The 62,518-nt window shown below is 37.1% G+C and overlaps 1 protein-coding gene across 3 annotated transcripts; it reads right to left on the bottom strand.

Moving 5' to 3' along the window:
* Nucleotides 1-3,451: 3,451 nt before the first annotated feature.
* On the bottom strand, nt 3,452-61,124 carry KLHDC1 (kelch domain containing 1). 3 transcript variants are annotated; one of them, XR_005018902.1, is made up of 15 exons: nt 60,950-61,124; nt 44,413-44,483; nt 43,816-43,933; nt 43,263-43,381; nt 33,879-33,957; nt 33,497-33,544; nt 32,121-32,204; nt 29,194-29,277; nt 28,659-28,717; nt 25,639-25,751; nt 24,056-24,128; nt 19,714-19,798; nt 18,011-18,063; nt 4,219-6,670; nt 3,452-3,818 (listed from the first exon to the last, which is right to left on the bottom strand). XR_005018902.1 is itself a non-coding variant. In XM_036844761.1 (14 exons), the coding sequence occupies exons 1-14, from the start codon at nt 61,043-61,045 to the stop codon at nt 6,484-6,486; spliced, it is 1,269 nt and encodes a 422-aa protein (XP_036700656.1). In that variant the 5' UTR covers nt 61,046-61,124; the 3' UTR covers nt 3,452-6,483. The 3 variants fall into 3 exon arrangements, 2 of the variants coding, with proteins under 2 accessions (XP_036700656.1, XP_036700657.1); XM_036844761.1 differs by having other exon boundaries at nt 3,452-6,670; XM_036844762.1 differs by lacking the exon at nt 33,497-33,544 and having other exon boundaries at nt 3,452-6,670.
* Nucleotides 61,125-62,518: the final 1,394 nt, after the last annotated feature.

The following is a 62,518-nucleotide window of genomic DNA, read 5'->3' as shown; positions in this document are numbered from 1 at the left end:
TTCACAGCCGGGAAAGGGGTAGCAAATTGCTTAACTAGTAAGTTTCTGGTCTCAGGGTCTCCAGAGTCAGTGCCCTGTCTTCCCGAGGACATGGGGTGGGGGTGGCTCCTCTCCTCTCCTCTCCCAGGTGGTCCCAGCCCTATTGCTGGGCGGCTTCCCGGCGGAGGTGCCGCTGGGTGCGCGTGGCATCTCTGGGATTGCGTGCCACCCCGACTGTGCCTGCAGAGAGGTTCACGACATCTCCTCTCGATAAGGTCTTTTGGTTCAGCTGAAATCTTAATTTACTGTTGCATCCTCCACCCAGTTTGGAAAACTGCTCAAAAAGTGTCTCAGAAACCTTCACCACCCAAGCCTTCAGGGAGGAAAATGAATCGTGTTCACACAGATACTGTTTCCGCTTACAATTAATATGATACTTTTCAGAAACCTTCACCACCCAAGCCTTCAGGGAGGAAAATGAATCCTTTTCACACAGATACTGTTTTCGCTTACATTTAATATGATACTTTTCAATTAGGTCAAGAGAAAATTAAGAATCATTCTAATCTAAATTTGATTCCTCACCTGTAAAACGGGGTTAGACTCGACTGCATCTTAAATGCCTAATCTAACGGTGCCTCTACACTTGGATGTATTTGGTGAGAGGAGTGTGCTTTATTATCCTCTCCCTCCCCCATCTTCACGCCGGACCATTACGTAGAATATTTCAAACAACAACATCAAAAGGCTTTTCTCACTAAAATTTTCGGAGTATGTAATTTCTTCCCTAGCCACTGCCCCCGTGTTTACAACTTATCAAAATTTGCGGGGTGGGTAAAAACAGTACTGAGAAATTTATAACAGTGAGTGCGTATATTAGAGAAGAAGAAAGATCTAAAATAAATCACCTAAGTTTACATCTTGGAAAACTAGAAAAAGAGGAACAAATTAAATCCAAAATAAGAGGAAGAAAAATAATGAAATGATGAAAAGAAAGAAACCAATGAAACTGAAAACAGGAAATCAATAGAGAAAAGCAATAAAACCAAAAGCTGGTCCTTTGAATAGATAATGAAGTCAATAAACCTCTAGCCAGGCTAACTAAGAAAAAAAAAGACACAAATTACTAATATCAGAAATGAAACAGGGGACATCACTATAGATCCCATGGACATTAAAAAGATAATAAAGAAATATTATGAAGAACTCTATGCCTATATATTTGATAAACTAGATGAAATGGTCCGATTCCTTGAAAGACACAATCTGCCAAAACTCATATAAGAATAAATAGATAATCTGAACAGGCCTATATCTATTAAAGAAATTGAATCAATAACAGCCTTCCAAAACAGAAAGTAACAGGCCCAGATGGGTCCATGGATAAATTCTAACAAACATTTAAGGAAGAAATTATCTACAATCTCTTTGAGAAGACAGAAGCAGAGAGAATACTGCCTAACCCATTCTGAAACCAGTATTACCCTAATACCAAAACCAGACAAAGACATCACAAGAAAACAGACCAATATCTCTCATGAACATATATGCCAAAATCCTCAACAAAATATTAGCAAATCAAATCCAAAAAATTAAAAAAGAATTATATACCACAACCAAGTGGAACTTATCCCAGGTATACAAGGCTGATTCAACATGCAAAAATCAACCAGTGTGGGACTTCCCTGTGGCGCAGTGGTTGGGAATCTGCCTGCCAATGCAGGGGACACGGGTTGGAGCCCTGGTCCAGTAAGATCCCACATGTCACAGAGCAGCTAAGCCCGTGCGCCACAACTGCTGAGCCTGTGCTCTAGAGCCTGCGAGCCACAACTACTGAGCCCACGTGCCCCAACTACTGAAGCTCGCATGCCTAGAGCCTGTGCTCCACAACAAGAGAAGCCACTGCAATGAGAAGCCCGTGCACCGCGGCAAGGAGTGGCCCCCACTCACTGCAACTAGAGAAAAGCCCACACGCAGGAGCGAAGACCCAACGCAGCCAAAAATAAATAAATTAATTAATTAATTTTTAAAAAATCAACCAATGTAATCCACCGTATCAACAAGCTAAAGAAGAAAAATCACATGATTACATTAATAGATGAAGAAAAAGCATTTAACAATATCCAACACCTATTCATGATAACAGAAAAAAAAAAGCTCTCAGCAAACTAGGAATAGAGAGGAACTTCCTTAACTTGATAAGGAACATCTACAAAAAAACCTACAATTAATATTATCCTTGGGCTTCCCTGGTGGTGCAGTGGTTAAGAATCTGCCTGCCAATGCAGGGGACACAGGTTCAAGCCCTGGTCCGGGAAGATCCCACATGCCGTGAAGCAACTAAGCCCGTGCGCCACAACTACTGAGCCTGCGCTCTAGAGCCTGAGAGCCACAACTACTGAGCCCACGTGCCACAACTACTGAAGCCTGCACTCTGCAACAAGAGAAGCCACCACAACGAAAAGCCCATGTACTGCAACTAAGAGTAGCCCCCACTCGCTGCAACTAGAGAAAGCCCGTGTGCAGCAATGAAGACACAACACAGCCAAAAATAAATAAATTAAATAAATAAATTTTAAAATATATATTATCCTTAATGATGAGAAACTAGAGGCTTTCTTACTAAGATCAGGAACAAGGGAAGGATCCCCTCTCACCACAACTTTTCAACATCCTACTGGATGACCTAGCTAATGCAGTAAGACAAGAAGAGGAAACAAAAGGTTGGGAAGGAAGAAATAAAACCGCTTTTGTTCATGACAAATCATAGACACACAATTGTCTATATAGAAAATTGTAAAAAAGTTACTGTGGTACATTGAGACAATGGAATATTATTCAGTGCTGAAAAGAAATGAGCCATCTTTTCAAGCCATGAAAAGACATGGAGGAAACTTAAATGCATATCACTAATGAAATAAGCCAATCTGAAAAGGGTACATACTGTGTAATTCTAACTATATAACATTATGGAAAAGACAAAACTATGAAGACCATAAGATATCCATGGTTGCCAGGGTTTAGGGGGGAGGGAGGAATGAATGGGCAGAGCATGTAGGATTTTTAGGCAGTGCAACTAGTCTGTATGATACCATAAAGCAGCGGTCCCCAACCCCCGGGCCACAGACCAGTACCAGTCCGCACAGCAGGAGGTGAGTGGCTGGTGAGCGAGCCAAGCTTCATCTGCTGCTCTGCATCACTCACATTACCACCTGAACCATCCCACCCCACCCCCCCATCTGTGGAAAAATTGTCTTCCACGAAACCAACTGGTCCCTGGTGCCAAAAAGGTTGGGGACTGCTGCTATAAAGGTAGATACATGTTACTACACATTTGTCTAAACCCATAAAATGTACACCACCAAGACTGAACTCTAATGTAAACTGTGGACCTCAGACATGTCTTAGCTCAGGCAGCTATAACAAAATACCATAGACTGGATGGCTTAAACAACAGACATTTATTTCTCACAGTTCTAGAGGCTGGGAAGTCCAAGATCAAGGTGCTGACAGACTTGGTTCTTAATGAGAGCCCTCTTCCTGCCTTGCAGACGGGTGCCTTCTCATTGCATCTTCATGTGATAGAGACAGAGTAGGAGAGCTCTGGTCTCTTCTTCTTCTTATAAGTACACTAATCCCGTCATGGGGTCCCCACCCTCATGACATCATCTAAACCTAATTACCTTCCAAAGACACCACCTCCAAAAACCATCACATTGAGGATTAGGGTTTCAACATATGAATTTTGTGGGGATACAAACATTCAGTCCATTACTTGGGTGATTTTAAAAATGTTCTTGCTGCACCCACATGCTGGACCGTTTGAAAACTTCATCAAACTGGAAATTCATATAGAATCACATTAATACAATGAAAAAACAGGCACCAAAAAAAAGTGGGAATGGGGTACTATTTGTTTCTTAAAACTGTTTCTTTTCCTGTGAAGTGTTCTGAAATCAAAATTTTAATTTTTCAGACACTATGTACTACCCTGAAAATTATTCTATCTTAGTGAGTTTATTTTATTTCTCTCTCACACATACATACATATAAATAATGTATTGGTGAAAACATCGCTTTGTTCCTGGGCTGACAGTATGAAGTTCTAAAGAATATTTTTAAGCTTCTATCAAAAGGCTAATAATTTTTTAAAAGGTGCTTATGCAAAGATACGATCTGTAAAAAATGTACACTAACTTTGATATGCCATTTACTATATCATTCTAAAAATGGTAATACCTCAAAAGAATCCTTCCTGACAACTGGAAGAATATCCTGATACACATAATAAAGATGGCCAGAAATTCTTTTTCCTTGAGAATCAGACTGGAAACCTATTTTGTGAACCACCTGAAAAAAAAAAAAAAGTCAACCCTCTAGAGTCATCTTTCAAACAAAGAACCTGTAAGGGAGAGTTAAGAGAGAAAGTTATGAGGCTGATGTTGCCTTGGGTTCCTATACACTGCACAGGTCAACAACACAGAAGTTGATAGTAAACCATAAGTGCTAAGAAGTGAGGAGTGAATACTGCTTGACTAGGGATCTTCAAAACTGGCTTTGCCAGCTCGCAGAATTTCTACATCTCCTAATAGCAGGGAAGCCCTGCTATAAGCCAAGTTTTGGAAATTGAAGATCAGATTAGAATTCCCTGCCACTCCTACTATGGGGCTACCTCAGGACATATAACTTTTTGAAGCAGTACAATATATTAAGTCAAATAAGAAGAGTACCAGTTTTGTGTGCCATAAATAATATATAGATTTTCATTCTCTTGAAGCCTAAACAAAGAGTGTGTGTTTTGAGGGGGTTAATCTAACTTTTAGTGTTTAGGTAAACCATTTAAAAACAGCAGTGCTTCTCTAAGAGGCTAGAGAAGCCATTCACACAACCCAGAAGCCATGTTAAAAAGTGTTCATCCCACTCAGTGTCATCTATCACTGTCTAATATGTTTTGATATTTGTTCCTTATAGAATGCCGAATACTGAAGTTCATAGTAATAAAATAATTACTTCTAAGACCCATATTACCTATGAGATTCACTTTCTAAATCTGTTATTCAGCCTGAAAATAGTAAGAAAAAATGAAAACTTACACTGAAATATTGTTTGCACAATCAATTCTAATGACTGGTTCACACTAACAAAACTAGGAAAATAGTAATTCTATATAGTTTGTATAATAAATAAAATGTAAACACAAAGTATTTCAATACATAAATAGAAGCTTTGCACGTCTAAAATACAGTACATATATATAAAATATATCTCTACAATGTAGTGAGATCTATAAACTACTGTAATTTTCATTATAAATTATACATGCACTTCAATACAGAAATATATTTACTCCAACATTTTAAATTTCAGAGTCAACGTGTATGGTGGTATGGTAGACAGTAATTTTATATACCAAATTCTTAGTAATTCCTTGTTATTAGTAATTCAATGGATGGGTACAACTGTGATATGTGAACAACTTCTTAACCATGGCAAAAGTACTATTTAAAGAACATAAAGATAAATATTCATGTTCCATTTCTTTATAGGCAGTTAATACTGAAAAGAAATGGGAAGATAACATATTTTGAATATCCTGGGTCTTGAGCACCAACTCTGTAGAATGGTGTGGGCCAAAAGGAGGGGTTTCTAGAAAGGCAAATTACTAGGTTATCATCCCATTTCATAATTCACTGAAAGTTACTTTAGAAGTATTCCCCCAAGGCAAAATGTATCTTCAGGTGTCTCTAAAGTTAATAACTATACTGCCTCTCAATATTTCAAAGCCTGTATGACAAATAAATCTCCACTTTAGACACTTTCAAACATGGTCTTTATATACATATAAAATGGGACAAACTAACAACTTAGAGGTAACAGAAAAACAATTGAAGACATTTATTCCCCTACTCAAAGGTGAGGAAGGATACTTTACTAGATAAGTGCTAAAAGGGTAGGAGTTCAATATTTAATCCCATAGCAGTGCTTGCCTATTTTATCATTTTGTCCAGCTGTATTACTTATTTAAGGAGAAGTTCTTTAAATAACTGAGTCATTTAATGGGAAGCTTTATGTAATTTTAAAGTGACTTGAGAAAAATCTATTCTTTCTGAAAGTTGATATGAGGTGTTTTTATATATCTATCTATCTTTAGGTTGGGGAATCTCTAAAGTCCTTGGGGTAATTTCTTATTCTCCTCAAATTTGTATAATCTTTCCAGTAAAGAAGACACAGTGAGTTAAAGTCTCTTACAATTATACTTACTTTCAGAAAGTAGATTTTTTTTCTGCAGCTTATAAGGAAATTAATTTATGTTAATTTACAAATAAAATACAAATTAATCTGCCATTAACATCTTCTTCCTATATATCTCATGCCATACAATCAGTTTAACATATAATTTTTGTTTCAGATTTTATCTTCTAAATAAAGCCTCCAATCTGGGGGGTAAATATACAGTCTGATTAAAATGTTTAAACATATTAAATATGTAGAGTATATCACAACTTAATTGCTACTGATCCACTGATACTTATTTTCTGTTTCTTCTTTTTGGGCTCTTTGTTCTTCTCGGTGATTAACTGCAGTCCAAAATGTTATTTTTTTGAGTACTTGTTGGAGAAGTTTAGGAGGTAATAAAGATATCTGACTTTCTAAAATTATAGCATTTTTACCAATGCAGTCAAGGCATGACCTGTAAACAAAACACAACAGAATTATTAGTTTTTGAACCTGAACTTATAAAATATTTATAGGTAAGTAATATAAAAAATAAAACTATAAAAATTTTACACGATTATGCACTCCCCTGGTATTGTTTGGAACATGACAGGATATATATTCTTTCCAGAGCACCACAGTAATTGTATATTTTTATAGCATGGGGACCATATCTGACCAAAATCCAGGTACAACTTACCATGCATAATGTTCTTTAAGTTAAAAAGATTCAGACTTAATTTTGAAGCAGGTTAGTCTGAAGCAGACCCCTTTTCACACATCCTTCCAGCCCAATAACAATTTACTCCTCTCTGCGAGTTGTCTTCTTCTTCCATCACCCCAAGATGCAGCACCTGGCGTCCATTTTATGCCCTGTGACCCGGCCCTACCCGTACCCCCTCCAGAAACGACTGCACTGGTCTGACTGACAGCCGCCCTGAGTCCCAGCCTCAAAGGCAGCCACGTGCAGTCTGTCTTTGCTCTTCCTCTCATTTCTATACTGGTTCATCTTCCCTATCACTGCTTATCTCCCCTTCCAAACCTCTCCTTTCTGCTTTTTGGAACGCCAGCTGTGTCTACAAACACCCCTGCTTTCCTGTGACTTTCTGTCTTTGCTTTAAGTGAAATCTAAGAAAATTGCTTTGTGTGCAGCCTTCTGGAGAAAAGAGGACAAATTTCCCCTCAGCTCTGTTTTCACAGTCAGGAGCCAATATTAGTCCGTATTCTCCTCGCTGCTCACTGCTGCTTCCAGGCTGCGATCATTTTGCCGTCGGGTGTCGCCATCTATTAACCTCCTGCTCATTCTCCCCCATCGCTGAGGATTTTGGCCCGGGACTCATCACAGTCTTGTCTCCTGACTGATTTTAGCATCTGTGTGGAAAACCCTTTTCACTCTTATGACCTTACTCAGGACAGTTCCACCTCGGAAATCTTAAACTTCCACATCCTCCTCTTGGACCATAAGCCTGTATCTTTTTCACTCTTACACCCCTTTACTCCTTTGACTCTTCCCGGTTCTCCAAATAATAAGACCCCTCCGGTGGCAACCTTCTTCCCTAACCGGCCTGTCCGCATGCACTTCATTCTCCTGCCAGCAGTTCTCACCTCCTTCTTCACTGTCCCTCTGTTACGCCATCCTGGCTAAACTCCAACCACGGATAAACTCAACCATCTCCTTTCTGCGCTTGCAACCTGGCTTCTCAGTGCTGCTGGAAAAAACCGCATTTTGGCAGACGTGGCCCACTGCACATCGATTTTGTTCCATCTCCGCTGAGCCCTCCTGAGTGCTCAGCACTACGATGTTACACATCCCGCGGCAGCATTCCGCTCCCAGTCACCTCAGCAGCTACGTCACGTCTTCATCACCCTTCTTAAGTTCATATCCTTACCTCTCCTCCTCATCAGACGACCTCACCATCAGCCAAAACCTTCTCAGTGCCCTGCCCCCAACCAAGAAATTAATCTATTTCTTTTTTAAATTTTTATTTATTTATTTATTTATTTTTGGCTGTGTTGGGTCTTTGTTTCTGTGCGAGGGCTTTCTCCAGTTGCGGCGAGCGGGGGCCACTCTTCATCGCGGTGCGCGGGCCTCTCACTATCGCGGCCTCTCTCGTTGCGGAGCACAGGCTCCAGTCGCGCAGGCTCAGTAGTTGTGGCTCACGGACCTAGTTGCTCCGCGGCATGTGGGATCTTCCCAGACCAGGGCTCGAACCCGTGTCCCCTGCACTGGCAGGCAGATTCTCAACCACTGCGCCACCAGGGAAGCCCCATCTATTTTTATAGCTATACTTCCTTCTTTCGCCATTATTATTATCCCCTCCTCCAGTCAAGGGATAATTCTATTACCTGTTTGCTAAAATCGACCTCCTCAAGAGCCTACTCCATTCATTTTCCCTTCATTTATTCTGTTTCCAACAACTGAGTCCCCGATGGCTTCGTCCCTGAGCACAGAAACAAATATGCTCACTCCTTCCCGGGTCGTGGCGCTCGTCCCCAGAAGTCATCCTGGCTTCCCCCTTTACCTTACCAACGTCTTAGTGTTGCCAAACTCCACGGCACTTGTCAATCCAGATGTTCCGCGACCTCCTTACAGTAAGCAGATGCTCCATCTTCAGTTCTCTCCTGCCTCAGTTTTCGTGCTCCCGTTATCTCCTGCTTCACCTTTAACTCTGGTCACTCTCTTGTGCCTCCTTGTCCTCTACCTTCACTTCAAATGTTATGAGTTCTTAATGCTCAGCTGTTGGCTCCACCCTTACTCTCAAAACTCTTCCTGGGCAGAGCTAACCCATACCCATTCACACCCCAGTGATTCTTAAATCTTTATGTCTAGCCTGGACCTTGCTCCATTTATTCAGTTAGTAACTATTTAATGGAAAGCTCCGTTGGAAGTCCCATAAGCACTTCAAGCTCAATATGCCCAAAACCAAGTTCATCATTTCTACCCCATCCCACCTGCAAACCCAATGCCTTCTCCATACTCTATCACTAATTCTTCCCTCTTCTTTCCCTTAGCGTCCATTCAACTACCAAGTCCATTCAGCCTGCTAAATATCTCTACCTCCCTCCCTTCTCCAGCCCCACTGCCACTTTCTAAATCAGACCCTCACTTTGTTCCTGATCAATGCAACAGTCTCTACTAACTTTCCTAACACAGTCACTTATCCCTCCAATTTCTCATCTACACTGTTGCCAAAAAAATTTTATAACTTATAATATGATCATCTTATTCCTCTGCTCCAAATTTTTCAATGCTTCCTGACCTCCTACAAGATAATGTAAACTCTTGTGCATGAGAGACACAGGTGTTAGATGACATACAGTTTCTGCTTTCTTATCCAGCCTCATTTCTTACAATTCCTCACCTCATACTTATGTCCCAGGAATACTCAAGAATTCAGTTTCCAGAACACCATGCCTATATATATATATATATATATATATATATATATAAAAACATGTTAGTGTAAGATATATATATCTTGCACTAACACCTTTGCACTGCTTGTTCACAGCAAAGTCTTGTCTCAGACTCTTCTTCCTCTGCAAAGACTTCCCTAACCTTTGCTATCTTAACCAAGGGCCTTCTTCTCCAGTATTCTTATGAACTTTGTATATGTTCCTCTTAAAGCAATTTTATTTTTCTATAATAGTTATTTGAAAGCCTGCCTTCTACATTCTTAGCAATTTCAGGGAAAGGTCATGGCTTTTCATTTCATAGCACAGTGCCTTCCCATAGTAGGCACCCAAATATTATATTTATTGATCCCTGCATATCAAGAACTTGTAATCTACTTAAGGAAAGTGGTTATGTTTACAACAAAAGTTAAGTAACAATACAAGGCAGGATAAATCATTCCACTAGTTATTTCTAAACTTTGCACAATGGAATTACCTTCGGTACTTTCAAAATTCCCAAAGTACAGACCGTACCCCAGACCAATCAAATCACAATCTGTGGGGCTGGAACACAGGCATCAATATTTCTTGAAGTTCCCCATGAGATTCTGATGTCCAGACAAGTTTGGGAACCACAGCAGTTACAGAAGGAGTGGCTAAGAAAGACTTCAGGAATGTCCAGTTTGAGCTATGGTTTTCAAGTGGTTTAAGCTGTGGAACGTCTAGAAGTTATAGTACACTCCTTGACACAGAGCATGTAAGCTCCTCTCTCTCTCTCTCTCTCTCTCTCTCTTCCCCTCCCTCCCTCTGTCCCATGCCTTCACCCCTGTTATCCCTGCTGCATAAAATACCCACACGTGTTCACTAGACAACAACTTCTTCTTCACTCAAAACCTTCCTCCTGACTCTCACAGGCAGAAATAGGGGCTTGCTCCACAATCCACCCACTAAACTTTGTATATATTCCTTTTAAATTAAAAGCGATAACTTTTGGGAAGATGGCGGAAGAGTAAGACGCGGAGATCACCTTCCTTCCCACAGATACAGTAGAAATACATCTACACGTGGAACTGCTCCTACAGAACACCCACTGAACGCTGGCAGAAAACGTCAGACCTCCCAAAAGGCAAGAAACTCCCCCCGTACTTGGGTAGGGCAAAAGAAAAAAGAAATAACAGAGACAAAAGAATAGGGACGGCACCTGCACCAGTGGGAGGGAGCTGTGAAGGAGGAAATATTTCCACGCACTAGGAAGCCCCTTCGTGGGCAGAGACTGCGGGTGGCGGAGGGGGGAAGCTTCGGAGCCACGGAGGAGAGCGCAGCCACAGGGGTGCGGAGGGCAAAGCGGAGAGATTCCCGCACAGAGGCTCGGCGCCGAGCAGCACTCACCAGCCCGAGAGGCTCGTCTGCTCACCCGCCGGGGCGGGCGGGGCTGGGAGCTGAGGCTCGGGCTTCCGTCGGATCGCAGGGAGAGGACTGGGGTTGGCGGCGTGAACACAGCCTGAAGGGGTTAGTGTGCCACAGCTAGCCGGGAGGGAGTCCGGGAAAAAGTCTGGAGCTGCCGAAGAGGCAAGAGACTTTTTCTTCCCTCTTTGTTTCCTGGTGCGCGAGGAGAGGGGATTCAGAGCACCGCCTAAACGAACTCCAGAGACGGGCGTGAGACGCTGGGGCTGCTGCTGCCGCCACCAAGAAGCCTGTGTGCGAGCACAGGTCACTCTCCACACCGCCCCTCCCGGGAGCCTGTGCAGCCCGCCACTGCCAGCGTCCCGTGATCCAGAGACAACTTCCCCAGGAGAATGCACGGCGCGCCTCAGGCTGCTGCAACGTCACGCCGGCCTCTGCCGCCGCAGGCTCACCCCGCCTCCTCTGTACCCCTCCCTCCCCGCGGCCTGGGTGAGCCAGAGCCCCCGAAGCAGCTGCTCCTTTAACCCCGTCCTGTCTGGGCGGGGAACAGACGCCCTCAGGCGACCTATACGCAGAGGCGGGTCCAAATCCAAAGCTGATCCCCAGGAGCTGTGCGAACAGAGAAGAGGAGGGGAAATCTCTCCCAGCAGCCTCAGAAGCAGCGGATTAAAACTCCACAAACAACTTGATGTGCCTGCATCTGCTGAATACCTGAATAGACAACGAATCATCCCAAATTCAGGAGGTTGACTTTGGGAGCAGGATATATTAATTTTTCCCCTTTTCCTTTTTTTGTGAGTGTATATGTATATGCTTCTGGGTGAGATTTTGTCTGTATAGCTTTGCTTTATAATAGCTTTATTTTACTTCACTATATTATAGCCTCTTTCTTTCTTTCTTTCTATTTTTTCTCCCTTTTACTCTGAGCCGTGTGGACGAAAGGCTCTTGGTGCTCCAGCCAGGCATCAGGGCCGTACCTCTGAGGTGGGAGAGCCAACTTCAGGACACTGGTCCACAAGAGACCTCCCAGCTCCACGTAATACCAAACGGCAAAAATCTCTCAGAGATCTCCATCTCAACATCAAGACCCAGCATCACTCAATGACCAGCAAGCTACAGTGCTGAACACCCTATGCCAAACAACTAGCAAGACAGGAACACAGCCCCATCCATTAGCAGAGAGGCTGCCTAAAATCATAATAAGGCCACAGACACCCCAAAATACACCACCAGATGTGGACGTGCCCACCAGAAAGACAAGATCCAGCCTCATCCACCAGAACTCAGGCACTAGTTCCCTCCACCAGGAAGCCTACACAACCCACTGAACCAACCTTAGCCACTGGGGACAGATACCAAAAACAACGGGAACTACGAACCTGCAGCCTGTGAAAAGGAGACCCCAAACACAGTAAGATAAGCAAAATGAGACGACAGAAAAACACACAGCAGATGAAGGAGCAGGGTCAAAACACACCAGACTTAACAAATGAAGAGGAAATAGGTAGTCTACCTGAAAAAGAATTCAGAATAATGATAGTAAGGATGATCCAAAATCTGGGAAATAGAATAGACAAAATGCAAGAAACATTTAACAAGGACGTAGAAGAACTAAAGAGAAACCAAGCAATGATGAAAAACACAATAAATGAAATTAAAAATACTCTAGATGGGATCAATAGCAGAATAACTGAGGCAGAAGAAAGGATAAGTGACCTGGAAGATAAAATGGTGAAAATAACTACTGCAGAGCAGGATAAAGAAAAAAGAATGAAAAGAACTGAGGACAGTCTCAGAGACCTCTGGGACAACATTAAACGCACCAACATTCGAATTATAGGGGTCCCAGAAGAAGAAGAGAAAAAGAAAGGGACTGAGAAAATATTTGAAGAGATTATAGTTCAAAACTTCCCTAATATGGGAAAGGAAATAGTTAATCAAGTCCTGGAAGCACAGAGAGTCCCATACAGGATAAACCCAAGGAGAAACACGCCAAGACACATATTAATCAAACTGTCAAAAATTAAATATAAGGAAAACATATTAAAAGCAGCAAGGGAAAAACAACAAATAACACACAAGGGAATCCCCATAAGGTTAACATCTGATCTTTCAGCAGAAACTCTGCAAGCCAGAAGGGAGTGGCAGGATATACTTAAAGTGATGAAGGAGAAAAACCTACAACCAAGATTACTCTACCCAGCAAGGATCTCATTCAGATGCGATGGAGAAATTAAAACCTTTACAGACAAGCAAAAGCTGAGAGAGTTCAGCACCACCAAACCAGCTTTACAACAAATGCTAAAGGAACTTCTCTAGGCAAGAAACATAAGAGAAGGAAAACACCTACAATAACAAACCCAAAACATTTAAGAAAATGGGAATAGGAACATACATATCGATAATTACCTTGAATGTAAATGGATTAAATGCTCCCACCAAAAGACACAGGCTGGCTGAATGGATACAAAAACAAGACCCATATATATGCTGTCTACAAGAGACCCACTTCAGACCTAGAGACACATACAGACTGAAAGTGAGGGGATGGAAAAAGATATTCCATGCAAATGGAAATCAAAAGAAAGCTGGAGTAGCTATACTCATATCAGACAAAATAGACTTTAAAATAAAGACTATTACAAGAGACAAAGAAGGACACTATATAATGATCAAGGGATCAATCCAAGAGGAAGGTATAACAATTGTAAATATTTAGGCACCCAACATAGGAGCACCTCAATACATAAGGCAAATACTAACAGCCATAAAAGGGGAAATCGACAGCAACACAATCATAGTAGGGGACTTTAACACCCCACTTTCACCAATGAACAGATCATCCAAAATGAAAATAAATAAGGAAACACAAGCTTTAAATGATACATTAAACAAGATGGACTTAATTGATATTTATAGGACATTCCACCCAAAAACAACAGAATACACATTTTTCTCAAGTGCTCATGGAACATTCTCCAGGATATATCATATCTTGGGTCACAAATCAAGCCTTGGTAAATTTAAGAAAATTGAAATCGTATCAACTATCTTTTCCGACCACAACGCTATGAGACTAGATATCAATTACAGGAAAAGATCTGTAAAAAATACAAACACATGGAGGCTACACAATACACTACTTAATAACGAAGTGATCACTGAAGAAATCAAAGGGGAAATCAAAAAATACCTAGAAACAAATGACAATGGAGATACGACGACCCAAAACCTATGGGACGCAGCAAAAGCAGTGCTAAGAGGGAAGTTTATAGCTATACAAGCCTACCTCAAGAAACAGGAAACATCTCGAATAAACAACCTAACCTTGCACCTAAAGCAATTAGAGAAAGAAGAACAAAAAAACCCCAAAGCCAGCAGAAGGAAAGAAATCATAAAGATTAGGTCAGAAATAAATGAAAAAGAAATGAAGGAAACAATAGCAAAAATCAATGAAACTAAAAGCTGGTTCTTTGAGAAGATAAACAAAATTGATAAACCATTAGCCAGACTCATCAAGAGAAAAAGGGAGAAGACTCAAATCAATAGAATTAGAAATGAAAAAGGAGAAGTAACCACTGACACTGCAGAAATACAAAAGATCATGAGAGATTACTACAAGCAACTCTACGCCAATAAAATGGACAACCTGGAAGAAATGGACAGATTCTTAGAAATGCACAAACTGCCGAGACTGAACCAGGAAGAAATAGAAAATATGAACAGACCAATCACAAGCACTGAAATTGAAACTGTGATTAAAAACCTTCCAACAAACAAAAGCCCAGGACCAGATGGCTTCACAGGCGAATTCTATCAAACATTTAGAGAAGAGCTAACACCTATCCTTCTCAAACTCTTCCAAAATATTGCAGAGGGAGGAACACTCCCAAACTCATTCTACGAGGCCACCATCACCCTGATACCAAAACCAGACAAAGATGTCACAAAGAAAGAAAACTACAGGCCAATATCACTGACGAACATAGATGCAAAAATCCTCAACAAAATACTAGCAAACAGAATCCAACAGCACATTAAAAGGATCATGCACTATGATCAAATGGGGTTTATCCCAGGAATGCAAGGATTCTTCAATATACGCATATCAATCAACGTGATACACCATATTAACAAATTGAAGGAGAAAAACCATATGATCATCTCAATAGATGCAGAGAAAGCTTTCGACAAAATTCAACACCCATTTATGATAAAAGCCCTGCAGAAAGTAGGCATAGAGGGAACTTTCCTCAACATAATAAAGGTCATATATGACAAACCCACAGCCAACATTGTCCTCAATGGTGAAAAACTGAAACCATTTCCACTAAGATCAGGAACAAGACAAGGTTGCCCACTCTCACCACTATTATTCAACATAGTTTTGGAAGTGTTAGCCACAGCAATCAGAGAAGACAAAGAAATAAAAGGGATCCAAATCGGAAAAGAAGAAGTAAAGCTGTCACTATTTGCAGATGACATGATACTATACATAGAGAATCCTAAAGATGCTACCAGAAAACTCCTAGAGCTAATCAATGAATTTGGTAAAGTAGCAGGATACAAAATTAATGCACAGAAATCTCTTGCATTTCTATACACTAATGACGAAAAATCTGAAAGTGAAATTAAGAAAACACTCCCGTTTACCATTGCAACAAAAAGAATAAAATATCTAGGAATAAACCTACCTAAGGAGACAAAAGACCTGTATGCAGAAAATTATAAGACACTGATGAAAGAAATTAAAGATGATACAAATAGATGGAGAGATATACCATGTTCCTGGATTGGAAGAATCAACATTGTGAAAATGACTCTACTACCCAAAGCAATCTACAGATTCAATGCAATCCCTATCAAACTACCACTGGCATTTTTCACAGAACTAGAACAAAAAATTTCACAATTTGTATGGAAACACAAAAGACCCCGAATAGCCAAAGCAATCTTGAGAACGAAAAATGGAGCTGGGGGAATCAGGCTCCCTGACTTCAGACTATATTACAAAGCTTCAGTAATCAAGACAGTTTGGTACTGGCACAAAAACAGAAATATAGATCAATGGGACAGGATAGAAAGCCCAGAGATAAACCCACACACATATGGTCACCTTATCTTTGATAAAGGAGGCAAGACTATACAGTGGAGAAAAGACAGCCTCTTCAATAAGTGGTGCTGGGAAAATTGGACAGGTACATGTAAAAGTATGAAATTAGAACACTCCCTGACACCATGCACAAAAATAAACTCAAAATGGATTAAAGACCTAAGTGTAAGGGCAGACACTATCAAACTCTTAGAGGAAAACATAGGCAGAACACTCTATGAGATACATCACAGAAAGATTCTTTTTGACCCAGCTCCCAGAGAAATGGAAATAAGAACACAAATAAACAAATGGGACCTAATGAAACTTAAAAGCTTTTGCACAGCAAAGGAAACCATAAACAAGACCAAAAGACAACCATCAGAATGGGAGAAAATATTTGCAAATGAAGCAACTGACAAAGGATTAATCTCCAAGATTTACAAGCAGCTCATGCAGCTCAATAACAAAAAAACGAACAACCCAATCCAAAAATGGGCAGAAGACCTAAATAGACATTTCTCCAAAGAAGATATACAGATGGCCTACAGACACATGAAAGAATGCTCAACATCATTAATCATTAGAGAAATGCAAATCAAAAGTACAATGAGATATCACCTCACACCGGTCAGAATGGCCATCATCAAAAAATCTAGAAACAATAAATGCTGGAGAGGGTGTGGAGGAAAGGGAACACTCTTGCACTGTTGGTGGGAATGTAAATTGATACAGCCACTATGGAGAACAGTATGGAGGTTCCTTAAAAAACTACAAATAGAACTACCATACGACCCAGCAATTCCACTACTGGGCATATACCCTGAGAAAACCATAGGTCAAAAAGAGTCATGTACCAAAATGTTCATTGCAGCTCTATTTACAATAGCCAGGACATGGAAGCAACCTAAATGTCCATCGACAGATGAATGGATAAAGAAGATGTGGCACATATATACAATGGAATATTACTCAGCCATAAAAAGAAATGAAATGGAGGTATTTGTAATGAGGTGGATGGAGTTAGAGTCTGTCATACAGAGTGAAGTAAGTCAGAAAGAGAAAAACAAATACAGTATGCTAACACATATATACGGAATCTAAGGGAAAAAAAAAAAAAAAGGCCATGAAGAACCTAGTGGCAAGACGGGAATAAAGACACAGACCTACTAGAGAATGGACTTGAGGATATGGGGAGGGGGTGGGGTGAGATGTGACAGGGTAAGAGAGTGTCATGGACATATATACACTACCAAATGTAAAATAGATAGCTAGTGGGAAGCAGCCGCATAGCACAGGGAGATCAGCTCGGTGCTTTGTGACCACCTAGAGGGGTGGGATGGGGAGGGTGGGAGGGAGGGAGATGCAAGAGGGAAGAGAAATGGGAACATATTGTATATGTATAACTGATTCACTTTGCTATAAAGCAGAAGCTAACACACCATTGTAAGGCAATTATACTTCAATAAAGATGTTTAAAAAAAAAAAAAAAGCATATCAGCTAATACACTGTAAGTCATACCACCGATTTAATAACAACTTTGGGGTTAAAAAAAGAAATTCTACTAAACTAAATTCATATATATGTGTGTCTATTATGAGACACACTCTGATTTCAGAAAAGTTAAAATATGAAAAAAGTCAGGCCTAGAATCAAGGAAATACAGTATATTTAACATTCCTACATGAACTAAATTCAGTTTTACAAACAAAACAAAAATATGACTATACTGTATATTTTAATTTTTAAAAATCACATTGGTATATGGTTCATCATTACAAATTTTCTTATACTCTTAGGAAGATGTAAACCTAAATTCAAGTAATAATCCACCTGAAAAATATTATAATGTTTCCCAAAAAGGAAGAAGAAATTATCATACATTAATAACATATATATTTTAAAGTAATGAATTTTCTTACCTGAGTAGTGAATAAGGCTGTGTTTGAAAGATCAATAAATCATTACAATGACCCTAATCAACATAAAAAAGAAGTTATCAAGACTTTTGATAAAAATAAAATACATTAATAATTGAATATTTTTATTTTATAAATGTAAAAGAAATTATGTAAAGCAGCAAATAAATCACTAACTATTCACACACACATACACACACACACAAATATACACATACCTGCTAGCTACACAAACTTTAGATACGTGGTTACCATTTTTTCAGTGACCAAACTTCTACCTAACCACAGCCTATATAACTGCAAATTTTAAAATCAGAAACGTGTTTTCCCTTTAAGACAGTGGTTTCAAAATGAGAATAGTAGTGGTTTTCAAGTTTTTTGGTTTTTAAGCAGAACTTTTTTCTTCCAAATGACTCATTTTAAAATCTCTTTATTCTGTCCCCCTTTTCCAGGTGACAGATTCCCTGGGAATTCCTAATTTGAAAATCACAGATCCAGAAGATTTTTTGAAGAATGACTCTCTCATCTAAAAGTTAATGTGGAGAAGTCAGCAGAAAATTTTTCTAATACTTTCAAATAGGTCTTTAGAATTTCATAATTTATGATTATGATTTTAATCAGAATTCATATTTTAATGATAGACTTTGTATCCTAAATAAAGATTTCTAGTGCCAAGAAAAAGAAGACAAACCACAAAAGTTGCTTTTTAAGTAAAGTTGTGGTTTTAATTTTTTATTGAAGCACTGAATCCTCAGCCAAAGAAAGTTCTAAAACTTTCACTACACATAACATTTAAGTTGGAGGCCTCAGAACCTTAAAATAAACCAAATTCCCTGGAGAAAAGCCACCTTATCTCAGGGTTCACCACTCCATAGGAACAACTCTGGAGATAACTAGGCCTGAAGAGGTGAAAGGGCACTGGGGCCCTCTGGTGGGCTCTGTCTCATTGTAGCCCATCCCTGACGGCTCAGCGCCTGCCATTCCCAAGTGTCCTATGCAAACCAGAGCGAGCAATCCTGAGCTCCTGGCCCATCATGTACAGAATATAAGTGTGGCCATCTCTCTGAATTTCCCAAGGTGCAAGGAGTGGAAGAACAATACTTTCCAAATGCTACTCGTTTATTCCTTTCACTTTAGTTTTATCAGATTTTAAAATTAGAATGCTTTAAACTCAAATGTAAAACAGGGGTGAAGCAGTGGCAAAAGGCACATAAAATTAAAAAATACACTTTAAACATTCTAAAGTAGTTTCCTCTTGAGGGGAGAAGCTAGCATTAGTAATGTTCTAGTTATCAAGTTAGGTAGCAAATTTCACAAGTACTTATTATTATACTTAGTAGTTCACATATACTTTATATATAGTCTTTTTATGCACCAAATATTGTGTACAAATATTTTAATTCAATAAAATTATCAACGCTCGGGACTACGGGGAGGGTCAAAGAGAAACGAAGAGTCATCCTTTAGAAGCTCTTCTTAATAATTTGACTAATGAAGTTAATAGACCTATTTTGATTTGTAAACCCCAAATATCCTGAAATGCTTCACAAAAGCCACTCATTCTAAAGATTAATCGTACAACAGTGTAACATTTCATGCCCTTCCATATTTTTCAATGTGGGAATATCAACAATCTTTTTGAACAGCCATTTAGTTTGAATAACACAATTACTCAGAGGAAATATTTAGATATGAAATTTTCTTACTGTATCCAAGGAAAGTAAATCATCTTTGCTCCCACCAAATACCATTATTTCATTTTCTTTTCCCAAACAGGCTGTGTGCCATAACCTATGATTGAAAATTATAAACAGTGAAATACTATCAAGGAAGAAACTGTACATTACATATAAACCAATTTTAAATTGCACACTCTAAAATTTAATCTATTTCAAAAGGGGTATGATTGAACTTGAGCCTTTGTCATATCCTCAAAGGGGTTAGATTTTAAAGATTTCTCTAGAATTATTAGAGAATTAGATTCTAGGTTTCATTAAATCACATTGTTTCAATGAAAGAGAGGCCTCCCAATAACTCTTTCTTATTATATCCTCCGACCTTTTTCTAACCTCTTTATCTCATAGATATTATCATGAAATAAAACAATTTAAAAAAGAACTGATCAGCCTATTGCAGAAACAGTTTTCTTATTGCTATCTGCCATGGTGCTGTTCTCATCATTTTGACTTCCTTCCCTGTTCTCTGGTCCCCACCACCGGACAAATCCAATTGGTCATTCTCTTTACATTTATATTGTCACACTACTTATCACCCTGGGTACAGAATACCACACACGTTCCTTATTTCTCTGTCTCTAATCTCTTCCAGCTACCTATAGCTGATAAATAATATTTTTCAAATATTTACTGTTTTTAACCATGGACATTTCCTGATCAGAAAGCATCTCTGCCACTTTTCTCAGCCTAAAATTTATGATCAATAGCTATTTTTTTCCCATAAAATTTAATTCTTGCCTTTCCCCAAATGAACCCTCTATTTCAGCCAAGTCCATTTATTCCCTAAGAGAAAAGCTTGTACCACTTTCTAGGCTTTTGTTCGTTCACCCTGCTTCTTGGGCTTAAAATGAGAAGTCTTTCTCTCTCAGAGCCTTAAAAACAGGCTCAAAATCCCCAGGAAGTGTTCCAAATACCACCCAAATTGGCTCTGTTACCCTCTCTGTTCAGCACGTTTCAACATTTATGTGCTTATTTTATAATCTCCTAACTCACATTTGAAGACAAATTGCTCTATATACTACTTCAATTGTTTGATGTAATTTGTCTCCTAACTCCCTACGAAGACTATATATAAGGTCCTTAAGGTCAAAAACGGCCCCAGTGGTGTAAAGCCGACTGTGCCTATCAACTCCATGTTCAATATCACATTGGCCATGGTGCAAATTAGCAAATGCTACAAACTAGGGCTTTTTTTTTTTTTTGGTTTTGTTTTTCCTGGAGAGCGGTTGTTAACTGTTTACCAGCACACCACTGGAATTTGGGTAATCTAATTTTATATTCTTAAAAATGCTTAATAGGTTGTTCTGCATCCAGTAGGTGCTCAAAAACTTCTGATTAACAAAAGCAAACACAAAATACTAGCATAATTTACTCAGTGATTAAATAAACAAATTATTTCATAAAGAAGCAGAGCATCTAATGCTGTTTTGGAAATGGTCTGATAGCTCATATCCATCTCTGATTTCACATTATTTACCAAAATTAACGTTATAGTTTTATAAAATTTAATGTTTCTGTGGGTCTGAAAAAAAAGTACACATAAATTTCTCAATTTTAGAAAATAAATTAAAAGTTTTACAGAATCATTGCTTTGACTCTGAGAGTACTTGATTACTTTTTTTTTTTTGGCCGCACTGTGCAGCATGTGGGATCTTAGTTCCCCGAACCTGTGCCCCCTGCATTGGGAGTGTGGAGTCTTAACCACTGGACCGCCAGGGAAGTCCCACTTTTCTTAATAGACCAAATTGTTGAAGCATCGGATGCCCCAAACAATTACATATTATCACGTCTTTTATTACCACATAACTTATTTTTAGTACATTAATCCTTTTAATTTAATTTCCACAAATGCAAACAGTGGGCTTATGCACAATTTGTTAAAATAGTTTTCTCAAACAATCATGACATATTCAAGGACAAATGCACTTGGGACCCAGAATAGGACTGAGTCATTAGAAATTTTGTTTGTGAAATACTCTGCCCAATTCTCTAACTTGTATGTTAGAACATAAATTGACACAGATCTTCAGCAACCCCCAGCTTATGCTGTGGGGTTGGGGATGGGGATTGGAGAAGGGACTGAGGGAAGGAGATCGAGTATAACAAATTCCCTCATAGGAAGGAATAGCTTAATTTCCAGGACAGAAAGCCATGTGTAACCTTGGAAATACTCATGGATCCAACAATGCCTAAGGCTCTATATATCAACACCTTATGGGACATCTTTTACAGACACACAAAAAAGGGACCTTGCTGACAGCCACCTATATAGGCGATCAGATATAGCTACATAGACGGCTATTCACCCAAGCACAGTTTTATCTAAGATGACACCTGGAGAAGAGGGTGTTACATTGTAGGACGGTGGTTCTCAACCAGGGACGATTTTGCCCCCAGGGGGACATTTGACAATATCTGGAGATATTTTTGATTGCCACAATTCCAGGTGTGTGTTGGGGGAGGGCGGGGAGAGTGGACACAGTACTACTGGCATCTACTGGGTAAAGGCCAGAGATGCTTCTACACATGCACAGGATACCCCCAACAACAAAGAATAATTTGGTCCAAAATGTCAATAGTACCAAAGTTAAGAAACTTTCCATAGAATTACAAGAGGAGAATTGGGCAGCTTACATTTCAAATTATAACTTGGAAAAGTTTGCACAATATACATTTAGATGTTAAGTAAATTCTTACTTTCAAAAGAAATTAGTATATATACACATATATATGTTCTCCTTACACTAAACTGTATCCCACCTGTTCTCCTCCTCACCTCATACCTGAAGATAGATCTGCCTCTGTCTTATCTGCCTTAGGGAAACTCTGGCCTGGACTTCATCATCGAGGAACACTGGAAAGCCTTTCCTGCCTTGATTTTGGTGACATCTAGCTTGCAACCTGATGTTTTTTCTACAGACAGGTAGTTTATGTCCTCTCACAGCTGCTCTAAACTTATTACCTAAACATTCTAATAAAGCATATGATTTACATGACACATCAGCTGAATTCAAAGAAATCTCTTTACATAGCTCAGTTCTAACTAGTATATTATTGATAATAGTTCTATGCCTCTGATTACTCATTAAGGATTGAAATATAAAATAGGAGCAACTGAAAATTAAACATATTACTACCACTTTGGTCTATAATTAATTCATTCACACAATCAAACAACTGCAAGAGAACTAAGAGCTCATCTAGTCCAACTACCTCATTTCGCAGATGAAGAAATTGATGCTCAGTTTCTTTAAGTGACTTTCCCAAAGCCAAAAAGCTAAGTGGTAGCTGAGCAAGGACTAGAACACTGGGCTCCTGAATTTAATATAAAACTCTTTAAATTAAACAATATATTTCAAAAGATCCAGAATTGCTAAAATAATACATTCCACTGAATTTTTATACATGAAAATATAAGAATCACACATGTAGTTATGATAAACTCTAAATGTATTGTGCATATTAATATAGATATACACAATGATATATATATTTACATATAAATATTTTCAGGCCTTTTTCTCAAGTAAGTTACTTGTTATTAAATGTCTGAAATGCATATCATTAACTTATGCGTTACTATATCATTGACTTCACAATAATATAAATAATCTATAGTAAAAAAATTCTGAAATACATGGCATGAAAAATAATAAAATTACTGACCATAATGATTATAAGGTACTGAATTTGAATCTCTTATGAATATATCTTTATCATACTATTCAGTCAAATAAGAAAAAAATACAGTACGAATGTGATTTTCTTTGCAGTCTAATAATAGTATATTTTTCTACAGTTTTTTCTCTATAATATACCACAAACAACTGTTTTCTTTTTTAAGAAATTTACATTAATGAATACATCGTACAGTTAATAAAGAAAAATAATAATCTGTCATCTACTTGATCAACATGAAAGCAATTTCCTCATTAAATTGCTCTAAACCGCTTCCAAACCTAAATAACTACTACTAAAGCCAACCCCATTCTTGTCTACTTATTAAAAATATTAACATTATATCATACTTTCAATTTCCTAGCCTTTTCACATTTATCAGGCAAGATTATACATTTACCTAAAAGAATAAAATTTTCAAATATACAAATATGGATAGAAACTGAATAGTTCCTTTCTACAATCAGATATAATTAGAATTACAGTTAAATTATTTGGGTAACATCACACTTATTTGAAAGATATCCTTCCTGAGGGTTTCTGGTTTTAACAGCAAACACTACAAATTCAGTGCTACATTTTAATACTTTAAAATTCTTAACTATTTTACTTATTTGTCAACTTCTAGACTTACCTGGGTTTTGTTTTAGGTAAATGTGTAAGCTGTTTCCAACAATTTGTTAAGACATTATGAATCCAACCATCACCTGCAATATTATGACAGTTCAGAAATTAAGATTAGGTCTTTGGGATGAAATTTTAATTTTTTCCCCAAATTCATCATGCTACATTTATATGACTATTTTTTGTGCATGTGCATATTTTATCATAAAAATTCTCAAACATGTACGAAAGCCAAGTGAACATGACAATGAACCTTCACATAACCCAGATTCAACAACTATTAAGATTTTACCATATGTGCTCCATTTATCTGTTTGTTATTCTTGTTGCTGAATTCTTCTAAAACAAATCCTAGCTCTTATCATTTTCTCCATATTTCAGTGAGCATTACTAAAAAAAATTGGACATTTTTTACACAGCCACCATGTTATTATCACTTAACCACAATGCCACCATCACAGTCAACAAAACTAAAAGTAATTTCTCGGTATCGTCTGATACCCATATGACCATTTCTTCAGCTGAATCTTTGAGAGAGGAAACTGACTAGACTAGGAGTTAGGACATTTAATTCTCCATAGTTCAATGATGAAAAAAAGCAAATAGGAATTTGAAACAGTAGAGCTCATGAAGATACAATATTAAACAACTCCTAGTGAAATGGATAGATTTTAGGTTTTTTTTCTTCCAGTTTTATTGAGATATAATTGACATACAATACTGTATATATTTAAGATGTATAGATGTTAGTTTTTAAATTACATTCCAAATCCTTTTTAATTAAAAACCCCACAAATTAGAGAAGTATAATAATCTACAGTAACTAACATCCCCTAGAGGAACTGCTGTTCCTCTAACCAGCATCTGGCATTTCTTGGCCAGAAGACTGCCAGATACACAGTTGATGCTCAATAAATTTTTGTTGAAAAACAAATAGTTGTTTTTAGATCCTATATAAAATTATATAAATGGTTTTAATGGTATATAAAGTTTCTTAAGAAAAATGTCTCTAGCCATAGAAAACTTCTGCATTAAATTACAAGACACTTGTCAAACTAAGTGGATATTCTTGGTCACTTGTCTTTCTTGGTGCCACAATTATACTAGTGAAAGAAAAACTGTCTTACAAAACTCACAGCCATTGGGATGAGCAGTAACAGGAGTTAAAAAACTCTAGCTAAGCACTTTCCTTTATAGTTCTGGAACAAAAAGAGAAGCAACTGGCCTTCCCACCTTGTATTTCTAGAGCTTCCTGGGAAAGGTTCCTCTTCTGATCCCCATTCTAGCCTACAGTATAAGCATCTGGATCAAAAATTAGGAAGACACAAAATCAGAAATACTATAGTTGAAAGGGTCTTTAATTCCTCTAGGTTCAACCACTCTTCCTTTCCCTACACTAGGAAACAGGAGAACTTAGACAGGCAAGGGTACGGAAGGAAAGGGGCCTTCTACTTCTAATTCATGATGCAACCACATAGTTGGCGATAAAGGTAAACCAGAAAATCAGAAAAGTAAAAATACCTTAAGTATCAAATACAATCAAGTAAAAAAAGAATAAAATGTTAACTGTAGGCTAAACTTTAATCAACTTACTTAACGGAATATTGTCTGCACTTAGTCCACCAAATAGGAAAAGTGTATCATCCGCTATTGGTGTTAAAGTATGCCATGACCGATGTTTGGGGTTTTCTCCATTAATTGGAATCCTGTGGTGAGGGAAAAAAATAGAAGAATCTAGGTACTGTGTTAGTCAAAATAAAAGTTTTTTGATCATCTCAGATCTCAAAAGAAAAAACTGCCCTCCCTAGTATAAAAAATTTAGATTCTACTAATCCTACCTACAAGAATATTTTAAAAACATTCTTAAATTCTTGATGAATTTACACAGTTTCTTTCCATTTAATGTCTATCCCACTTGGCCAGAACACAGACTGAAAGTTAAAAAGTCAATTCCCAGTTATTCACAATGCATACTGAACATCATTCCTATTGAAACCAAGCCGGACCTGGTGGGGCTCCTGGGCACAAAAGCCTTTCTGTGTCCCCTTCCCTGAGTTCCAAAGGGCAGGTTCAAACAGCTGCTAATCAGGGAAGGGAGAGGATGCAGACACAAGGGAGGAGCAGCCAAGAAACAACAGTGCAGCCTTGGGGCAGGGTCCTGGTTCTGCCTCAAGGGATACACATAATATCTTTGAGCTCTTCTGCTGAACTGAAACCCCCACCAAATGCAAGATGTTAACTACATGATGAAGCATTTTTCATTCCAGAGAAGGTCACAGTTTGCCCATCACCACCTGATGCCAGATGACCTCTGGATTGAAGGAATGTGGGCCCTGCACGTACCCGGATCCTTATCAGGAACCCCGCCCCTGGACTGTAAGACTCCTCACAGGCTCCCCTTGGTTGGGACACACAGTTCTGAGGGCATTAGCTTGCTGTGGCTCCCTTTGCCTAGCAAAGCAATAAAGCTATTCTTTTTTACTTCACCCAAAACTCTGTCTCTGAGATTTAATTTGGTGTCAGTGTTCAGAGGCTGGATTTGGCTTCACTGTTAGTTAATGAGTAAAACTTCCTCAGGTTTTTAACATAAATAGTTTCATGTCTGTCATTTTTTACTGTTGTTTCACATTTAATTTTGTATTTTCAGCTGACTTCCTTAAGGATATTATGGGATTTTGTTGTTGCTGCTGCTGTTTACTTTGGTCTATTGATTGTAGAATTTCCTGAAAATGCTACTCTAACTTCAAAATAAAAGTATGCAAGCCACTCCAGATCCAGGATAAACCTCTAAAGATTTCAAACAAATATTGTCATATTCTTAAAATAAAAACAGAAATAAAAACATAAGCACAGGGACTTCTCTGGCCGTCTAGTGGTTAAGACTCCGTGCTTCCACTGCAGTGGGCACAGGTTTGATCCCTGGTTGGGGAACTAAGATCCCACATGCCGTATGGTGCAGCCAAACAAAACAAAACAAAACCATAAGCACAAAACTTTAACTAATTTAGGAGGTGAGATCACACCATTCTCCAACATTCCGGAATGCTCCAGAATAACATGGGCCGTTGGTAGAAGACGTAATTTATTTTTTCCAAAATGGAAATATTTTTACTGTTTTTGTTAACTATAAAAAACATTTGGGTTACAAAACATTCAACAACCACAAAAATAGTTTTTAAAAAGGACAGTTCTCCTATAATCCTGTCCTCCAGCAATAAGAAACATTAATAATTTGGTATATATCTTTCCTAACTTTAATGCACATATAAAGACATTTATTAAAAATATACAAATAGGATCATATACTCTGTTCAGTCAATTTTTTTCATTCAACTAGTATGTTGCAGAATATTTCCATGAAGCATAGTGTCCTTTGGTAATGGAAGCATGGCAGCTCATTGGGCAAATGCACCATGATTTAAACAACCCCCACTTACGGACATGAGGGCTGATGTCATGTTTTTGCTCTTATAAATAATGTTGCAATAAACATCTTTGTTGTGTGTGCACACACACGTACATATATGCACACACATATAAACACTTGTACAATTTTTGTCTTAGGAGGAATTCTGGATCAAAGTAGAAATTCCATTTTATATTTTAAACATATTACCAGACTACCTTCCAGAAAATTATACCCATTTAAACTCCCACTAATTGTGTTACAACCTAGCACAAACTGGTCATTTGTAATTATTTTTATCTGGTAAGTGAAAACTATTATTTTTATTTCAATTTCTTTAATAATTTATGAAGTTGGACATCTTTTAAAAATAATTTCTGCATATTTGTATTTCTTCTATGAGTTGCTCATTCATGTTCTTTGTTCACTTTTATTGGCTTGTTTGTCTTTTTCTTACTGATTTTCTGAGTTCTTATGAATCTTAGCCCTTTTGGTTAGAAATACTGTAAATATTACTTCTAGTTTGTTTTTTGTTTGCATTTTCCAACTTGCTTTTTAACTTTTTGTGGTATATATTTCTACACAGAAATATTTAATTCTTAAATGGTCTTATCAATCAGTCTTTTAATTTATGAATTTTGGGTTATATCATCTTTATAAAAGCTTTTTCCATGCCAAGATTTTAAAGATAATCTGCTATATTTTCTTCTAGCATTTTTGAGGTTTTATTTTTAATAGTATTTATACTTTGGCATAATATATAGGTCTGATTCCAACTCATTACATGAACAGCTGAATTGATAGCTAAATATATTTATTCTATTTCTAAATATATATTATGAACCATAAAATCTGACTTTGACTCACTCGGTTATCTGTTGACCTGTGATGACCCCATTAAAACTTCATTTGTTCTACTGACCAGTCCTCAAGAATATGTAGTATAAAACCAGTACTTTTACATAATCAATTTTCAACTGCTAGTGTTCTCATGTTTTATATAGTCTAGTTAAAGAATGAATGCTATATTGAAATCTATATATTCCTTGCTTAGGCAAACAATCTGAAGGGGAAGAAAATATCAGTTCAGTTTTACAGATCCAAGTTTGGATTATACCATGCATGTGTGCACACGTCTGTGCAGGCAGACACACACACACACACAAAAATGCCTACAGATTAAAACACACTTAAATTTCGAACTTACCTTCCAGACCAGGTCCAGGTATCTAAGTTTAGATAGTGCAAATCATTCATCCTAGTTTGCTAAAACAAAAGTGTATGAAATTGGTCAGTGTTTTACATATTTCATGGGCTAAAATTTTGGTTTTAAAATAAATTCAGATTAAAAATAGATTAACTCTATTTTACTTAACATCAGAAGTTTATATATTGGGAAACAATGCTAAGTATTAATAAAGTTAGCATAGAGCTACCAAATTAATGTGTCAAGGGGGAAAGGAAAAAATGAGTTTAAACTAACAAGATTTAGATAATAAGAAATTAAACTTTTCTGATAAATCACTGAAGTGAAGGATTCTCCCCCATTAAAATATGATTTATAATCATCTGTGATTACTCATGTATGGTCCGTTTGGGGAATAGAAGATTTTAAAAAGTTATTATTGAATGGCATTTTAATCTCTAGACTATTTGAATGTTCAGCTGTTCCACAAACTCAAAAGATCAATTTTTGTAAGAAGCATCAAACATTAAAGACCATTTTCATAAAAAACACTAACCAAAACACGTCCGCCAAAGATATAGCCCTTATTTCCGAGAACTGCACACGTATGCGCGGCTCGTGGCTGCGGTGGAACACCACCCTGCAAGCAGAGATCAGAAAATGGAGCGCAAAGGTTTGAAACATCTATAATGAAGTCACATTCCTATGCTCAGTATGAGAAATACTTGACTGCTAAGTTACCATTACCTATGTAACTTAATTCAAAACCTTAATGCAAAAGTTCGTTCTCAATAGTAATAATTATAGACAAATACTACTCTTAAGGAATTACATTTATTCACCCTGATTTTTACTTTTTTTTACAATATTGACTGATTTATTATTATTATTATTATTTTTTTTTTTTTTGGCTGTGTTGGGTATTAGTTGCAGCATGTAGGATCTTTCATTGTGGCATGCGGGCTCTCTAGTTGAGGCATGCGGGCTCAGTAGTTGTGGTGCGAGGGCTTAGCTGCCCCACAGCAAAACAGGGATTGAACCCACGTCCCCTGCATTGGAAGGCAGATTCTTAACCAGTGGACCACCAGGGAAGTCCCTGATCTTTACTTTTTAAAGCGTTTTTCTTAAATGCCTGACACTATTTGGCAAAATAAGATTTCACATAGGGACTTCCCCGGTGGCGCAGTGGTGGTTGGGAATCCGCCTGCCAGCTCAGGGACATGGGTTCAAGCCCTGGTCCGGGAAGATCCCACATGCCGTGGAGCAACTAAGCCCGTGCATCACACTACTGAGCCCCGGCGTCCAGAGCCCGTGCTCCGCAACAAGAGAAGCCACCGCAATGAGAAGCCCGTGCACCACAATGAAGAGTAGCCCCCGCTCGCCGCAACTAGAGAAAGTCCGTGCGCAGCAACGAAGACCCAATGCAACCAAAAATAAAAAATAAATTAAAAAAAAAACCTTCAGATATAATATAAACAATGTAAGAACTTATTTGAAGAAATAATCAGAGAAATCACAGTGAAAATACTGTTAAACACTAACTGAAAGAGTGTCAGTGCCTGTTAGGCTGCTGGTGCAGAAGGGGGGAAGGGGTATGGATTAAGGTAAGGAGAGAGAGAAGGAGTCACAACAGAAAGACCTGAAGTCCAAAGAACTAATTATAAGCTACCTCAGTTCACTTATTCCAAGGAGCACATTCTAAAAATATGCCTGCAGTAGCTCCAGACTCTTGCTTATTCTCTAAGGGAGCAGAGCGTTAAGAGGCCTGAAAGAGATCCAGGATGAGTTTCAGTAGATCCAGTCTCAATAATATTTCTCTCCACCTGCTTGCTGACACGAAATTATTTTAACAGAGATAAGATGCTTTTATTTCATTAATACACAAATCTTAACATTAAAATGCTGACTGATTGAGTTATTTGTAGTGAGGTGGATGGAGTTAGAGTCTGTCATACAGAGTGAAGTAAGTCAGAAAGAGAAAAACAAATACAGTATGCTAACACATATATATGGAATCTAAGGAAAAAAAAAAAAGGTCATGAAGAACCTAGGGGTAAGACGGGAATAAAGACACAGACCTACTAGAGAATGGACTTGAGGATATGGGGAGGGGGAAGGGTAAGCTGTGACAAAGTGAGAGAGTGGCATGGACATATATACACTACCAAATGTAAAATAGCTAGCTAGTGGGAAGCAGCTGCATAGCACAGGGAGATCAGCTCCGCGCTTTGTGACCACCTAGAGGGGTGGGATAGGGAAGGTGGGAGGGAGGGAGATGCAAGAGGGAAGAGATATGGGAACATATGTATATGTATAACTGATTCACTTTGTTATAAAGCAGAAACTAACACACCATTGTAAAGCAATTATACTCCAATAAAGATGTTAAAAATAAATAAATAAATAAAATAAAATAAAATGCTGACTGCAGGAAAATTCAATCAACAAATATGATCGACTGATAGTTGATCAGTTCCAAAATTAGAAGAGAACAGAAGAGCACTGGAAACCTGAAAAGCACTGCTTGGAAACAGAGGATGCTGAGAAGGGTCAAACCTTGTAACACTTGCTATTTTGCACAGAACCTCCCTCACTACCATCTACAGAAGCTGAACTGCAAGGAATTTTAGTCATACGTGCATGTTAGTGACAGAAATTTGGTTTTGCCTGTTCAGCATTCTATTCTGCACAGTTCCGGTGAGCTGACCAATCACAATACCTTGCTCCCCTAGGGACAGACCTGAGACTCAGACCTGGCCAGTCATCCCCTTGGCAGCAGGGACTGCTATAGAGTAGGAACATGCCTAAGTAGAGCCAGAGTCCTTTTCTAGGACAAAGATATAGACATTGACAGAATACAGCACCAATAGAAAGATCTGGTGTAGCCAGGGGCCATATTCCCTTCTAAATGAGCTGGACAGTCTGCAGTAGACAGAATGAGGCTGGCACACAGAGAAGCAGGGAGAAGCCGACAGAGAGATGCAAATATTGTGATGGTGTTGGATAACTTGTTCCAGTTCCTAAGGTCCTGGTCCCTGTAGCTCTTCCACTGTGTGAACCACTTCAAAATACGCTTCCCAGCTATGTGAGAATTCTTTAATGGCTTAAACTAATGTGTATTTGTGTTTGTTCACGAGCAGATGAAAGAGGATTAAGATTGCAAGGGTTTATGAAACATGGGCTTTTTAAAATCATGGACTTTGTTACGAAAGGACTTTTTAAAAAAGACTTCATTAAATCAAGGCATTACACTTGTGGGTAAAGAATGATGACGGCACCTCTTTAGATTTTTCTAGAAAACCTTAGTTAGCCTGGAGAAAAATATGTGATTAAAAAAAAGTACTAATAACAGTTCTCATAAGAGAACCCCTTTGTATATGATAACAAACTCAATTACTAAAATCCAATAACCCAGTAAAAGAAATAGATTTTAAAAGTATTAATGAGTACACAAACATAAAGGTAACTTTTTACAATACTTACTTTAATTTCTGGTTGAAGCCAACTCTGTGTCTTTGTGTCAAATATGTGAACATCGTTATGCCAACCCCAGAATATCTGCTCTTCCTAAAACAGAAATTTAAAAAATATTTTTGAAAGCTTTTATAATTTTTAGATTAGTATTATAGTTTCACTGCATATTCACTGGTGAAATAATAGGCACTTTTACAGAAATAGAGTTAAGTGTGACCATAGTCATAAAGCTAATGCATACACCAGGGTAACTACAGTCATAAAGCTAACGCATACACCAGTGTAACCACAGTCGTAAAGCTAATGCATATACCAGTGGCTCACAAAGTGTGGTCCCTAGGCCATAGCAGCATCACCTGGCAACTTTCCTTCTCGTAGTATTGCTTGCATGAGTCATGACTTTACTTGTTGACAATCTTCCACTTCTCTCAAAGGAATATCTCTTTTAGAATTGCAGAGAACAGAATGATATTTACATTTGGAAATCTCTTTTCCTAAAGTACAGGTTCAGAATTCCTAATCACTGCTGTTAGAAACTTTAGGGAACAATGGTTCCTTTTTCCAAAAAATTCCAATCAATTCTACTTAACCAAGCACCTTGTTCTTACGCATCAAACTTATGCTCACTCTCTTGTCTTCTAGGAAGACGAAACTATTGGCAAGGCAAAGATTTAGCAGTTAGACTGTATTTAGCATCTTCTGCATTGCTGAAATCCTCTACCACTACTCTAGCTTACCTCTGTACCAGTTTTATGTTATATGTCAGGAATATATCATTCATTTTTGTCAGGACTTGTCAAACAAGTCAAATAAACTAAATAATTTACTTAGTTTAGAATCTAAATGAAAAAATCTACCTGTACACCATAAACTTTAGGACATGATCATTAGCCTAACTGTACTAGAGGAGAAAAAAATGAGAGATTTCACTGATGAGTAGACATAATTAATGGGAAGTTATATTACTAAAAATTATCAGTAATACTGTAAGTAGCAAAACTTTAAAGATATTTCATTTTAAAAACTCAAAAACCATGTAAACCATTTTTAACACTTAAAAACCATTCAGTTTTATTAATTAGCACATATTAATTTCACACATAGTCTAAATGAAGACTATGGAGAATTTTTAAATACCCATATACAAAGAGATATACATGAAATGTACATATACCTTTACATTAATAATGTACAATAATAATACATGCTAGTAGAAGGTAAAACTGAAGAGTTACTGTGTATCTTGGTGGTGAGATCAATGGTTTTTAAAGTTATCTGTTAAAAGATTTCATTTTTATAAGTCATGAGTTCTTTCATTAATAATAGTTTATTCTCTAACCAGTAAGAATAAATAGAAAAAGTAATATGACTACCAACTTACTCACTCTCATACAGAAGCCAGACTGAGCTATGAATAGTTCTGGTGGACGTACCTAAAAGGAGGTGTATGTCAGCAATAGCCACTGCGGTTACCTATGAACAAAGTATTTCCAAGTTGTGCTAAAGCCACTAGTTGTCTAACAGAAGCAGCTATAAGTGATTAATGGCATCAGAAAAGACATTACTCTGCCAGTAGCCATGAAGGCTGATATAATTAGGTGAGAGAACCTCCTGCAACTGAACCCAAATTCAAAAGAGAGAAAATACATTTTTTTTCATAATATCAATTACAGCAAATTAAAATGAGAAAAACTGGGCTCATTATTTCTGAAGACTGTAACGTGACACTAACTTAGAGGAAAATGTAAACAGGGATTACTCTCTTACCCAAGATGCATCATGAACATCAAAACAATCCTGGAGTTCATTGTGTCTCCTACACCCATAGCCACCAAAATATATTAATCTGAAAAACAAAACAAAGGACACACTTTAGGAGTTCTACTTTCAGTCTGTTCACAGAAAGTAGGAAGACATCATTTCTCTCACAACCTAAACAAGCCATATAAACTACAAAACCATAGTTTAAAAAAAAAATCAAAGAGCTATGGGAACAAAGAGACCTAAATGAACTAATTCCAGAAAGTGATGAGCTCCCAGTAGGAGAGAAGAGGCCCATGGCTGCTTTCATCCCTGATGTAACAGCAGGAGGAGAAAGAATCCAGCACAGATTGGGTTTGTAAAAGAAGTCACCCAAAATTTTAACAGTCACATGTAGGCTGGCATAGCAAATTAGAATCTTAAGAAACTCAGCCACAGAGGGAGCTTGAACCTACTCAACAACTTTTTCACATAGTCTTCAGGGAGGGCTCAGGGTCAGTCACCAAGAGCTGGAAGCAGAGAAGAGCTGAGCAACTCTCCTTGAGGCAATCTGAGCTATCAACTCTAAAGTTTGGGATCTGGGCAGGAGATCTGGCAGAAACACCTCAGAGGCATGCCAAGCCATTATAGCATACAGGGAGGGTGGCTGCCCTCAAAAGGCCAGGGGGGAAGGTGCAATGCTGAAAGAGATCTCTCAAGGTGCAGAAAGTATAAAGTGGGATTGGAGAGCAAACAGAACTCCCTAGCAACACAGGTAGGCTATGAAACAAGGAGAGATCTCCCACAGTTCTGAGAAGTAGGTACTCAGCTGTGAAGCACTGTTCAAAATCTCTAGACAATCTCTAGTGCTCAAACATTGGGCTGTAGCAAAGGAAAGTCTTGGTCCTGCATCAGAACATTTGAAGCCAGTGGTTAAACTGAATCAAACTAAAGCTGCAACAAAGTCCAAACACAGATCAACTATAGATTAGACTGACTTAAATCCCACTCTAGCAACCTGAAAAAGGAAAAAAGGGCATGTCCTTTTCTGGAAAGAAATATTGTTTATTCCCATCTTTACTGTTCTTTCGTACAGAATGTCTGTCAAATGATGAAGAAATTACAAGGTATAAGAAAAGGCAAAAAAAGTGACCCATGATCAAGAGAGGAAAGAGTCAATATAAGCTGACTCCAAGGTGGCCCAGATATTAGAATTATTAGACATGGCCTTTAAAATAACTATGGTAGAAATAGTAACAGACTAGTTTGTAAAAGGTGGACAATGTGCAGGAAGAACTAGGTAATTTTGGCACAGACATGGAACCATGAAAAAGAATGAAATGAAAATGCAAAAAATTGGAAAATAAGATGTCAGAAATAAAGAAATTCATTAGATAGTCATAACAGGAAACTGGACATAGCAATGGAAAAGATGAACTTGAAGATAAGTCAATTGGTCAAAAAAAGTATCCAAATTAAAACAAAGAGAATAAAAGAGTGGGGGGCAGGGAAGAGAGCCCAAGCTCTGTATAACAATATCATATGATCTAATGTGCATATAATAGGAGTCCCAGAAGGAGAAGAGACAAATAAATGGGTAGAAGAAATATTTGTTAATTAATAAGAACTTCCTAAAACTGATGAAAGATATACATCCACCAGCCCCAGAAGCTCAGCACACTCCAAGCTGGATAAATACAAATGAGTGAATTTCTCACCAGAAGAATGGAGGCCAAAAGGCAATGTAATAAAGTCATTAAAGTGCTGAAAGAAAGAAAAAAATCTGTCAACCCCATGAGTGAAAAAAATCACAAGGAAAGTTAAGAATTACCTTGAAATGACTGAAAATGCAAACAGAATAAAACAAAACTTATGGAATACTGTGAAGGTGGTGCTCAGAGGGAATCTTATAGCTATAAATGCCCACAAATTTAAAAAGAAAGATCTCATATCAATAATATAACTGTACACATCAAGGAACTAGAAAGAGAAGCAAACTAAACCCATAGATAACAGAAGGAAATAATAAAAATTAAAGGGGAAATAAGCAAAATGGTGTATAGAAAAACAATAGAGAGAAACAACAAAACCAAAAGTTGGGTCTTTGAAAATATCAACAAAATTGACAAATCTTTAGCTAGGTTGACTAAAAAAAAAGTAGAGAAAATTCAAATTACTAAAATTAGGAGTGACAGAGGGGACATTGCTGTTAACATGACAGAAATAAAAAGTATCATAAGAGAATACCGAAAAACTGCATACCAACAGACTGTATAAACTAGATGAAATAGAAAAATTCCTGGAAAGACACACACTTCCAAAAGGGGCTCATGAAGAAATAAAAAATCTGAATAAACATATAATAAGTAAAGAGACTGAATCAGTAATCCAAAAACCTCCCAACAAAGAAAAGTCCAGGACCAGATGCCTTCAGTGGTGAATTCTATCAAATATTTCAAGAAGAATTAATACCAACCCTTCTCTAACATTTAAAAATACTGAGAAGGAGGGAACACTTCCTAACTCATTCAATGAGGTCAGCATTATCCTGAAACTGAAGCCAGACAAAAACACAACAAGAAAACTACATATATCTGATAAGGGTTTACTATCCAAATATGTAAAGAATTCCTACAACTCAATAACAAAAAGATAAAACAATCCAATTTTTAAAAAATGGGCAAAGGACTAGAATAGACATTTCTCCAAAGAAGGTATACAAACGGCCAATAAGCACCGGAAAAGATGGTCAACATCATTAGTCACTGGGGAAATACAAATCAAAACCACAATGGATACCACTTCACACCCATTACAATGGCAATTATAAAACAAACAAACAAACAAACAAAAAACAAAAGAAAATAGCAAGAGTTGGTGAGACTGTAGAAAACTGGAACGTTTATAGTGGGAATATAACATGGCATAGTTACTGTGGAAAACAGTTTGGTTCTCCTCAAAATGTTGAACATAGGGGCTTCCCTGGTGGTGCAGTGGTTAAGAATCCACCTGCCAATGCAGGGGACACGGGTTTGAGCCTGGTCCAGGAAGATCCCACATGCCGCAGAGCAACTAAGCCCATGTGCCACAACTACTGAGCCTACGCTTTAGAGCCCATGAGCCACAACTACTGAAGCCCGCGCGCCTAGAGCCTGTGCTCCACAACAAGAGAAGCCACCACAACAAGAACCCTGTGCACCACAATGAAGAGTAGCCCCCGCTCATCACAATTAGAGAAAGCCCGCACGCAACAACGAAGACCCAACACAGCCAAAAATAAATAAATTAAAAATAAATTAAATTAAATTAAAAAAAAATGTTGACCATAGAATTACCATATGACCCACCTAAAAGAATTAGAAAAAGAAGAACAAACAAGGTCCAAAGTCAGCAGAAGGAAAGAAATAACAAAGATCAGAGAAGAAATAAATAAAATAGAGATTTAAAAAACTAATAGAAAAGATCAATGAAAATAAGAGCTGGTTCTTTGTAAAGATACACAAAATTGAAAATTTTTTAGTCAGACTCATCAATAAAGAAAGAGAGAAGACCCAAGTAAATAAAATCAGAAATAAAAGAGAAGTTACAACCAACACCACAGAAATACAAATCATAAGAGATTACTATGAACAATTATAAGCCAAAAAAATGAACAACCTAGAACTGGATAAACTCCTAGCCACATACAATCTCCCAAGACTGAATGAGGAAGAAACAGAAAATCTGAACAGACTGACTACTAGCAATAAAATTGATCAGTAATCAAAAAAACTCCCCAAAAACAAAAGTCCAGGACCAGATGGCTTCACAAATGAATTCTATCATACCTTCAAAGAAGATTTAACACCTATCCTTCTCAAACTATTCTAAAAAAATTGAAGAGGAGAGAAAATTTCCAAACCCATTCTACAAGGCCAGCATTACCTTGATACCAAAATCAGAAAAAGACACTACAAAAAAAGAAACTTACAGGCCAATATCCCTGGTGAACATAGATACACAAATCTTCAACAAAACACTAGCAAACTGAATTCAACAATACGTTAAAAGGATCATACACAATGATCAAGTGGGATTTATCCCAGAAATGCAAGGATGGCTCAGTATCCACAAATCAATCAACATGACACACCACAGTAACAAAATGAAGGCTAAAAATCATGCAATCAACTCAATAGCTACAGAAAAAGCATTTGACAAAATCCAACATCGATTCATTACAAAAACTCTCAACAAAGTGGGTGGAGAAGGAACATACATCAACACAATAAAGGCCATTTTTGACAAACTCACAGCTAACATCATAGTCAATGGTGAAAAGCTGAAAGCGTTTCCTCTAAGATCAGGAACAATACAAGGATGCCCCCATTTTTACTTAATATTGGAAATCCTAGCCACAGCAATCAGAGAAGAAAAAGAAATAAAAAGCATCCAAATTGGAAGGGAAGGAATAAAACTGTCACTATTTGCAGATGACATGATTCTATATATAGAATACTCTAAAGAGTCCACCAAAAAACTATAAAAACTAATAAATGAATTCAATAAAGTTACAGGACACAAAATTAATAGACATAAATCGGTTGCATTTCTATACACTAATAATGAACTATCAGAGACAGAAATCAAGAAAATAATTCCATTTACAATTGCATCAAAACGAATAAAATACCTAGGAATAAATTTAACCAAAAAGGTGAAAGACCTGTACTATGAAAACTATAAGGCACTGATGAAAGAAATTGAAGATGACATGAATAAGTGGAAAGATATTTTATGTTCATGGATTGGAAGAATTAATATTGTTAAAATGTCCATACTACCCAAAGCAATCTATAGATTCAATGCAATCCTTATCAAAATACTGATGGCATTTTTTTCACAGAGCTAGAACAAATAATCCTAAAATTTTTATGGAACCACAAAAGACTCCAAATAGCCAAAATAATCTTGAGAAAGAAGAACAAAGCTAAATGTGTCATGGTCCCTGGTTTCAAACTATACTACAAAGCTACAGTAATAAAAACAGTAAGGTACTGGTACAAAAATAGACACATAGATCAATGAAACAGAATAGAGAGCCCAGAAGTAAACCCATGCACGTATGCTCAGTTAATCTACAACATAAGAATATACAGGGGCTTCCCTGGTGGCGCAGTGGTTGAGAATCTGCCTGCCAATGCAGGGGACACGGGTTCAAGCCCTGGTCTGGGAAGATCCCACATGCCACGGAGCAACTAGGCCTGTGAGCCACAACTACTGAGCCTGCGCGTCTGGAGCTTGTGCCCCGCAACAAGAGAGGCTGCGACAGTGAAAGGCCCACGCACCGTGATGAAGAGTGGCCCCCGCTTGCCGCAACTAGAGAAAGCCCTCACACAGAAACGAAGACCCAACACAGCCAGAAATAAATAAATTAATTAATTAATTAAATTTAAAAAAAAGACAAAAATCTACTATACTCTTTAAAAAAAAATATACAATGGAGAAAAGACAGTCTCTTCAATAAGTGGTGTTGGGAAAACTTACAGCTACCTATAAAAGAATGAAACTAGACTATTTTCTCACACTATATACAAAAATAAACTCAAAATGCATTACAGACTTAAGCATAAGACTTGATACTATAAAACCCCTAGAAGAAAACTTAGGCAGTACACTCTTTGAAATCAGCCTTAGCAATATGTTTTTGGATCTGTCTTCTCTGGCAAGGGCAACAAAAGCAAAAATAAGCAAATGGGACCACAACAAACTAAAAAGCTTTTGTACAGCAAAAGAAACCATCAATAAAACAAAAAGGCAACCTACTGAATGGGAGAAGATATTTGCAAATGACATGTCCACTAGGGGCTAATATACAAAATATATAAAGAACTCAAACAACTCAGTATCAGTTAAAAAAAACAACCCAGTTAAAAAATGGGGAAAAGACCTGAATAGACATTTTTCCAAAGAACACATACAGATGTCCAACAGGCACATGAAAAGATGCTCAGTATCGCTAATCATCAGGGAAATGCAAACCCAAACCACAATGAGATGTCACCTTATACCTGTCAGAATGGCTATTATCAAAAGGACAAGAAATAACAAGTGTTGGCACAGATGTGGAGAAAAGGAAACCTTCATGCATTGTTGGTGGGAATGTAAATTGATACAACCACTATAGAAAACAGTATGGAAGTTTCTCAAATAATTAAAAATAGAACTACCATACCATCCAGCAATGCCACTCCTATTTAACCAAATAAAATGAAAACACTTATTCAAAAAGATATATACACCCAATGTTCATTGCAGCATTATTTACAATAGCCAAGATATGGAAGCAACCTGTGTCCATCAACAGATGAATGGATAAAGAAGATGTGGTGTGTATGTATGTACACACACACACACACACACACACACACACAATGAAATATTACTCAGCCATAAAAAAGAATGAAATTTTGCCATTTGTGACAACATGGATGGACTCAAGATATTATGCTAAGTGAAATAAATCAGAGAAAAACAAATACTGCATGTTTTCACTTATGTGCAGAATGTAAAAATCAAAACAAAGAACAAATATGAAAAAACAGATACAGAGAACAAACTAGTGGTTGCTAGAGGGGAAGGGTGGGGGATGGGTGAAATAGTGAAGGGATGAAGAGGTACAAACCACCAGTTATAAAATTTAAAAACTAAATAATAAAAGATAAACTTGGATTCATATCTCATACCATTCACAGGTTTTTACTGGTTCTTTTTTTTTTGGCTGTGCCACACAGCTTGCAGGATCTTAGTTCCCCGACCAGGGATCAAACCCGTGCCCTCAGCAGTGAAAGTGTGGAGTCCTTACCACTGGACTGTCAGGGAAGCCCTCCCAGGTTTCTAAAAATGACAGAAGTACTAGAGGAAAATATGTGAGAACTAGTTTATAATCTTGGAGTGGAAAAAACCTTTGCAATTGACCCAAAGTCAAGAAGCCAGAAAAGAAATTATTGATAAATTTACCTAAATAACAGCTTTAAGAAGCTGTTTAATACACGCAAAACACACTTTATGCAAAGTCAAAAGACAAATGACAACCTGGAAAAAATATTTTCATATATCACACTCAAACACTAATCTCTTTATACATAAATAACTCCTAGAAATCAAGAGTATCAAATAAAATAAATAAAAAATAATTAGCAAAGGATCAATCAAATAAAAAATAATTAGCAAAGGATTTATTTTTCAGTTCAGAGAAAAAGAAATAAAAATTGCCCTTAAATATATGAAAATTAAAATAAGACTGAGGCATCACATCTCACCTAAAAATTTGGCCAAAAACATCTAAGTTTGCCTGCAAATTCTTGGCAAGGCTGGGGACAAAGAGGCACTCCATTATTGACAACACAAAACAGCACAAATTTATTGGAGGAAAAGTTGGCAAAATCCAATGTTATGGATTAAATTGTGTCCCCCACAAAATTCATATATAGAAGTCCTAAGCCCCTGTATTTAGAATGTGACATTACTGGCTACTCAAAGCAGAGTACTAATGGTTATCAATTTGTAGGGCCAGAGAAAGCAACAACAGCATAATCATAGTTGGTTTCTCTTTAAATCTGATTAATCCACAATTCAAAGGTTTAAGATTTTCCTTTCCAAATTCTCATATTCTAGAGAGTATTTTGATCCATGTACCTTTTCATGACCAAGATAATCTTATTCCTTACCCTCTGGAATTCTGATATGCTTTTTGAGAATTATAAAATATTCTGTCAAATTTTAATGTCTGCCTTTTGTATTCAAAATATAAATGTGTATTATTTAAACTGATTGTTCTTTAAAACTTAACACCCTCCATCTTAATTATTATAAGTGCCCCCTGCAGTTTAAAAAGAGATTTTTTTAAAATAAACTGAATATTGAATAAAGCAGAGTAGGAATTACTGCAATTAAGAAGGCAAAACAATTATATTTTCTAGAAATAAAAACATAAGAATAATAAAAAAAGAATGTGACCTCATTTAGAGACAGGGTCCTTATAGAGGCAATCAAGTTAAAATGAAGTCATGAGGGTAGGTCCTAATCCAATATGACTGGTATTCTTACAAAAAGGGAAAATTTGGAGACAGACAAGCACACAGAGAGAATGCTATGTGACTATGAAGGCAGAGATCAGAGTGTTGCTTCAACACACCAAAGGTTGCCAACAAATCACCAGAAGCTGGGGACAGGCATAAAACAGATTCTTTCTCAAAACCCAGAGAACAAACCAACCCTGCTGACACCTTGATCTCAGACTTCTAGCCTCCAGAACTATGAGACAATACATTTCTGTTGTTTATTCAGTTTATAGAACTCTGTTACAGCAACCTTAGCAAAATAAACATTTATCACAATTATAAATGTATTATCCTTTGACCAGAAATCAAATTCTGGAATTTTATCCAACAAATAGATCTGCAATCATATGTATATATACACAAAGATATTCATTTAATCTAAGTGTTGCGTCATCTATATGGGAAAGTTTAAATAAACTTGGTATATCCACACAGGAGAATACTATGCAACTGTAAAAACAAAAACAAAATCAAGCTTTCTAACTAGAGATACAGAAAGATTAAAGTTCCCCATGGTATACTGTTGACTAAAAGAAGTCCAGTGGTTGAGACACTGCACTTCCAATGCAGGGGGTGCGGGTTCGATCCCTGGTCAGGGAACTACAATTCCCATATGCCGTGTGGCATGGCCCCCTCAAAAAAAAAAAAGGAAGCAGCAGGGTGCAGAATAGTGTACGGAGTACACCGATATTTGTGTAAGGAGGAGGAAGAGAAGAGCACGTACCTACGTATTTGCTTCTATCTGCACAAAGTCACAGGGATGGCAGTTGTTCCCAAACTTGCCTGCACTTGGAATCACCTGAGGAGCTTAAAAAAATCATACCCCCAGTGATTGTAATTTGATTAGTTCTGGGGTATCACCTGGGCTTCAGAGCTTTTAAAAGATCCCCAGATTATTTCTCTGGCAGACAAGTTTGAGAACCACTGCTATAAAAATACAAAAGATATTAATAAAAGTAGCCATTTGTGCATGTGGAGGGTGGGAACAGGATGGATGGGGACAGGAGTGGGAGCCAGACTTTTCATCGTATCCTTTTTAATATGGTTTTGATTTTTGAACCATGTAACTGTATTAACGATTCAGAAAATTAATAAAGTAATGAATTTTTAAAAACCAAATAGCTGCTTCCACCATGTTTATTCTTATGACCTGGCTCTTATCCAGGTTCAAAACTGCCTTTAACATCAGTGTCAAAACAAGTTTGTAACTATCTTGAAAAAAATTTCAGACTTTCAAGTTTTCTCTATTTTGGTCACAAGCTGTAATCCTTACTTGAGTGCAGTTAATGAGATGGTTTTGCTGCATTACCTGTCTTTATATACCCAGCAGGAAAGTTTATCACGTGGTGTGGGTGGTTGACCTTCAAAGTTGGTGAGTTTTTCCCAAACATAGGTTCCATCTCTTGTTCGCAAATTAACAAAATAAAGCTTTTAAAAGAGGAGAACACCATTAGCAGACAGGACATTGGAAAATTAAACATATGTCACAGGGATATGTGATCCAAAATTAATAATATTACTTTTTCATTTTTAAAAGGTAAAAATTTTAATTGTAGAGTTAATGAAAATGGAACTATGTTTTAGAAGCAAAAATGATATATGAAAAATACTGAAATGGATCTTTTCCCATCATGCTCTTGTCCTATGAATATCAACTAAGTACGTAGTTAATTCTGAAGCAGAAAGACATGGCAGAAGAGAGCATGATGCTGCATTTTCACCCTATCTTTCAAACCTTATCATCATAAGCTCAAGCTTTTCTACATATGTCTTCTTTGTAAAATACATTCGTAAACTTGTGAGATGAAGTGACACATTAAACATTACATTTTTCTGCGCTCTGAATTGAAAAAAAAAATTACTCGATTGCTGTATCCTTTGTCATCATATCCTCCAAAAACGTATAGCTTTCCATTAATGCAAGCACCGCAACTTCCTGACATGGAGGTAGGGAGTTCTCCTTCCATGAGGTGCATCGTCCTGCAGCAAGAGTAACGTGGAATTCCATAACTTTCCAGAAAAGCAAATTAAGATTCCTTTTGAACTCCATGAGTACTTTTTCAATGAAAACTGTCACTGACAATTACGATTAAGATGTAATGGTAGCCAATACTGTAAAAACTGTAAGAAGATCCATGGTAAAGATTTTTCAACCTACTGGGGAAGAAAAAGTTACAAAATCTTCACATGTCACCAGAATTGGGAATTAGTTAGTAGAACAAAGCAAAGTCTTCAGAAACAGCCTTAGTCTTGAGAGGAATAGTAGAGGACAAAGAATGGAGAGAGGAAGCGAGTTGGGGAAAGAAACAGCCAGAGAGAATAAAGCATTGAAAGAAAAGGAAAGGGAGACAATATAATGTTGCAGCACATTCTAAGTATGGTCTCAGACTCCCTGTGGGTGATGACAGCAGTTATAACAGATATTAAGACTGGACATTCTGCAATTTAAAGTTACTTACCACAACCCACTATCAATCTCATAGGTCCAAATCTCATCATTAGGCAAATATACTTCATTGTCTTCAATAGACTAAAAACACAGAATACATAAAATTATGTTTATTAATTACAAAGTAACAACTAAATAGTTCCTCAGGATGGGAAAACTGCAATGGAAATAGTACAAAACACAAAACCATAAACAGCCTCAAAGATGACTTTTTCAACAGAAATAAAGATAGATCAAAAGGGAAGGGGAAGACAGACATTTTCTAAGAGAAAGTGGGCAAACAATAAGGGTTAGAATACAAAATAGCAAGTACATGAGTCTCAAGAAGAGACTCAGGGTAGTTAAACCTTACAAGGAATTTCAAGTAAGAGAAAATAGCAAAACAACAACATTACAGCAGAATACTGAAGAATGTGAAGCCAGGAAGAAAAGGAGTATCAAAAAAGGGCAATATATTTTGGGTGAAGGGAAGGAGTTAAGAAAGGAAACTTAAAGTATAATTAAGAGCACTGTATCATATACCTTGATTCACTAAACATATTTTTTGAGTGCCTACTATGTGCAAGCATAGTGTTAGATATTCATTAAATATAGAATCTAAGGATCAAGATAAATTTAGCTAGTCAAAATGACAACTCAGAATCTGAATAATCTCTAAAGAAGCCGATAATATAAACAGAATAGTACATTCTGATATTTATGATGAAAAGAAAAATAAGAATAGAATAATAATTTTCTTTATGTTAAGTTTAAAAACTTAGGGGTTAAAACAAATCCTTACATAAATCTATCATGATTACTTAGAATCTATAAAATAACTCAAAAATAGCTAGTTGTAAAAGATGTCAGTTTAAGAATTTCTAAGACTATATGATACATAAATTATTAACATGCTAAGCAGAGTTAGCTAATTTTCTCATTGCTATGTTAGTTAAATTTTTAAAATAGTATCTTGGCTACCAGGTCTGTCTATGCCTCTGTCTCTCTCTCTCTCTCTCTCTCTTACACACACTCTCTCTCACACGCACACACAGAGCAGAAAACCATTATATTAATTCCAAGGAAACTTCCACTCATGTCTGACTGAGGAAACCATATTACATGGCTAAGTAAATAAATGTTAAGAAAGGGAGATTATAATTGCTTGATTCTAAAGTTTAATGGCATCAGGCTCTAGTAGTCTCACGCGTACACCTTTACAACAGAAACAGTATGAAAATGGATTCTGTTACTATTCTGCTTAAGTCCCTTCAATGCTTCCCTGTTGCTTTCAGGATAGTCTAAAATCCTTATGATTCTGTGCTATATGGTACCTGCTATCCCTCCAAAGTTCTTCTTGCCTTTAGTCATTACGCTCCAGTCTTCTTTCAGTTTCCTTCGTACTTTCTCAGCAATTTCACTCCTAAATTATCCCTTCTCTTCTACATCATCAAGTTTCCCTCTCTACTAGATCACTCCTATCAATACCTAAACATGCCTTAGTATGACTCATCTTTAAAAAACAAAAAAAAAACCAACTCTCCCATAACTCCTTATCTTATTTCTCTGCTCCCTTCACAACAAAATTTCCATACTGAGTTAACTATAGTAGAAGTCTCCATTGCTTCACCTCTCATTATTTCATCAGTCCAGACTAATCAATCCAGACTCATTCCACTAAAACTGCTTTTGTCAAGGTCACCCTAAAAAAAGAGAACTAGTGAACTGATTCATCCAGAAACATAGCCCAGAGAGATGGAATATATAAAAAAGAAGAGACATGGAGGAAGAGAGAGAAGAACTAAGTCTAATCAGAATTACATTAGGATGTAATAGAGAGAATGAGGAAGAGGCAATATTTGAAGAGACAAAGCCTGAGAGTTTTGCAAAATTGTTGAAAGTCATCAATCCTGAGATCTAGGAAGTCCTAACAAGTTCCAAGCAGGGTAAATAAACAGAAATCCATACCTAGATACATCATAGTAAAACTGTATATCAAAGAAAAAGATACACTCTCAAAAGCTGCCAGAGAAAAGAAAGATCATCTTCAAATGAATGGCAACTAATGACTGACTTCTCATTAGCAACAACTCAAGACTAAATCATATTAGCCAATGTGCTTAATGAAAGTAACTGTCCACCTAGAATTCTATACTCAGTAAAAATATCTTTTAAGAACCGAGGTAAAATAAAGAAATTTTCAAACAAAAACTGAGACAGCTGGCCAATAACAGACCCTCACTTTAAGAAATTCTAATAGATGTTGTACTTCAGGCAAAAGACAAATGATCAAAATTAAACATCTGAAATGCAACAAGCAATAGTGTGACAAGATACTGGTAAAGTGTGTGGGTAGATTTAAACATAAAAAAGGCTAAGCTTTTTTTGATGCCTAATTTAAGGCGGGGGTTGGGGGAACAGGATAGGACTAACTAGGGAAGAGGGTGCTCAGATTTAAAAGTTTGTGAAGTATTTGAACCCTGTGGAAAGAAGTAAAATTATTAACTTTGAATGTCGTGAAGCATTCATGCTGAAATAGAGTATCTACTAGATGACTAGAAATAAATCATCTAATTTCTATACAAGCAAAGAGAAAAAAAAAGGAAAGATAACAAAAAACTCAAAACATTTTCAAAATGACAAAGTTAAAGAAGGAGGAGGAGGAGAAATGAAGGGGGGCAAATATAAAACACATCTGACGAAAAAAGTGTATCAGAATTACTTTCAGTAGAAATAGGCTAAACTCTCTAGATATGTCAGACTAGATAAAAATAAAATCCAGCTATTTTCAGGTTATAAGACATATCTAAAATATAAAGATACACAAAGTTTCCATCAGAAGATATGCCATGCAAATACTAACCAAAAGAAAACTAGTGTAGCCATATTAACACCAGCAAAATAGATTTTAAGGCAAATAACATTACTACAGATAAAGAGGATCATTACAAAATTATAAAATGTTCTATTAACCAGAAAGCTATAACAGTTCTGAATTCTGGATTCATATACACCCAAAAAGGTAGCCTAAAGATATACATATATAAAGTAAAATCTGACAGGATCATAAGGGGAAACTAACAAATCTACAGTTAGAGTGGGAGTTTTTAATTTTAATATCTGTTACAGTTATTAATAGAACAGGAAGTAAAATAATAAAAAAAGGATATAGGAGATTTGAACACAACTAGCAAGATTAATAAAATGTACACATATAAAACACTCCCGTGAAGTGTCTGTGTATATATATACCTATACATGCATGTATATGTACATATATAATTAGAATATATATTCTTAATGAGAACAAAGAGTATATTTATGAAAACTGATTACATGTTAGTCCTTAAAGCAAGCCTCAACATTTTCCAAAGGACTGGTATTAGATAAGTAGAGACCACACTCTCTGAATATTAACACAATTAAGTTAGACATTAATAACAGAAAGGTAACTATAAAAACAGCATATTGTTAGAAATTTAAATTATTTTCCTAAACAACTTATGGGTCAAATAATAAATAATAATGGAAAGTATAAAATATTAGAACTAAAATGACAAAATACTGCTTATCAAAACTTGAAGAATACAGCTAAAGAGGTATTTAGAAGAAAATGTATAGCTTTATATACTTACATTAAAGAATTAAAAAGTCTCAAAAAGAATGAGTTGAGCATCCAACGTCAGAAATTCAAGAAATAACAGCATAATAAACCCATAGAAAGTAGGAAGAAATAAGAAGGAGCAGATATTAATGAAAATTTTAAAAACAACAGAGAGGATCAAGTAGACCAAAAATTGGTGTTTCTGAAGGCTGATAAACCTGTGGCAAGACTATTCAAGGTGGGTGGCGGGGAGGAAAGGAAGGCACCATTTGACAATTCTAGGAATGAAAAAGGGGCCATATCTATAGCTACTACAGAGAATAAATAGTATTATGAACAACTTGAGTTTATACCAATAAATTTTAAAACCTAAATGAAATGGATAGACTCCTGGGGCTGGAGGTGGGAGTGAGGAAACTTGACTCAAGAAAAAATGGAAAATGTGAATAATTCCACAGCTTTAAATAGATTGAATCAGAGATTTAAAACCTCCTCCACAAAGTACCAAACCCAGATGGCTTTAAAGATGAGTTCTTACAAACACTCAAAGAACCAATAATTCAATCTTCCAAAAAATCTATTCCAGAATATAAAAGAAGGAACACTACCCAATCCACTTTTGAACATAGATGTAAAATTGCTAAAAAAGTAATTAGTAAATAGGATCCAGTGATGTATAAAAAGGGTAATATATTACACTAACTTGTACTTAATCCAAGGAATGGAACATTGGTTTAATATTACAAATATTACTTATTTTTTGTATAGTCATCATAGTAAGAGATCAAAGAAGAAAAAACAATTATCTCAGTATGATGCAAAAAAATCACTCTTGAAAACTCAACATTCATAAATTGAAAATCAGGTAGAAGGACATGTCATTAATTTGAAAAAGGCCATCTACAAACAAACAAATAAGCAAAACCCTAAAGCAATCATCAAACTTAATGGTTAATAGTTGAAAACAATCACTCTGAGATTAGGAGCAAGAAAAAATTGGCTTCTATTTAACATTGTACTTCAGGTCCACCAGTGGAGTAAAGAAAAGGAAAAAAAAGGAATAAAGATTTGGATGCAAGAAACAAAACTGTCATCATCTGTAGATTACATGACTCTACATAGAAAATAAAAAGATAATTAACAGATGAATTTCAAAAATTAATATAAGAAAGCTTGCCAGAATCAAAAATATTCAAGTCAACTGCATTTCAAAACACCAGAAACAATCAAGAAATTTTTTAAAAAGAAATTTAGTCTTTAAAAAACAATAAAAAATACAAAGAAGCCAAGAATAAACCCAACAAAAGATATACAAGATCCCTATGAAGATACTATAAAACTCTATTGAAAGACATCAAGAAGTCCGGCATAGAGAGACATACTATATACCTGGATTTGAAGTCTCAATTTCATAACATGTTTATCACCCTCAAATGATCTAAAGATTGAGTACAGTAACATAAAATCTCAATATGGTACTTTATTTGACAATCTGATTCTAAAGTTTATACAAATGAACAAGCGCTATGGAAAACAATTTAGCAGTTCTAAAAGTTGAATGTAGAATAACCATTTGACCCAGGAATTCCACTCCTAGGTACCCAAAAGAATAAAAAATAGGGGCTCGGATACTTATATGCCAATATTCATATCAGGACTATTCACAATACACAAAAGGTGGCAACAACCCAAGTGTCCCAACAACAGATGAACGGATAAACAAAATGTGGTATATGCATACAGTGTAATCATATCCACCATAAAAAGGAAGGAAGTTCTGATACATACTGCAACACAGCGAACCTTGAAAATATTATGCTAAATAAAATAAGCCAGACTCAAAAAGACAAATATTGTATGATTCCATTTATATGAAATATCTAGGAAAATGCAAATACATAAAGACAGAATGATTAGAAGTTAGCAGGGACTGGGGTAAGGAAGGAGGGAGAGTTTCTGTTTGGAGTAATGAGTTTTGGAACTAGATAGTGGTAACACTGCACAACATTGTGAATGTAATTAATGCCACTGAACTGTACACTAACCTGGTTAAAATGGCAAATTAAATGTTTTATATATTTTACTATTATTGAAACATAGTAAAGAAAATTCATACAAAAGAACAAAAGGCCCTAAATAACCAAAATATTCCTGAAGAACAAGAACAAGATAGGGTGGGGATGGGGCTTTTACCACCCAACATTTAGACTTCTAGTAAAGCTGTTATAATTTAGATACTGAGGTTCTGTCACAAGAATAAATAACCAGACAAACTGCACAGAATAAAGAACTTAGAAACAGACCACACATACATGGAAACTTGATGTGTAACAGACTGAGTTTGCATGTTAGTAGGGAAAGAGGGGACTATTTAATATATGACATAAGAACAACTGGTTATCCACACTGAAAATATAATGAAATTGGATCCCTACCTTAAACCAACCAAATAAAAAATTCAGATTAAAAAAAAAAGATTTAAACATGGAAGGCAAAACCAAAAATCATTTAGAAGACAATACAGGAGACTTTATGATCTCCACACTGGGAAAGATTTCTAAAGATGCAGAAAGCACAAAGCATTAAGGAAAAGACAGAAATTACATTAAAATTAAAAACTTCTGTTGAACAAAGGATAATCATCAAGAAATTGCAAAGATAAGCTACAAACTGAGAAGACATATTCAACTCATATAACTATATAATTAAAGTATTCCTATAAATCAGTAAAAGACAACTCAATAGACAAATGAGCAAAAGACAGGAACCAGCATTTTTACAGAAGAGAAAACACAAATAGTTCATAAGGCTATGAAAATACACTCCACTATAATAATGGAAAGTAAACAAAAACCACAATGAAATATCATGTCACGCTCACTGGATTGGCAAAAACTTTAAGGCCAGATGGCATCAAATGTTGTCAAGGATGTGGAGCAAGGAGGGGGCTGGTGGTAGTGTAGATTGATACAAATATTTTGGCAACACTGACATTTCCAAGTAAATTTGGAGATGTGTGCACCAGGCAACCCAGCATTCCATTCCTTGGTATATGCCCTAGGGAGTGTGCATGTCCTGCTGTGTGTATAATAGGAGACATGTTACCAAGAATGCTCACTGTAGCATTGCTTACAATCCAAAAAAACCCTGAAGCATTCAAATATTCATCAATAGTGGAATAGATAAGAAAATTGCTGTAAATTCACACAATAGAATATTATACAGGACACACATCAAATGAATGCATCCAGGGATGATTTTCAAAATATTTAATAACTGGACAGCACAGAAACTGATCAAACAGAATAAACACCAAGTAAACACAGGTACAGCCATGCAAGTGCACACCAGCTGAATACAAGTAATGTGTGAATCTAAAAAACATAATGTTAACTAAAAGAATTAAGTCATGAAAGAAAACACATGCTCTGACTCAAAAACCAAATAATATATTGTTTAGAGACAGATGCATGTGTGATAAAACTATAAAGAAAATAGTGATTAATAAGAAATCAAGTTTACTGAGCTCTGACCACCACAGCAACAGTCAGCTCTACTCACCACCAGAGCCTCCCATCAAGCCTCTTAGATAGCCTCAATCACCAGAGGGCAGACAGCAGAAGCAAAAAGAACTAAAATCCTGCAGCCTGTGGAACTAAAACCACATTCACAGAAAGATAGACAAGATGAAAAGGCAGAGGGCTATATACCAGATGAAAAAACAAGATAAAACCCCAGAAAAACAACTAAATGAAGTGGAGATAGGCAACCTTCCAGAAAAAGAATTCAGAATAATGATAGTGAAGATGATCCAGGACCTCGGAATAAGAATGGAGGCAAAGATCGAGAAGATGCAAGAAATGTTTAACAAAGACCTAGAAGAATTAAAGAACAAACAAACAGAGACGAACAATACAATAACTGAAATGAAAACTACACTAGAAGGAATCAATAGCAGAATAACTGAGGCAGAAGAACGGATAAGTGACCTGGAAGACAGAATGGTGGAATTCAATGCTGCAGAACAGACTAAAGAAAAAAGAATGAAAAGAAATGAAGACAGCCTAAGAAACCTCTGTGACAACATTAAACGCAACAACATTCGCATTATAGGGGTCCCAGAAGGAGAAGAGAGAGAGAAAGGACCAGAGAAAATATTTGAAGAGATTATAGTCGAAAACTTCCCTAACATGGGAAAGGAAATAGCCACCCAACTCCAGGAAGCACAGAGAGTCCCATACAGGATAAACCCAAGGAGAAACACGCCGAGACACATAGTAATCAAACTGGCAAAAATTAAAGACAAAGAAAAATTATTGAAAGCAGCAAGGGAAAAACGACAAATAACATACAAGGGAACTCCCATAAGGTTAACAGCTGATTTCTCAGCAGAAACTCTGCAAGCCAGAAGGGAGTGGCATGATATACTTAAAGTGATGAAAGGGAAGAACCTACAACCAAGATTACTCTACCTGGCAAGGATCTCATTTAGATTTGATGGACAAATCAAAAGCTTTACAGACAAGCAAAAGCTAAGAGAATTCAGCACCACCAAACCAGCTCTACAACGAATGCTAAAGGAACTTCTCTAAGTGGGAAACACAAGAGAAGAAAAGGTCCTACAAAAACAAACCCAAAACAATTAAGAAAATTGTCATAGGAACATACATATCGATAAATACCTTAAACGTGAATGGATTAAATGCTCCAACCAAAAGACATAGGCTTGCTGAAAGGATACAAAAACAAGACCCTTATATATGCTGTCTACAAGAGACCCACTTCAGACCTAGGGACACATACAGACTGAAAGTGAGGGGATGGAAAAAGATATTCCATGCAAATGGAAATCAAAAGAAAGCTGGAGTAGCTATACTCATATCAGATAAAATAGACTTTAAAATAAAGAATGTTACAAGAGACAAGGAAGGACACTACATAATGATCAAGGGATCAATCCAAGAAGAAGATATAACAATTATAAATATATATATGCACCCAACATAGGAGCACCTAAATACATAAGGCAACTGCTAACAGCTATAAAAGAGGAAATCGACAGTAACACAATAATAGTGGGGAACTTTAACACCTCACTTACACCAATGGACAGATCATCCAAAATGAAAATAAATAAGGAAACAGAAGCTTTAAATGACACAATAGACCAGATAGATTTAATTGATATTTATAGGACATTCCATCCAAAAACAGCAGATTACACTTTCTTCTCAAGTGCACACAGAACATTCTCCAGGATAGATCACATCTTGGGTCACAAATCAAGCCTCAGTAAATTTAAGAAAATTGAAATCATATCAAGCATCTTTTCTGACCACAACGCTATGAGATTAGAAATGAATTACAGGGAAAAAAACGTAAAAAAGACAAACACATGGAGGCTAAACAACACGTTACTAAATAACCAAGAGATCACTGAAGAAATCAAAGAGGAAATCAAAAAATACCTAGAGACAAATGACAATGAAAACACGATGATCCAAAACCTATGGGATGCAGCAAAAGCAGTTCTAAGAGGGAAGTTTATAGCTATACAAGCTTACCTAAAGAAACAAGAAAAATCTCAAGTAAACAATCTAACCTTACACTTAAAGGAACTAGAGAAAGAAGAACAAACAAAACCCAAAGTTAGCAGAAGGAAAGAAATTATAATGATCAGATCAGAAATAAATGAAAAAGAAATGAAGGAAACAATAGTAAAGGTCAATAAAACTAAAAGCTGGTTCTTTGAGAAGATAAACAAAATTGATAAGCCATTAGCCAGACTCATCAAGAAAAAGAGGGAGAGGACTCAAATCAATAAAATTAGAAATGAAAAAGGAGAAGTTACAACAGACACCGCAGAAATACAAAGCATCCTAACAGACTACTACAAGCAACTCTATGCTAATAAAATGGACAACCTGGAAGAAATGGACAAATTCTTAGAAAGGTATAACCTTCCAAGACTGAACCAGGAAGAGACAGAAAATATGAACAGACCAATCACAAGAAATGAAATTGAAACTGTGATTAAAAATCTTCCAACAAAGAAAAGTCCAGGACCAGATGGCTTCACAGGTGAATTCTATCAAACATTTAGAGAAGAGCTAACACCCATCCTTCTCAAACTCTTCCAAAAAATTGCAGAGGAAGGAACACTCCCAAACTCATTCTATGAGGCCACCATCACCCTGATACCAAAACCAGACAAAGATACTACAAAAAAAGAAAATTACAGACCAATATCACTGATGAATATAGATGCAAAAATCCTCAACAAAATACTAGCAAACAGAATCCAACAACACATTAAAAGGATCGTACACCATGATCACGTGGGATTTATCCCAGAGATGCAAGGATTCTTCAATATACACAAATCAATCAATGTGATACACCATATTAACAAATTGAAGAATAAAAACCATATGATCATCTCAATAGATGCAGAAAAAGCTTTTGACAAAATTCAACACCCATTTATGATAAAAACTCTCCAGAAAGTGGGCATAGAGGGAACCTACCTCAACATAATAAAGGCCATATACGACAAACCCACAGCAAACATCATTCTCAATGGTAAAAAACTGAAAGCATTTCCTCTAAGATCAGGAACGAGACAAGGATGTCCACTCTCACCACTATTATTCAACATAGTTCTGGAAGTCCTAGCCACGGCAATCAGAGAAGAAAAAGAAATAAAAGGAATACAAATTGGAAAAGAAGACGTAAAACTGTCACTGTTTACAGATGACACGATACTATACATAGAGAATCCTAAAAATGCCACCAGGAAACTACTAGAGCTAATCAATGAATTTGGTAAAGTTGCAGGATACAAAATTAATGCACAGAAATCTCTTGCATTCCTATACACTAATAATGAAAAATCTGAAAGAGAAATTATGGAAACACTCCCATTTACCATTGCAACAAAAAGAATAAAATACCTAGGAATAAACCTACCTAGGGAGACAAAAGACCTGTATGCAGAAAACTATAAGACACTGAGGAAAGAAATTAAAGATGATACCAACAGATGGAGAGATATACCATGTTCTTGGATTGGAAGAATCAATATTGTGAAAATGACTATACTACCCAAAGCAATCTACAGATTCAATGCAACCCCTATCAAATTACCAATAGCATTTTTTACAGAACTAGAACAAATCATCTTAAAATTTGTATGGAGACACAAAAGACCCTGAATAGCCAAAGCAGTCTTGAGGGAAAAAAATGGAGCTGGAGGAATCAGACTCCCTGACTTCAGACTATACTACAAAGCTACAGTAATCAAGACAATATAGTACTGGCACAAAAGCAGAAACATAGATCAATGGTACAAGATAGAAAGCCCAGAGATAAACCTACACACCTATGGTCAACTAATCTATGACAAAGGAGGCAAAGATATACAATGGAGAAAAGACAGTCTCTTCAATAAGTGGTGCTGGGAAAACTGGACTGCTACATGTAAAAGAATGAAATTAGAATACTCCCTAACACCATACACAAAAATAAACTCAAAATGGATTCAAGACCTAAATGTAAGACTGGATACTATAAAACTCATAGAGGAAAACATAGGAAGAACACTCTTTGACATAAATCACAGCAAGATCTTTTTTGATCCACCTCCTAGAGTAATGGAAATAAAAACAAAAATAAACAAATGGGACCTAATGAAACTTCAAAGCTTTTGCACAGCAAAGGAAACCATAAACAAGACGAAAACACAACCGTGAGAATGGGAGACAATATTTGCAAATGAATCAACGGACAAAGGATTAATCTCCAAAATATATAAACAGCTCATTCAGCTCAATATTAAAGAAACAAACAACCCAATCCAAAACTGGGCAGAAGACCTAAATAGACATTTCTCCAAAGAAGACATACAGATGGCCAAGAAGCACATGAACAGATGCTCAACATCATTAATTATTAGAGAAATGCAAATCAAAACTACAATGAGGTATCACCTCACACCAGTTAGAATGGGCATCATCAGAAAATCTACAAACAACAAATGCTGGAGAGGGTGTAGAGAAAAGGGAACCCTCTTGCACTGTTGGTGGTAATGTAAATTGATACAGTCACTATGGAGAACAATATGGAGGTTCCTTAAAAAACTAAAAATAGAATTACCATATGACCCAGCAATCCCACTACTGGGCATATACCCAGAGAAAACCGTAATTCAAAAAGACACATGCACCCCAATGTTCATTGCAGCACTATTTACAATAGCCAGGTCATGGAAGCAACCTAAATGCCCATCGACAGACAAATGGATAAAGAAGTTGTGGTACATATATACAATGGAATATTACTGAGCCCTAAAAAGGAACGAAACTGAGTCATTTGTTGAGACGTGGATGGATCTAGAGACTGTCATACAGAGTGAAGTAAGTCAGAAAGAGAAAAACAGATATCGTATATTAACTCATGTATGTGGAACCTAGAAAAATGGTACAGATTAACCGGTTTGCAGGGCAGAAGTTGAGACACAGATGTAGAGAACAAACGTATGGACACCAAGGGGGGAAAACTGCTGTGGGGTAGGGATGGTGATGTGCTGAATTGGGCGATTGGTATTGACATGTATACAGTGATGTGTATAAAATTGATGACTGATTAAAAATAATAATAATAATAAAAAACGAAATCAAGATAGTGGTACCCTGTGAGGGTGGGAGGAAAAATATAATCAGTGAAGGATAAACAGGAAGCTTCTAAGGTACTGATTTTAGCTGATTTTTTAATCTGGAAGTTAAACACGACAGTTATTTTACATACTCTTTTGTACATACATTTCAAATTTTAAAATTAAAGAATAAAACTTTAAGAAATGAATATTAGGTAGCTCACGGAATCATCAAGGAAGCTGGAGAACCAGCCTCTGATCTATGTGGAGAGGAGCAAAGCCTGAAACCCTTCCAGAGAACCAGTCTGATGCACGAACTGCCCCAGTCACTGGTGAGCATCAAACTGCAGCTTGTAGCACTGCCTTTTATGCCAGGGACCTTATCTTCCTACAACTTCTACTGCTCGCTAAGAATCCTCTTTAGGTCTTGATTTTTACAGGTTTATTCCTGAGCCCAAATCTAGCACACATACATCTAACAAACAGCATCTAAGTTACTTGCTCACAACCTAGCTGCAAGGGAAGCTGAAAAATACCTGGCACTCAGGTTCTTTTATATTGGGCACCTACCATGAGCAATGCCCAATTCTGGACACTGGAGACACAATAGGGAACAAAATCCCCATCTTTATAGAATATACATTCTATGAAGGTAGGTAGGAGGTACTCAGACAACTAAAATAAATACTCCAACAAGACTCGCTTAGTGGGGGATACTACAAGAGGAAGGGGATTCAAATGCTGGGCATCTGAAAAGAATAAATGTCTTCCACATAATATGGATGGTCTGTGTCACCATCTATGAATATATAAAGTGAACTATTAAGTTAAAGAAATACACACTTAAGGCTTTTAATACACATTGCTAAATTTCCCTTCAGAAAAGGTTACCAGGGCTTCCCTGGTGGCGCAGTGGTTGAGAATCTGTCTGCCAATGCAGGGGACACGGGTTCGAGCCCCGGTCTGGGAAGATCCCACATGCCGCGGAGCAACTGGGCCCGTCTGCCACAATTACTGAGCCTGCGCGTCTGGAGCCTGTGCTCCGCAACAAGAGAGGCCGCGATAGTGAGAGGCCTGCGCACCGCGATGAAGAGTGGCCCCCGCTTGCCGCAACTAGAGAAAGCCCTCGCACAGAAATGAAGACCCAACACAGCCATAAATAAATAAAAATAAATTAATTAAAAAACCTGTGGGTTGGTTGTTCTTTAAAAAAAAAAAAAGGTTACCAGTGCATGAGTAATTCATTTCCCCATGCTCTTCTCAAAAATTCTTTTTAATATTTGTAAATTGGAAAAGAAAAAATTCATTATTTTCAGCTGGGTTTCTTTGATTCATATTCTATTTTTATTTCTTCTTTTGTAAACTGCTGTGCATATCCATTGCTCATTTCTCAAGGGAAATATTCATCTTTAATTTTACAGGACCTTTGTCTATCATAAATGTTGCAAATACCTTCCCCAGTTTGTCATTTGCCTTCTTATTTTATGATGTTTAAAAAGCACAGATTTTAATTTTTTAAAACTTTGAACTTGACTGCTCTAAGATGATTAAGCAATTTTCACTTACATTAAAAAAATTTTTGGTCTACCAATCTTTTTCCCTTATAGTTTTTTCCCAATTCAGTTTTTCTTTTCCCAACTCAAGATTTTACAAGAGTCACATATTTTCTTTGGTATCATATAGCTTAACTTCTCTATATTTGTCAATCCTAAAACTCCACTATCATTTTCCTCCAGCTGTCCCAGGACCATTTATTGAATACGCAATTGTTTTTCCAGAATTGAAATGCTACCTTTTATATACAAAATACTCTTATATGCTTGGCTGTTTATGTTATTTCTTCTCCATTCCATCATGCTTTCTCAACGTGCATCAGGACCACTGATTTAAAAGTATCATAATATGTTTTAATATCTGGTAGTATAAACCTTCATTCTTTTCAGACATTTTCTAAATTGATTCTTCTTCCCTTTAAGTCCTATTCAAAACAGAAATATATAGTTAAACATATTCAGCTGCTAGCTTCTATAAGGAAAAGTTTAGGGCAAAATGTATTAATATCAATTGTGTTAGGGAAATAAAACTGTTCATATGATTAAACAGTAAGAAGAAAGCATATCATCTGTAAGGATGCTAAAACACTGTGCTTCTCCAAAATTTGGAAAAAACTACTCACAACTTTTAAATGCTCCTAGTTGCAATACTAAAGTTTGTATGAATTTCAGTAATGTCGAAAGGATATGGAAGAACTAGGAGCAAGAGAATATTCTGGCCCCAATTATAATTTACTACTTACTTTTTTCAGCTTTGCTGCTCTTACCTCTAGAGGTAGGGCTGTTTTCAGATACAATGCCCTTTAGAAAATGCTCAACGATAGAGTAATAAGTAATTTAGACAGATATATGTTGGCCATTCAAGTTTTAGGACATACATTTGTCAATTTTAACACACATTGTGTTAATGAGGAGGAAAATTGTGCTTGGAACATACAATCTGGAATCATCTGACCATTATTCTTAACTGCTGACTACTGGATTACCTCCAGATTCCAGGGCCTTTTAGCTGTTCAGAAGGATCTGAATAAAACAATTGTGGGAAGGATTCTACTTTTTCTCACGATATGCCATGTCTTCTTTTCTGCCTCCTACTCTCCCTTTCCTTCCGCTTATGCCTTAGACATATTTTAAGCGCTGACAACCCCTGGAATTTAAAAAGTAGTAGACTTGATCTAAATCTGTGTGGTACTTTCCAGGGTGGTTCATAGAGCATTTACTCAATGGATCAATCAGTAGTAGGAAGTATTTCTATTCACTGACTGCCACCTGAAGACCTGAAATCTTATCAATTACACAATTTTCAAGATTAAAATGAGATATAAAAAATTCAGACATTTCAGTTATGGGCCCAACAGAAATCTATACTGTCACAGATATAAGATATTACAGATTACTATTTTAAGTGAGATTTTTTTTTCATTTAACTTTTACAATATTAAGAATCAATATAGCAGATGAAGTTTGACACCTGTACATCTTCAAGTGGCAGAGCTCAAAAACAATCAAAATATTTCTTCTGCAAAAACCATCATTATATCTAGACTACTTTTTCATCAAGAACAAATGGTAGAAATATTAGACCTTAAGAGAGCATAGTCACCTAATTTATGTTTATCATAGAAAAAATAGCCTTTGGAAATCCAATATACCTATGTTGGAATCTGCTGCCCTTGAGGTCAAACGGTCATTCAAATTATTTACTCTTACTGATTCATCTTCCTTATTTTTAAAATGGGGACATTACTTACCTTACAAGATATGGTAAGGATTATACAAGATTAAGGATATGAGATTTCCTAGCACATGCCACGTATAGTAGGCACTCAAATGTGAGTTCTGATTTTCTCATCCTGATACTGAATCAAATTAAAAATAAACACACAAACAAAACAACAACAAAAACCAACTTGGATCTGAGAATCATTTAACATATACAGTATGTTCTTTATTTCAGTGAGTGGTTCAGTCATGTTACATCTGTCACATAATAGCATCGAGTCAGTCAGAAAAATGTAGGTTCTACATCCAGTAGAACTCCAGATGGCTCGCTTTTTTTTTTTTAATCTGTACACTAAATGGGTTGTTTTCCATCTTTAGAATCCTTGACTCTATTATCCTACGATTATAGAGACAAAACAAATACACATATTCAAACCTCCACTGTAGTAAGAATTTTAAAGCATAATACTCTTAAGTATATTGTTGCTAGTACAAGTCTGTTTTGAGACTCGAAAAAATTTCGTAATTATCCCTTGGTAAAGGAATGCCACTAAAAATTACTTAGAAACACTTAAATGCTTCAGTGATTTCGATATTTCGGATCGCGCCGCGGGAATAAGGAAATATTTACAAAATAATATAGCACGGCATCCTCGGTGGGCTTTTTTGAGTCTGCGCAAGCAGTTAAAAATGATCATCAATCGCGCAGTAACCGACTGAGTGCTGGGTAAGCCGGGTTATCGGCCAGCTGCGAGGACCGGGGGAACTGGAGAGTGGGAAGAGCCCCGGACTGGGGTTTGAAGGCTAGATTCCTAGTGGAAGCAACGGCGGCGCGGCGTCAAGCCCTGGCGCAGCGGGAGAGCGGCCGACGGCGGAGGGCCGGGCGGGGCGCGGGGGGCGCCGGGCGCGCCGGCCTGGGCCGCGGACCTGCCCCCGCGTCGGGGCCGGGTGTGGGCGGGTGCTCGGCGGCCACTCTGGCCGAGAAGCCGGGCGGGCTCCCGGCGCGAGTCCGCCCCGTCCCGCCTCTTCCCCTTACCACGTAGCCCCCCCACACGTAGAGGAAGTTTCCGTCCACCACTGCGCAGTGGCCGCTGCGCTCCTCGGCCACGCAGAACAGCTGCGAGTCCGCCATCCGCGCCGTCGCTGGGCCCAGCCGCTCGGCGCGCTGCAGCCCCCTACCCACGGAGCGGCCTTTCCTCCCGCCCGGCTCCTCCACGCACGAACGGAACGCGTCGAGGGTCGAGATTGGTGGGAAGGCGGCACCAGTGCGGCTGCGCCGTGCCGAAGCCCGCCCGGGAAGCCGAGCCTGGGGCGGCGTCGCCAGTTAGGGATGCTTGAGGTCTGAGTGGGCAGGGAGGTGCCTTGGCTTCCCCGCAACCCTGCCACCCGCTGATTTCGTGTCACTTGCGATTGTGTTGTGTGGGCGGAACAACCTGTGTACCTTATCCAGTGGCTCAGTGGACTTCTGGTCCATGGGCTTGATGCTGCTGTGACTTAAATCAATATGTTAATACATTAATGCTTTGTGAGGGTTTGCCTTTTCCATTCAACCTCTAGCAGAGATAGTTATCCAGAGAGAGAGAGAGAGAGAGAGAGAGGACTTTAAATATATATGTAAAGATACATGTATCTTATATATATATATATATGTATATATATACATTTTTTTTTCAGTTAAGAATTTTCTAAAACGTATGCCAGCAAACTACGGCCCTGCAGGCCAAATCTTTCCGCTGCCTGCTTTTGTAGCACCCACAAGCTAAGAACAGTTCTACGTTTTTGAATGGTTGAAAAAAATTCAAAGAAGAATGATATTACTCATGAAAATGATAGAAATCCATATTTCAGCATCTGTACATAAAGTTTTATTGCCACACAACCACCCTAATTCGTTTAAATATTGTCTGTGGCAGCTGATGTAAGCCACAGAGTTGAGTAGACAGAGCTGAGTAGCTGCAACAAAGACCAGAAAGCTCCCACTGCCGAAAATATTTACTGTCTGGCCCCTTCCAGAAAAAGCTGGTTAACCCTTGCTATAAAATGATGTACTGAAGTAAAACTAGGGCCAGGAGGGAAGAAAATAATTATACCAGCGTCTATAAATGCACTTGTTCAGAGTTACGCTTTGAAGAGAACCTGGCTGCCCACCACTCAGAACAAGTTAATTTATTCATTTATTCGGTATATATTTATTAAGTGCCTGCTTGCTGTAGATAGTTGGTATTGAGGCCCTGTTAAACCCAAACGCTGAAGGAATCAAGTATAATTGATTCCTCAGAGCCTTGTAGTAGTAGATACTAAAGAAATACTAAATATGTAGATAATGAATATCTGTTGACTGAATGAATAAACAAAATGAATTTTTTTTTTAAACAAAACGAATTTTAAGATGAATAAGACGTAGTTCTACCACAGGGACTTCAAAGTCCAGTTAGAGGGAAAGAGATGTAAAGAAATGCATGCAGTGTGGGATGAAAAGTGGCATAGTAGAAACGTGGACAAAATACAGCAGAAAAGAGGAAAGGAAATACACGATCTATTGGACACAGGAGGCGCACAAAGGGAGACACAAGTTTTTCTTTTTTCTTTTTGTCTCAGCAACACC

The sequence above is a fragment of the Balaenoptera musculus genome, chromosome 2 (assembly GCF_009873245.2).
Source record: "Balaenoptera musculus isolate JJ_BM4_2016_0621 chromosome 2, mBalMus1.pri.v3, whole genome shotgun sequence".
Lineage (NCBI taxonomy): Eukaryota > Metazoa > Chordata > Mammalia > Artiodactyla > Balaenopteridae > Balaenoptera > Balaenoptera musculus.
Note: the sequence above shows the minus strand (reverse complement) of the source record. Positions and strands in the feature narration are given on the sequence as shown.

Excerpts from the sequence above, each read along its gene's own strand:
- KLHDC1 (XM_036844761.1), bottom strand. The coding sequence starts at position 61,045 with ATGGCGGACTCGCAGCTGTTCTGCGTGGCCGAGGAGCGCAGCGGCCAC. Across the intron at positions 44,484-60,949 it reads ACGTGTGGGGGGGCTACGTG|TCTATTGAAGACAATGAAGT; the intron begins GTAAGGGGAAGA and ends CTGTGTTTTTAG. Across the intron at positions 19,799-24,055 it reads TTACCTAAAACAAAACCCAG|GTTATGGCACACAGCCTGTT; the intron begins GTAAGTCTAGAA and ends TTTCAATCATAG.